Genomic DNA, 72089 nt, shown 5'->3' with positions numbered 1-72089 from the left:
TATACTGTATTTTTTTTTTTTTTAGATGGACTTTTTGCTCTGTTGCCCAGGCTGGAGTGCAATGGCACGATCTCAGCTCACTGCAACCTCCACCTCCTGAGTTCAAGTGATTCTTGTGCCTCAGCCTCCCGAGTAGCTGGGATTACAGGCACTTGCCACCATGTCTGGCTAAGTTTTGTATTTTTAGTAGAGATGAGGTTTCACTATATTGGCCAGGCTGGTCTCGAACTCTTGACCTCAGATGATCCACCCTCCTCAGCCTCCAAAAGTGCTGGGATTACAGGTGTGAGCTACTGCTACACACTTTTAAACAACCAGATCTCGTGAGGACTCCCTCACTATCATGAGAACAGCAAGGGGGAAATCCATCCACGTGATTCAGTCACCTCCCACCAGGCCCCACCTCCAACACTGGGGACGATGATTCAACATGAGATTTCGGCAGGGACACCATCCAAACCGTATCATTCTGCCACGGACCCCTCTCAAATCTCATGTCCTTCTCACATTTCAAAATACAATCATGCCTTCCCAATAGTCCTCCAAAGTCTTAACCCATTCCAGCATTAACTCAAAGTCCAAAGTCTCTTCTGAGACAAGGCAAGTTCCTTCTACCTATAATCCTGGGAAATCAAAACCAGTTAGTTACTTCCAAGATGCAGTGGGGGTACAGACATTGGCTAAATGCTCTCATTCCAAAAGGAAGAAACCGGTCAAAACAAAGGGACTATAGGCCCCATGCAAGTCCAAAACCCAGCAGGGCAGTCATTAAGTCTCAAAGCTTTAAAATAATCTCTTTTGCCTCCATGTCTCACATCCAGGCAACATTGATGCAAGGGGTGGGCTCCCAAGGCCTTGGGCAACTCTGCCCCTGTGGCTCTGCAGGGTACGGCCCCCACAGCTGCTCCCAAGGGCTGGTATTGACTGCCTACTGTTTTTCCAGGTACCTGGTGCAAGCCATCAGTGGATCTACCATTCTGGGGTCTGGAGGACAATAGTCCTCTTCTTGCCACTCCACTAAGCAGTGCCTCAGTGGGGACTCTGTGTAGAGGCTCCAACCCCACATTTCCTTCCCACATTGCCCTAGTAGGGGTTCTCCATGAGGGCTCTGCCCCTGCAGCGGACTTCTGCTTGGACATTCAGGCCTTTCCATACATCCTCTGACATTTAGGCGGAGGCTCCCAAGCCTCAACTCTTGCCCTCTGGGAACCCACAGGCTTAATACCATGTGGAAGACACCACGGCTTGTGGCTTACACCCTCTGAGCAGCAGCCTGAGACATTTGTGGGGCTCTTTTAGCTACAGCTGGAGCTGGAGTTGCTGGAACACAGGGAGCAGTGTCCCAACGTTGTGCAAGGCAGTGGGGCCCTGGGCCTGGCCTGCAAAACCTTTTTTCCCTCCTAGCATTCCAAGCCTGTGATGGGAGGGGCTGTTGAGAAGGTCTCTGAAATGCCTTCCAGGAACTTTCCCTATTGTCTTGGCTATTAACATTTGGCTTCCCTTTACTTATGCAAATTTTTGTAGCTGACTTGAATTCCTCCCCAGAAAATGGGTTTTTCCTTTGTACCACATGGTCAGGCTGAAAATTTTCTAAATTGTTATGCTCTGCTTCTCTTTTAAACATAAGTTCCAGGGCAGCCATGGTGGCTCATACCTGTAATCCGAGCACTTTGAGAGGCCAAGGACAGTGGATCACTTGAGGTTAGGAGTTTGAGACCAACTTGGCTAACATGGCGAAACCTTGTCTCTACTAAAAATACAAAAATTAGCCGAGCATAGTGACACACGCCTATAGTCCCAGTTACTTGGGAGGCTGAGGCAGGAGAATCGCTTGAACCCAGGAGGCAGAGGCTGCAGTGAGCTGAGGCTGCACCACTGCACTCCAGCCTGGGACATACAGTGAGATTCTGACTCGAAAAATAAATAAATAAACATAAGTTCCAGTTTTGGGTCATCTCATTGCTCATGCACATGACCATATGCTGTTAGAAGCAGCCAGGCTACATCTTGAATGTTTTGCTGCTTAGAATTTTTGTTTGTTTGTTTTGGGACAGAGTCTTGCTCTGTTACCCAGGCTGGAGTACAGTGGTGTGATCTCGGCTCACTGCAACCTCTACCTCCTGGGTTCAAGTGATTCTCATGCCTCAGCCTCCTGGGTAGCTGGGATTACAGGTGCCTGCCACCACGCCTGGCTAATTTTTGTATTTTTAGTAGAGACAGGGTTTCACCATGTTGGACAGGCTGGTTTCAAGCTCCTGACCTCAGGTGATCCACCTGCCTTGGCCTTCCAAACTGTTGGTATTACAGGAATGAGCCACCACACCTGGCTAGCTACTTAGAAATTTCTTCTGCCAGATACTCTAAATCCTCTCTCTCACGTTCAAAGTTCCACAGATCCCTAGAGCAGGGGCACAATGCCTCCAGTCTCTTTGCTAAAGCACAGCAGGACTGACGTTTACTTCAGTTCCCAATGAATTCCCCATCTCCATCTGAGACTTCCTCAGCCTGGTCTTCACTGTCCATGTCACTATCAGCATTTTGGTCACAGCAATTTAATAAGTCTCTAGGCAGTTCCAAACTTTCCTTCATCTTCCTATCTTCTTCTAAGTCCTCCATCCAAACCTTTTCAAACTCTGCCCATTACCCAGTTCCAAAGTTGCTTCCACATTTTCAGATATCTTTACAGCAATGCCCCACTTTCTGGTACCAATTTTCTATATTAGTTCATTCTAGCATTGCTATAAAGAACTACCTGAGACTGGGTAATTTATTTTAAAAAGAGGTTTAATTGAGTCACAGTTCCACAGGTTATACAGGAAGCATGGTTGGGGAGGCCTTAGGAAATTTACAATCATGGCAGAAGGGGAAGGAGGCACATCTTACCTGGCAGGAGAAAAAGGAAGAGAGGAAAGGAAGAGGCGCTACACACTCTTTTTTTTTTTTTTTTTTGAGGCAGAGTCTCGCTCTGTCGCCCGGACTGGAGTGTAGTGGCCGGATCTCAGCTCACTGCAAGCTCCGCCTCCCGGGTTTATGCCATTCTCCTGCCTCAGCCTCCGGAGTAGCTGGGACTACAGGCGCCCGCCACCTCGCCCGGCTAGTTTTTTTGTATTTTTAGTAGAGACGGTGTTTCACTGTGTTAGCCAGGATGGTCTCGATCTCCTGACCTTGTGATCCGCCCGTCTCGGCCTCCCAAAGTGCTGGGATTACAGGCTTGAGCCACCGCGCCCGGCCGCTACACACTCTTAAACAACCAGATCTCATGAGCACTCACTCATTTTCACGACAGCAGCAAGGGAGAAATCTGCCCCCATGCTCCAATCACCTCCATCTGGCCCCTCCTCCAACGTTGGGGATTATAATTTGACATGAGATTTGGGGAGGGACACAGATTCAAATCATATCAGCAGATTTGTGTATGTGTAGGTGTGAGTGTGTGGATGAGTACATACATGTAGGTTCAGGTGTGGACACATATATATGCAGGTATGGCTGTGTGTTTGCCCTTTTCATTTTGCTGAACCACTTGAAAGTTAATGCCAAACATCAAGACTGTTCACTTGTAAACCCTTGGCCAGCAGGTATCTCCTAAAACAAGGGCATTCTCCTGCATCCCTTCAATCACACTGTCACACCAAAGACAACAGGCATTTCCATAACATCACACAATGTGCCCCCATCCACATTCACATTTGCCCAATTCCCCCTACACATCATTTAAGGTTGACTTTTAATTTTTTTAATTTTTTAATTTTTAAAGTTTTTTGAGATGAAGTTTTGCTCTTGTTGCCCAGGCTGGAGTGCAATGGCACAATCTTGGCTCACTGCAACCTCGGCCTCCTGGGTTCGAGCGATTCTCCTGCCTCAGCCTTCTAAGTAGCTGGGATTACAGGCACGTGCCACGACACCCGGCTAATTTTTGTATTTTTAGTAGAGGTGGGGTTTCACCATGTTGGCCAGGCTGGTCTTGAACTCCTGACCTCAGGTGATCTGCTCGCCTCGGCCTCCCAAAGTGCTGGGATTACAGGCATGAGCCGCTGCGCCCTGCCAGTTGACATTTTTATATGTCAAGATCCACTCATGATTCACACTTTGCACTTGGGGGTTCCTCCGGCGTCTCTTACAGGCCAGAGGCCCAGTGTGTTGGGGGTCCAGGCTGTGCCTCCAGCCCCCCAGTGGGATGCCTGCGATGGGTGCACCAGAGGTGAGGCTGAAGGTCATCTTTTTGCGTGGGCAAGGGGCAGACGTGCTCTCTCTCCCTCCCATCCTACTCTCTTGGAGCCAACCCCCTTTCCTCTTCACATTCCCTGCCTGGATCCCTGGAATTGGATTCAGGGAGGGCTGGAGTCCACACTCAAGTCGTCTGGCCTGGGAATCAGTGCCTTAGAGGCCTGGAGGTGACCCTCATCCTGCAGTGACCTGGCCAAGCCCATTCCACCAAGCTGACCCCTCTACGGGGCCGCAAGGTAGTATCGGGGCTCCAGCCCTCCCAGCTCCACACTTGCAGGTTCCCAGAAAAGAAAGCCATGAATTCACCAGAATTCCCAGAAACATCATAATAGCATGACTCTACCTAACATATTCATAATGCAACATTTTATCAACATGTTTGCATATACTGTCTCATTTTCAAAAGCAGCCCTCTGAGGTAACAACATTGTCCTCCTTTTGCTAATGGGACACCCTCAGGGAGGTGAGCGTGAATTTTCAGAAACAGACAGGGACCGGCACTCACGTGGTGAGAACCTGGGTGTTTGGACATTGGATAATGTTCACTTAACAACCGACCAGATGCAGACAGGAGGAAGATCATTCTAGCTCTTTCTGGTTGGCCTTAGATCTGAAGGTGTAAGCGGTCGCTTGGCATGGGTGGTGGCTGCTTGTACCACAAAGCAGAGCTTTCCCTCCATGGAAACAGGTCTCATTTAGCATTGAAAGTACACCCACACTCTTAGGAGACCGCTGGGGTTCACAGATCATGTGTATATTTAAAAGTGTTACTTGGCCACCATTTTGTGTTAGCAAGGTCGATGGAACTATCGACGTGTTTTTGCTTATCTTGACACTTGTGTTAGTCAAATTTCATTAAAATATGTCAATTAATTTTTTTTTTGAGACAGGGTCTCACTCTGTTACCCAGGCTGGAGTGCAGTGATGTAATTACAGCTCACTGCAGCCTGGACCTCCCGGTCTCAGGTGATTCTCCCACCTCAGCCTCCTAAGTAGCTGGGACTACAGGTGTGCACCACCTGCTCAGCTAACTTTTTTTTAAAATATGAAGTCTCATTTTGTTGCCCAGGCTGGAGTACAGTGACACAATCTCAGCTCATTGCAACCTCTGCCTCCCAGGCTCAAGTGATCCTCTTGCCTCCGACTCCCAGGTAGCTGAGACTACACGCACAAGCCACCACGCCTGGCGAATTTTTTTGTATTTTTAGTAGAGACAGATTTTCACCATGTTGGCCAGGCTGGTCTTGAACTCCTGACCTCAGGTGATCCACCCATCTCAGCCTCCTAAAGTGTTAGGATTACAGACATGAGCCACTGTGTCCAGCCCCAACCCATTTTTTTTTGTATTTTGTAGTTGAGATGGGGGTTTTGTCATGTTGCCCAGGCTGGTCTTGAACTCCTGAGTCAAGCAATCTCCCTGCCTCAGCCTCCCAAGGTGCTGGGATTGATTACAGGTGTGAGTCACTGTTCCCGGCTTATGTCAACTAATTGAAAAGGAATCAAACAGAGAAATTCTAAATGACTGAGTAACTTGGTTAAACAATGCAGCTTCTTCATGGTTGGCCCTGGTGGGTGTAAGTTGATGAAGGAACTGTCCCTGCCTGGAGGGGCTCATGCTCCAGTCCCATGACAGCCTGTGGACGGTGCCTGTGGAGCAGTGTGACCCAAGAGACCACAGCGGTGCGGAGAGGGGCCAGGGCTGCCCATCAGCGGCTCCCGGGCATCAAGGGGACAGCTGTGGGACTTCAAGAGGACTTCATTCACAAGCAGCCCTGAGAGGTGCCATTGTGCACATTTTAGTTATGTGTCGTACCTCATCAGGAAAGACAGAGGGCGCGGGACAAGAGGGCGCAGCGGAGGGCTGAAGGCATGGGAGTAGACCTGCCTCACAATTTCACCCTGAGCCTATCCTGCAAAAGCAAAACTCCAAGCATATGTTTATTTATTTTTTACCAAAAACAGGTATATTCCTGAACAAGCCTGTTTATTTTTTAAGATTATTTTTTGTTTTTGAGATGAAGTCTCAGTCTGTTGCCCAGTGCAGTGGTGCGATCTTAGCTCACTGCAACCTCTGCCTCCTGGGTTCAAGCGATTCTCCTGCCTCAGCCGCCTGAGCACCTGGGATTATAGGTGCGTGCCACTGCACCTGGATAATTTGTGTATTACAGAAGAGACAGGGTTTTGTCATGTTGGCCTGGCTGGTCTCAAACTCCAGACCTCAGTGATCCACCCATCTCGGCCTCCCAAAGTGCTGGGATTACAGGTGTGAGCCACTGTGCCCGGCCAAGTCTATGTTTAGAAGGGAGTACCATAGTGATTCCCTAAGCTTCCCCAACTATAAAAATGTTAACCAGTAAAGCCATCTGGGGTCAGGCTGAAGGCATTTATCTAAAGACACACAGCCATTGCTCAAGGAGAACATGGGCTGCGTAAACGTGAAGCCGTAACCTGAGGAAACCAGATGTTAAAAACTGCAGGAGCACAGTCAACACTCACTCCGTGTTCTGCCTAGCCAATGAAGAAAGGAGAAAAGAACACTTTCCCAGCGGTTTAGCCATAAATTTTGTGATAAATAGGACACCTATTAAATTAACTCTATGTGATATTAAAGTGATTAGGTTTGCAGGAAAAAAAAAAAAAACCATCAGCCGAAAGTCACTGCAGCCCGGCAGTGGCCCAGTTTCCACCTGACGTCTGGGCAAGGCTGGCGCGCCCTGGCAGACGGGCTTCCAGGCACTCCTGTGATTCTCAATTAGGTAGAAAGTTTAGGAGCAACACGAATTATGGGAGGAGAGTAGCTTCATCAGTCATTTCCCGCAGGGACAGTGGCAATTTGAAGAGCTTTAGCACTGTGAAGGTCGAGATTAAAAACCAAGTAATTTATTACCACTGATTTAGGGATTAACATTGTGCCAATTAATCAATTACTCGATGTGAAGAATTGACAATTAATTGACATTTCAGTTCCAATCTGGCAAAGCTGTTTGATTTCCATAGTGAATAATATGAAATCTCTACATTGAAAGGTTATGAGGGTTTCTTCCAAGCTCAAGATGAAAAAGAATTTTAAAAGATACTAAGAAAAACCATTCACAAAATATGGATATGGGAAATATAGGCCCCAGTTGTTTTTTCACTAGCGAGCAAATCAGTCTCACTGCTCACTAGAGCTGAAGCCCTGTAAAAGCCAGGACCTTTCCTTATCGGCAATGTGTGGGTGTTCGCCCAGCTAGATTCTTTAGTTGGTTCTCTCTGCAGGGGGTCATGAGTTAACAAACAAACAAACAAACAAAAACCTTATTGCCAAGAGCTTTGAAGATGAACTCTCTGTAGCATTCAAAGCCCTCGTCCACAAAGACACCTGGTCTGCAAACAGGGGCTTTTCTCAGGGGCTCACAGGCCGGTGTTCAGATCCCCCACCTCTGGAGCGGGGGCTGTTCACCGGAGTCAGGGCCAAGCCTCAGGTCAGCACAACTGCATCCTAACTGTCCGGCCGGGGTAAGATCGCCCCTGCGAGGACGGAAGCCGCCGCGGGCCTGGGAGGAGGAAGCCCGAGCGCGGGCATGAGCGGGCAGGAGCCGGGAGCTGAAAACAGAAGGACGCCTGGAGTCCCCGCAGACAGGCAGGGCGCGCCCGGAAAGCCACGCGAGGAAGGGAGGGCAGGGAATAGCTTCGGATTTAGGGGAGTCCTCTGCACCTCCTGGGTTCGTCCCGTCTCTGCCCCCAAACTTGCCTGACAAGGACTCTCTGACCTCGGTGTCCCCAATCTCAGCGTGGGCTGGGCCTCTCCCTCCCCAGCGTCTCCTGCTGCGCTTGCTCTTGTTCTACCAGAAGAAAGGAGGCTCCCAGGACACTGAAGACGACCGGGGGCGAGGACTGGCAGGCCTGGCACCTCCTCTAAGGAAAGGAGTGTAAACCAGTTAGGCTTTTGCCCCGACACTGATTCTGGAACCACACTGGCAAGGGCGCTGGGCTTCCCAGAACCCAGCCAAGCAAAGGGACCAGCAACTCAACGGTGGTTCTTGATAAAAATAGCTGGAAAATACAATGACAAAAGACAATTCTAAAACGGGTGGAAGGCCAGGTGCAGTGGCTCACACCTGTAATCCCAGCCCTTGGCTGAGGCAGCCTAAGCCCAGGAGTTCAAGATCGGCTTGGCCCTGACTCCTGAGGTGGGAGGATTGCTTGAACCCAGGAGTTCCAGACCAGCCTGGGCAATATAGTGAGAACCCATCTCTACAAAATATTAAAAAATTAGCCAGGCATGGTGATGCGTGCTTGTAGTCTCAGCTACTCGGGAGGCTGAGGCAGGAGGATCACTCGAGTCCAGGAGTTCAAGCCTTCAGTGAGCCATTTTCGCACCACTGCACTCCAGCCTGGGCGAGAGAGACCCTGTCTCTCAAAACAGAAGATAATAAAACGCGTGTGGGAGTTACTAGCGACTCGCCTATTCTCACAGTGCTCGTGTGAGACCGCCAAGGAGTCCCGTTATATGAGTCCAACACCCTCTCTTCTTCCCAAGGTACTTTTTTTTTTTCCAGGCTCACTCATTTCCTTTGCTTAGCAAAAAACAAACAAACAAACAAACAAACAAACAAAAAAAAACCGGTGAGGTTCCTGTCGTGAGGATTTGGGGAAGGAAGGGGGACACAGTAAGGCTGCAGAGTGCGTTCCTTGTTAGGTTGCCCCACTCCGGCCATCAGGACACGCACTGCTGCCCTCCGGGACTGTTGTCTCACCCTCGGCCCACTCAGGCCACAGGCTCCACCTCGGATAAGCCGTTGTCTGCTGGAGGCAGAAGTGAGGGCTGGGCCCCCTTATCAACACACTCAGGACTGGAAGCCACGGCCAAGGTGGGGACACAGGAATGAGAAGGAGAGAGGCTCCCCCGTCCCAGTCAAGGCCAGTGCTGCAGAGGTCAGAGTCCTGGCCCAAACAGCTCAGCACGAGGGTGACAGGACAGGAGGTGAGGAGGCATGAGAGTCAAGCGTAGGCCGGAAGAAGGAATGCAGAGGAGACTGGCTTTGGCCAGAGCAGACCATGGCCGACACTCGGTCCTCCCCAGGCTTATAGAGGGATCGCTGCACTGGTCCAGCCCCATGCTCGCTCCTGAGATCCTATATCCATGAGGACTGCAACCCCCTGCAAATAACAGAAAGCTTTCCCGACAGTGGCTTCAACACCTGCAGCCCCTTCCTATCGTGTTACAAGAAGTTCTGATGTTGGCAACCCATGGCAGGTGCAGCAGCTCAAACATACGGCCAGGGACTCAGGCCCTTTTTGTGTCTCTGCTCTGTCCTCCCTGGTGAAGGAGCTTCCAGCCTCATAGACGTCACTGGGTGGTTCCAAGGAGCAGGCTGGGCTGGGCGCAGCGGCTCACACCTGTAACCCCAGCACTTTGAGAGGCTGAGGCAGCCTGAGCCCAGGAGTTCAAGACCAGCCTAGGCAACATAGCAAGATCCTGTCTCAGCAAAACATTTTAAAATGTAGCCGGGTGTGGTGGTGCGAGCCTGTAGTCCCAGCTACTCAGGAGGCTGAGGTGGGAGGATCACTTGAGCATGGGAGATCGAGGCTGCAGTGAGCTTGGATCGTGCCACTGCACTCCAGATTGGGCAACAGAGTGAGACTCTGCCTCAAAAAAGAAAAAAAAAGATGCAGGCTGGCTGCCTATCCAGGAGTTCCACCTGCCCTGGTTCCCGACAGGGAAAAGAAGGGAAGGAAGGGGAGGAAGGAGTGCTTCCTGTCTCAGGCTAGCAGAACCTTCCCAGATGTCGCACCTATACTTCTATTCTTGTCTCATTGGTCAGGGCTGTCCCACATGGTCACTCGAACTGTCCCAGACATCCTGCCCACACCTCACCTCACATCCCATCGGTCAGAATGGTGAGACATGGCCCCCACAGCTGCAAAGAGTCTTTGGCAGGCTGGCGTTTTAGTCAGGCACATTTCCCCTCCTCCAAAATCAGAGTTCTTTTAGTAAGGAAGTGCTTAGGCCTCAAGTGCAACATATAGAGCTATAATTTCAGAGACCGGTGCTAGGGAATCTGGTCAAAGCTGGGGTGGAAGGTGGGGAGGGCCGATTCCATTGAGGAGAGGGGCAGACGTGCAGGCGTCCCCATACGCGTTGCTGCTCAGGGCATGAAAGATCTCAGTCATGCCCACGACAGACTGTGACCTGGAAATCGTAAGTCCCCACGGGGACGCTCAGCTCCTAGACCAAATTGTTCTTTAAGCAAATTACAGACAGAGGCCAATTGTATCATTTCTCTTAATTAACAAACCAATTTCTTTCAGAGGCTGAGCATCCAAAAATGAAATCTGTCATCCCAAGTTCTCTTCCAGCTCCCTCTCCAAGCAGAAAGAGGGAAAGGTGCAGATGGAATGCACCCCACCGAGCATTTGCATCCAACCCACCCGGCAGACACGGGGAGCCAGCAGAGCATTAGCGCTTAAGGAGCCTGTTAATGTCTGGAAACCCAAACAGTCACAGAACAGCAATAAAGTAGCTCTTCAAATGTTGCTGGAGAATGTCCATAAAGAGGATATAATGAAAAGGACTGCCCAAATGTGCAAGGATAATATAGTTAATGTATTACTTCTTTTATTATTTTATCATCTTTCATTAATTGCTGGCAGCACGCCTGCAGGAGCTGGTTCTATGGAAAGGGCTTTTAGTTAAATGTCTTAAATGAAACGACCACTTAGAACCTACGAGCAAGGTTGAACCAAGGTTCACCTGACTTCAGTAAATCTTGTCTGAAGGGGGTGCAGAGAGGAAAGGAGGGGATCCATTCTGGGATGGGCTAGCAGTGCAAGTGCTTAGACACCCCCAGAGGCGTCAAAACCAACTGTTTCACATTTTGAAGCACGACGATGTGATAAAAAACAAACAAACAAAAAACCACTACCCTATCATCTACCGTTCCTAACCCACTGTGTGGCCGTGGACAAGTGACTTTCAGTCTCTGAGCCTCAGTCTCCTCCTCCTCTGCTGCAGCTCACTCAGCGATGACTTTCCCTGACACCACACTAATTGCTTAATGATTTAAGGGTCAGCAGATGATTGTTAAATAATGAGGAAGGTGGTGAGGTTGGAGAGGAGAATGGGGTATAAACTTAAACCAAAACATGGCTCCAGAACATGGGTGTGGGCTGCTCAGGACTTGCTGACACTCCACTACTTAAAGCCCCAAGCTGCCCTGTATCCTCACCATGTTCTCCATTCCTCTCTGTGGACAGCAGAGGCACCATGGCATTAGGCACCTCATAGGTGCCAAGATGCCCCTACTGTGGTGGCATTTGGTAACCCATCAGCCTCCTCTTCTTACCAGTCTAGAAAAATAAAAATAAAAACGCTGGCTGCTCTGCCAATGGAGTAGCTATTCTTTGATTCTTTTACTTTCATAATAACAAAATTAAAAATAAGTAAAAATGCTGCCAACTCCTAATTCAGCACCTTGACACTCCCCTCTTTTCATACTTTTCTGATTTCCTTACATACAAAGCCAACATTTATAAAGCATCTACTGTGTGCCTCACACCCCAAGAGACATCGGAGAAGGCGGTGGCTGCCAAGATGCAGGCAGCGTGGATCCCAAGCCGCTTTTAGGCCGTGGCAATGGGATGAAGGTTGAGGACACCGTTGGCTTGAGAAGAGGGAGCTGCCACAGCACTGGGTGACCACGTGGGTAAAGAGATAGAGGGAGAGGAAGGAGCTGAGGATGCTCCTAGACCAGAAGTTTTCAGGTTTGACCTTGGGACCTGCTGGACATTTCTACTTGGCTATCCCACGAATACACTAAAACCACCAAGCTCAAGCAGAATGAATCAACTTTCCCCCAAAACAAATTCTCCTTCAGACATTCTGATTCCACTACAATTTACTTATTCAGCAAGTTGTAGTGCTGCCTGCACTACAGCACTGCCTAACCCCTGGCCTCCTGTTCAATCCCCTATCTCCATCTAAGCAAAAAACCACTGGACTGTAGGCTGGTATAATGTCCAACACCATGAAGCTTTAGTGCAAGTAGATGAATCATAATGGGTTTAACTGGAATGATTCAAACTCTTTCTTGGCTAAAATCTTTCCTATTTATCAATTCCATTTCCCCACTTTAATTCCAGTCTTGGTCAGTCATCCACCTAAAATAGAACCTCTCCAGTCACTATTTATCTTACTATCCGCAATGGTTTAGATGTGGTTTGTTTATCTCCACCAAATCGCATGTTGAGATTAATCCCCTGTGTGGTGGTTGGGAGGTGGAGCCTAGTGGGAGATGTTTGGGTCCTGGGGGTGGATCCTTCATGAATGGGTTGGTGCTGTTCTCATGGTAGTGACTGAGTTCATGCTCTCGGGAAGCTGGATTGGTTCTTGCAGTAATGGATCAATTCTTGTGAAATTGGGTTGTAAGCCAGGACATCCCTTAGGGTTGGCTCCTCTTTGCACGTGACAGGTTCCCACTGGAACTTCTCCGCCATGTTTTGATGCAACACAAAAGCTCTTACCAGAAGCTGCCCATATGTTAGCACCCATGCTTCTTGTACAGCCTGCAGAACCATGAGCCAAATAAATCTCTTTTAGTTGTAAATTACCCAGACTCAGGCATTCCTTCATAGCAACACAAAATAGACTAAGACAATATCTCATTTCATTGCTTTAAAAACAGTTTTTGCTCTCTGAAATTACCGTGTGCATTTATGTTTACTTGTACATTACATGTCTTTTTTTTTTTTTTTTTTTGACAGAGTCTCACTGTCACTCAGGCTGGAGTGCATGGTCTCAGCTTATTGTAACCTCTTCCTCCTAGGCTCAAGCAATCTCAGCTTCCTGATTTGCTGGGACTACAGGTTCACGCCAGCACACCAAGCTAATTTTTTTTTTTTTTTTTTGTAAAGGTGGGATTTTGCTATGTTGCCCAGGCTAGTCTTGAACTCCTGAGCTCAAGCAACCTGCCTGCCTCGGCCTCCCAAACTGTTGGGATTATAGGCATGAGCCACTGCTCCTGGCCCTATTTTTTTTCTTTAATTTTTTAAAAAAAGTTTATTTAATTAGTTTATTTATTTTACAGATGGACTCTCATTCTGTCACCCAGGCTGGAGTGCAGTGGCACAATCCCGGCTCACTGTAACCTCTGCTTCCTGGGTTCAAGTGATCCTCTTGGGTTCAAGCCTCTCCAGTAGCTGGGACTATAGGCACGTGTCACCTCACCCAGCTAATTTTGGTATTTTTAGTAGAAACGTGATTTCACCATGTTGACCAGGCTAGGGTCAAACTCTCCCAGGTGATCTGCCTGCCTTGGCCTCCGAAGTGCTGGGATTACACGCGTGAGCTACCGTGTCCGACCTGACTTATACATTACGTGTCTTTCCCAAGCAGAATGTTAATTTACTGGTGGCAATGACTTTGTCTATTATATCCCTTGTTGTATTTTCAGGGCTCGCTATGTAGCAGGAGCTCAATAAATCTTTGTTGAATTAATGATGTCATCTCCTTTTCTTTAATATTCCTCTTTAGGAAATTCACACTGGGTCCCCCACCCCCAGAACACCACAACATGTCGTCATTGTGAGAACAGAGCCACCACCTGAGTGCATCTTGCCCTGAGCCCAGTAGCCCCCACATCACCACATCCCTGGGACCCCACTTACAGTCCCCCACATCTACACAGAAGACTGCAGCATTGCAACACCAGCTGGACCCAGCTGTGCAGCCATGACTCTGGCACCTGAGCACCAGTTTGCGCTCAAAGGCACAGGTAGTCCAGCATAGAGAGGAGATTGCTCCCAGGACAGTGGAAGCTGATGCACTTGCTCCCCAGAACCTGAGAGCTGCTTGACTGGGGCCCACTGCTGCCCTCACTAGTGACCCTGCCCCCTGCCAAGGTGGAGTCACCAGATACCCACACATACCCACTGCAGGGCCTGAGGACTGGCCTGCCCAGCATCCCTGCTCCCAACACAGCCATGCTATAGCTTTCAAAAACAACTGCAGCCTAGGCCACCAAGGCACTCACAGACACCACTGACACTGATTACGGTTGAAGAAATCAAATGAAGACTATACTACTATGGCTACCCAGAAGCAAAGGCAAAGTGCCTTACCCAATTGACACCACTGGACACATCTAGGGGAAAAAAATTTCCCTACAAAAGCTACTCCATTAAAGTTGGAAGAAATGGCTGTTCCACCAGATATACAGATATCAACATAGGGACACAAGAAGCCTAAAAAAGCAAGGAAACAGAGTATCTTCAAAGGAACACAATAATCCTCCAGTAACTGACCTCAACGAAAAGGAAGTCTATCAAATGCCTGAAAAGGAATTCAAAACAATGATCTTAAGGACACTCAGCAAGATATAACAGAACACAGATACTTCAACAAAAGCAGGAAAAGAATTCATAATCTGAATGAGAAATTTAATAAGAAGTTATGAAAAGGAATGAAACAGAATTCCTGGCACTGAAAGAAAAAATACAATTGAGGGCTTCAACAATAGACTAGATCAAGAAATAACTTCTGAACTTCAAGACAGATCTTTTGAAATAATCCAGTTAGATAAGAAAAAAGAATGAAAAACCCTACAGGACATATGGGACACCATTAAGCGAAAAAGTGTTTCCATTATGGGAGTTCCACAGGAGAAGAGACAGGAAAAACAAATAATAACTGAAAATCTCCCAAATCATAGGAGAGATATGGACATCCAAATACAGGAAATTCAAAATTTTCTATACAGGTTCACCCCAAAAAGGCCTTCTCCAAGCCTCGCTATTGTCAAACTGTCAAAAGTCAAAGACAAAGAGAGAAAAGACAATACAAGGAAAACTGCATTAAGTCAAATACAAGGAAACCTCCATCAGACTAACAGTGAATTTCTCAGTAGCAACCTTACAGGCCAAGTAAGAATGGGATGATTTATTCAAAGTGCTGAGTATATATTGTTAACATATATTGACAGCCTGGGTGCGGTGCCTCATGCCTAGAATCCCAGCACTTTAGGAGGCTGAGGAGGGCAGATCACCTGAGGTCAGGAATTCAAGATCAGCCTGGCCACCATGGTGAAACCCCATCTCTACTAAAAATACAAAAAATTAGCTGGGCGTGGTGGCACCCACCTGTAATCCCAGCTACTAGGGAGGTAAGGCCAGAGAATTGCTTGAACCCGGGAGGCAGAGGTTGCAGTGAACCAAGATTGTGCCACTGCACTCCAACTTGGGCAACAGAGTGAGACTCTGTCTCAAATAAATAAATAAATATATACTGACAGATAAATATGTCAGTTTCAATGACAATCATCAAAATTGTCAGTTAAGAATACTATACCTAACAAATCTTAACTTCCTTTTTTCTTTTTTCTTTGTTTTTTGAGACAGAGTCTCACTCTATTGCTCAGGCTGGAGTGTAGTGGTGTGATCTCGGCTGACTGCAAGTACCGCCTCCCAGGTTCATGCCATTCTCCTGCCTCAGCCTCCCAGGTAGCTGGGACTACAGGTGTCCACCACCACGCCTGGCTAATTTTTTGTGTTTTTAGTAGAGATGGGGTTTCACCGTGTTAGCCAGGATAGTCTCGATCTCCTGACCTTGTGATCCGCCCACCTCCGCCTCCTGAAGTTCTGGGATTACAGGCATGAGCCACTGTGCCAGGCCATTCTCTTAACTTTCAAAAACGAAAGAGAAAGTCTCCCCCAGATAAGCAAAAGCTGAGGGAATTCATCACCACTAGACTGATCCTACAATAAATGCTTAAGAAAGTCCTACATCTGGAGACAAAAGGACAATACCTACCATCATGAAAACGTATAAAACTCACAAGTAAAGCAGACACACACATGAGAAAGATAAAGGAATCCAATAATTTCACTACAGAAAACCATCAAAATGCAAAGATCACCAATAAGAGAGGAAAAAAGGAAGAGAAGTATACAAAACAATCAGGAAACAGTTGACAAAATGACAGGAGTAAGTCCTCATCTATCAATAACAACTTTAAATATAAACAATTTAAATCCCCCAAGTAAAAGATATAGATTGGGTGAATGGATAGAAAAATAAGATTCAACTATAGCTGCCTACAAGGACCTCATTTCACTTGTAAAGACACATATGGACTGAAGGTGAAGGATGAAAAATTATATTCCATGCAAACAAAAACTAAAAGCTAGCATGAATAGCTACGCTTAGTTTGGAAAAAAATAGTCTTTAAGTAAAAAATGTAAAAAGAGACAAGGAAGGTCATTGTACGACAATAAAGGGATTAATTCAGTAGAAGGATATAACAATTATAAATATATATTTACACCTAACACCAGGGCACCCAGATATATAAAGCCAATATTATTAGAGCTAAAGGAAGAAATAGACCCCAATATAATAATAGTTGGGGATTTTAGCACCCTACTATCACCATTGGTCAGATTGTGTAGACAGAAAGTCATCAAAGCAACATCAGAGTTAAACAGATTTAGGACAAATGGATCTAACAGACATTTACAAAACATTTCATTCGATAGCTGCAGAATACACATTCTTCTAATCAGCACATGGAATATTCTCCAGCATAGATTAAACGATAGGCCACAGAACAAGTCTCAACAAATTTTTAAAAATCAAAATTATATTAAGTATCTCTTCAGACACAATGGAATACAACTAGAAATCAATAACAAAAGGAATTTTGGAAATGATAGAAATATATGGAAATTAAATAACCTGCTCCTCAATGACCAATGAATCTATGATGAAATTAAGAATAAAATTTAAAAATTCCTTAAAACAATGAAGATAGATACACAACATACCAAAACCTATGGGATACAGAAAAAGCAATACTCAAGAGGGAAGTTTATAGCAATAAATGCCCACATCAAAAATGTAGAAAGGTTTCAAATAAACAACGTAGCAATTCACCTTAAGGAACTAGAAAAACAAGAACAAATGAAACCCCAAATTAGTAGAAGGAAAAAAATAATTAAGATCAGAATAGGCCAGGCACAGTGGCTCACGCCTGTAATCCCAGCAGTTTGGGAGGCCAAGGCGGGTGGATCACCTGAAGGTTGGGAGTTTAAGACCAGCCTGGGCAACATAGAAAAACCCTGTCTCTACTAAAAATACAAAAATTAGGTAGGCGTGGTGGTGGATGCCTGTACTCACAGCTACTTGGGAGACTGAGGTGGAGGTTGCAGTGAGCTGAGATAGTGCCACTGCACTCCAGCCTGAGCGACAGAGTGAGACTCTGTTTCCAAAAAAAAAGATCAGAATAGAACTAAACAAAATAGAGACAAAACATACAAAATATCAATGAAATGAAAAGTTGGTTTTTTGAAAAGAAAAACAAAATTGATAAGCTATTAGCTAGACAAACTAAGAAAAAAGAGAAGACTCAAACAAAATCAGACACAAAAAAAGGAGATATTACAACTGATATTACAGAAATGCTAAGAATTATTAGAGACTATTAGGACTAACTATATGCCAACAAATGGGAAAACCTAGAGGAAATGGATAAACTCTTGGACACATGCAACCTACCAAGATTGAACCAGGAAGAAACAGAAAGCCTAAACAGATAAATAATGAGTATCATGATTGAATCAGTATTGAAAAGTCTCCCAACGATGACAACAACAAAAAGCCCAGGACTGGATGGCTTTGCTGCTGAATTCTACCAATTTTTCTTTTTTTTTTTTTTTTTCTGGGAGACAGGGACTCTCTCTGTTATCCAGGCTGGAGTGCAATGGCATAATCATAGCTCACTGCAGCCTCAAACACCTGGGTCCAAGCTTTCCTCCCACCTTAGCTTCCCAAGTAGCTGGAACTACAGGAGTGCACCACCACACCCAGCTAATTTTTTTAAATTACTTTTCTGTAGCCGGGCATGATGGCCCACAACTGTAATCCCAGCACTTTGGGAGGCTGAGGTGGGTGGATCATCTGAGGTTAGGAGTTTGAGACCAGCCTGACCAACATGGAGAAACCCCATCTCTACTAAAAATATAAAATTAGCCAGGCATGGTGGTGGGCGCCTGTAATCCCAGCTACTCAGGAAGCGGAGGCACTTGAACTCGTGAGACAGAGGTTGCAGTGAGCAGAGATCACGCCATTGCACTCCAGCCTGGGCAACAAGAGCAAAACTCCGTTTATATATATATATATATATGTGTGTAGAGACAGGGCCTCCCTGTGTTTCCCAGGTTGGTCTTGAACTCCTGACTTTAAGTGATCCTCTTATCTCAGCCTCCCAAACTGTTGGGATTACAGGCATGAGCCATTACACCCAGCCTATCAAACTTTTCTAGAAGAACTAACACCAATTTCTCAAATTACTCCAAAAAATTGAAGAGGAGGAAATTATTCCTGACTCCCTCTATGAAGCCAGCATTATCCTGATACCAAAACCGGACAAGGACACACACTCAAAAAAGAAAACTATGGGCCAATATCCCTGACAAATAAAGGTACAAAAATTTTCAACAAAATACTAGCAAACCAAATACAAAGATTATATTATGATGAAGTGGAATTTATACCAGGAATGAAAGGATGGTTTGACATATCAACAAATGTGGTACATCATGTCAACTGAATGAAGGACAAAAACCAAATGATCCTCTCCATAGACACAGAAAAAGCATTTGATAAAATTCAATGTTCCTTCATGATAAAAACTCAACAAAGCAGGCATAAAAGTACCTCAACACAATAAAGGCCATAAATAACAAAACCCACAACTTACATCATACTGAACAGGGAAAAACTGAAATATTTCTATCTATGAATTGAAACAAGACAAGGATGTCTGCTTTTACCATTTTTATTCAACATTGTACTGGAAATACTAGCCAGAGCAATTAGGCAAGAGAAAGAAATAAAAGGCGTCTAAATTGGAAAAGAGGAAGTCAAATTGTCCCTTTTTGCAGATGACATGATCTTATATATAGAAAATCCTAAAGACTCCACTAATAAACTCTTAGAACTGATCAATGAATTCAGTAAAGTTGTAGGATACAAAATCAACATACAAAATGAGTAGCATTTCTGTACACCAATAATAAACTAGCTGAAAAGAAATCAAGAAAGCAATCCCATTTACAATAGCTACAAAAAAAAAAAAGTAGAAATAAATTTAACTAAGGAGGGGAAAGATCTCTGCAATAAAAACTACAAAACATTGATGAAAAAAATTGAAGAAGAAACAAAAAAGAGAAAGACCTTCCATGTTTACAGATTAGAAGAATAAGTATTGTTAAAATGACTGTATTACCCAAAGTAATCTTCTGATTCAATGCAATCCCCATGAAAATACCAATGACATTCTTCACAGATATAGGAAAAAACAGAAGCAATAGGTTAATGGACATAAAATTCTAGCTAGATAGGCATTATAAGTTACAGTCCTCTATAGCACTGTGAGGTGATTATAGTTAACAGTAACTTACTGTGTATTTTCAAATAGCTAGAAGAGATGATTTTGAATGCTCCCAAAGCAAAGAAATGATAAATGTTTGAGGTGATGGATATGCTCCTTATTGTGATTTTATTATTATACATTGTATACCTATATCAAAATATCAGGCTGGGTGTGATGGCTCATACCTGTAATCCCAGCACTTTGGGGGGCCAAGGTGGGTGGATCACTTGAGGCCAGGAGTTAGAGACCAGCCTTGCCAACAGGCAAAACTCCGTCTCTACTAAAAATACAAAAATTAGCTGGATGTGGTGGTACATACCTGTAATCCCAGCTACTCAGGAGGCTGAGGCATGAGAATCTCTTGAACCCGGGAGGCGGAGGTTGCAATGAGCCGAGATCGCACCACTGCACTCCAGCCTGGGCGAGAGAGCAAGATTTCGTCTCAAACAAACAAACAAACAAAAAACAACAAAAACAAAAAAAAGTCTGTACCCCATACATTAATTGACATGTACAATTATTACATATCAATTAAAACATTTTTAAATATTCTTCTTTAAGCTATACTACTGAGAATCAGTGCTGAATCCGACTTCCCAAGACCGTTTTACACTTATTGCCCCTGTTCAGAAACACACAGCATCTTCTTATCACTAAGGAAGTAACATTCTAACTTTAAATTAACTTAAAACTTTAGTCTAACTTTAAACCTACCTCAGTCCCATTCAAACTCGCCTTTCGCCCATAGCTTCTCACAGAAACACTGCGGAACTCTTGATGACTTCAACACATCTTGCAGAATCCCACATGCCTTAGAACTCTTACCTACAAGTAATGGAAACCAATTGAAGTCAGCTTCTTATTTAAGCAAGATAGTAGAATGTCAGTTTTGCAAGACGATGAACGTTCTGTGGGTGCACAGTAGTGGTCATGGTGCAGCAATGTGAATGTACCCAACGCCTCCAAACTGGACACTTACAAATCGTTAAGATGGTAAATATTATGTTATACGTACTTTACCACAATTTGGGTGGAGTGGAGAGAAAAAGTGGGATAGAATGTAGTACCATGACAATAAGGTGATAATGTTGTTTGAATGAACCAAGGAGAGAGACAGAGACCCATCTTGGTGGGATGAAACCAGGGAGTGGGAACACCCGCTCTTCATAGACCCTGTTTCTGTTCCACCTCTGGGTCAGCTTCACTGTCTTCTGTCTGCAAACAAGCTTTTCCTGCCCCTCAGGTTGTGTAACACAGCATGGCTGTCCACAGCACCCAAGTTAGTCAAGGCTCACAGGCTCAACCCTGTGAGGAGGCTGGGTCGCAAACCCAAGCTCCCAGAGCACAGAGCGCCGCTTCGCCCAGGCTTGGTCAGGGTCCATCCGTCCCTCGTCAGTTGTGACAGACAGACATGGCTCCTGGGGTCTTCCCCTGTAATTCTGTTTTTAGAGAGCTGGAAGTTCTCAGTGAAGAGAAACTATCATAAAAAGGGAAGTCACCCCAAAAGGGGCTTATAACTCATCTGAGTTTCAGCTCAGGGAAGGTTTCCTGGAGGAAGCAGAATTTAACCTAAGATCTTAAAAATGAAGAGGCATTATTTGAGCAGAAAGATGGAAGAGAGATGTATTAGTCTGTTTTCATGCTGCTGATAAAGACACACCTGAGACTGGGAAGAAAAAGATGTTTAATTGGACTTACAGTTCCATGTGGCTGGGGAGGCCTCAGAATCATGGTGAGAGGCAAAAGACACTTCTTACATGGCAGCAGCAAGAGAAAATGAGAGGAAGCAAAAGTAGAAACCCCTGATAAACCCATCAGCTCGTGGGAGACGTATTCACTATCATGAGAATAGCATGGGAAAAACTGGCCCCCTTGGTTCAATTACCTCCCTCTGGGTCCCTCCCACAACACGTGGGAATTCTGGGAGATACAATTCAAGTTGAAATTTGGGTGGGGACACAGCCAAACTATATCAAGAGAGAAGAGTTCTGGGCTGAGGTTGGTATGTTTAGAGGCCTGAGATGGTGTGTAAGTGAAGAATGGAATTGACTGAGGATGGAAAATCCAGAATAATAGTGTCTCCTACCTCTTCTATTCAAGAGGATACTTGAGCTCCAGCCATCGCCTACCTTCCAGGAAGGGGAAAGAGGCAAAGGACACGATCCTTCCCATCAAGTGTCCATTCTAGAGACTGCAGATAGCCCTCCTTCCAAACCCAGGTAGATCCCAGAGAAGCTGGAAAAGGTCACCTTTATTCTGGGTGGGTACATATCTAGCTAAGAATCAGAGATTCTATCACTAAAGATGAAAAAGAAAACAGACGCTGGAGGAGATGCAGCCATCACTGACTCAGAGGGACAAGGCATTGCTCTCCCCAGGAAACGGGAGAGTATGTGATGAGGAGCATAAAGATGGACAGGAGAGACTTCGATTGCACAGGGAGGTAGTCCACATGTTTCTTTAAAGTTACTGCTTATCATTGTCCAGAAGCCAAGCCTATTTCTTTTCTTAATTAACTTTTGCTTTTTTTTTTTTTTAGAGATGGGGTCTCACTACAGTGTCCAGGCAGGTCTCAAACTCCTGGCTGCAAGCGATCCACTCGCCTCAGCCTCCCGAAGTGCTGGGATTACAGGTGTGAGCCACCAAACCTGGCCATAACTTTTACTTTTGTAATAATTATAGATTCACAAGAAGTTGTGAAGAAATGTATAGAAAGTTTCCACACACTCTCCACTTAGCCTCCCCCAGTGTTGAATTTTTACCCAATTATACGATAATATCAAAACCAGGAAACTGGTACAATCCATGGATCTTTTTCAGATTTCATCAGTTAGACATGCACTCATGTGTGTGCATGCGTGTGTGTAGCTCTAAGACATTACCACACATGTAACTTCATGGAACCACCACAATCAGGCATTCAACTAGACTAGCACCACAAGACTCCCCTGGACTCCCCAGACACCCACCCTCTCTGCCCCATCTCTAACCCCTGACAACCACTAACCTGATGATTACGTTAACATTGAATGCAGTCTGTGTCCCTTTGAGATCTGCTTCCCATGCAGCCCAATTTCTTTGAGGGTCATCCAAGTTGTACATATCAATAGCTTGTTCCTTTTTGTTGTTAAATGCCATTGCCTTATATGGATGACCCACCATGTATTTAACCATTCATTGATTGAAGGACATGTGGGTAGTTTCCAATTTGGGGCTATTACAAATACAGCTGGTACGAACGTTCGTGCACAAGTTTCTATCAGTTTTCATTTCTCAGGAATATATGCCCAGGAGTGCAACATCTGGGTCACATGGTAAGTCCATTTCTAGTTTTAAAAGGAACTGCCAAACTATAGTCCACAGCAGCTGTCCCTACCCATGTGCATTCTCATCAGCAATGTATAAGTGGCCCCATTTCTCAGCATCCTTGCCAGCGTTTGTGTTATCGGTTTTGGATTTTGGCCTTTCTGATAGATGTGCAGTGATGTCTCATGGCGGTTTTCACCTGCATGTCTCTGATGGAGGACAACGTTGAACAACCCTTCATGTGCTTATTTGCCATGTGTACATCGAACACAGGATGGTCTGGCAATGTGGATGCATCGACGTGAGACCTGCCTGTCCCCTCCCCCACCTGCGATGCCGTCCACAGGAGACTGGAGATCTCTAGAGAAATTGAACTAAAGGGACTTCTTACATGAGGACACAGAGTGTGGAAGGAGGTGGGAAGAGCAGATGAGTCTCAGACCGGGTGGCAACACGCTTTGCCATCTTCCACTTGGCACCCAGGCAGGAGGTGAATGATTATCTATTGCTGTGTAACAAGCCACCCCAAAATGTAGTGGTTTAAAACAACAACAATCACTGACATTCCATACAAATCTAGAATTTGGGCAGGTCTCAGTGAGGACAGCTCATTTTTCCTTCACATGATGTCATCTGGAGTGATTTGGCTGGGGCTGGAGGGTCTGCCTCCAAAATGGCTCCTTCACATGGCTGTAGACTGGCAGTGCAATCCAGGAAGTTGGCTACGAGCCTTGGTGCCTCTCTCCATGGGCCCCTCCAGGGCACTGCTTGAGCTTCCTCACAGCATGGTGGCTGAACTCCATGAGCAAGAATGCCAAGAAGCCTGGGGAGAAGCCACAAAACTTTCTATGATCTTGGAAGCCTTGGAAGTCACTTCTACTATATTCCATTTGTCAAGGAAGTCACTAAGGTGACCTAAGTTCAAGGGACGGGAGATTAGGTCTACCTCTCAATAAGAGAATTAGAAATAATTTGTGGCAGGCCAGGCGTGGTGGCTCATGCCTGTAATCCCAACACTTTGGGAGGCCGAGGTGGGCAGATCACTTGAGGTCAGGAGTTTGAGAAATAATATGTGGCTTTCTTAATTTACCACACACGAAGCTTTCAATAGTTTTTTAGTATCTCTCGTTCTCAAATGTGAACTGATAGCCAAAGATCACAAGACATTTGAGGAAAACCTCTAATATGAAGATAGAGATAAAAAGAAAGAATAAAGAGACAGAAATAATAAAGGAAACTGTAAAAAAAAAAAAAAAAGTTATTATGGGGGTAAGGCCGGGTGTGGTGTCTCATGCCTGTAATCCCAGCACTTTGGGAGGCCGAGGCAGGTGGCTCATTAGAGGTCAGGAGTTCAAGACCAGGCTGGCCTACATGGTGAAACCCTGTCTCTACTAAAAGTAACAAAAAGCCGGGCATGGTGGCGGGTGCCTGTAATCCTAGCTACTTGTGGGGCTGAGGCACGAGAGTCTCTTGAACCTGGGAGGTGGAGGTTGCAGTGAGCCAAGATCGTGCCACTGCATTCCAGCAGTTAGAAAATAGGTTCAAAGCAAAATAGAGCAGAAGGTAGAGAAATTTCTTTCAAAGCCCCATTCCCACATATGCATGGTCTCTTCCACTATCAAACATAATTCTTTTTTTTTTTTTTTTTTGCAGGGGGTGAGACAGGGTCTTGTTCTGTCACCCAGGCTGGAGTTCAGTGGCATGACCTTGGCTCACTGCAGCCTCAACCTCTTAAGCTCAAGAGATCCTCTCACCTCAGCCTCCTGAGTAGGTGGGACTATAGGTGCCCACCACCCGTGTCTGGCTAACTAAACAAATTTTTTTTGTAGAGATGGAATCTCACCATATTGCCCAGACTGCAATCCATTTTTTTCTTTTTTCTTTTTTTTTCTTTTTTTTTTTTTTTTTTGCATATTTTCTATTTTCCTACATTTTTCTTCTTCCTTTGTGGTTTTCATTTATTTTTATTATATTTATTGTTTGCTAAGCTTCAGTAGACACAACCTATTTTTTTTTTTTTTTAAGACAGTGTCTTGCTCTTGTCACCAGGCTGGAATGCAGTGGCATAATCTCAGCTCATTGCAACCTCTGCCTCCCGAGTTCATGAGATTCTCCCGCCTCAGCCTCCTGAGTAGCTGGGACTACAGGCACCTGCCTCCACGCCCAGCTAATTTTTATAGAGACAGGGTTTTTCCATGTTGGCCAGGCTGCTCTCGAACTCCTGACTTCAGGTGATCCACCCGCCTTGGCCTCCCAAAGTGCTGGAATTACAGGAATGAGCCACGGTGCCTGGTCGACACAATCCATTTTTAAAGAAAACGTTTTGAAGTATTTTGAGATCTTCATCCACACTGTTGTGTGTAGCCATGCTTGGTTTTTTCTCTTCGCTGTATGGCGTTTTACTGAATCACTACATCATGATTTATTTGTCTATTGTGTTGTTGCCAAATCACTCAGAACTTTGTCTACCATGTTATAAGTTTTAGATTTGATTGTATGTGCACAGGAAACTATCAGAAGACTTTGTTGTTGTTGAAAAGTTTGGGAAATGGATTGGAGAAAGCCAAACTCGATACAGGGATACCAGCAAGCAATTGCCAAAGCTTAGGAAGTTATTGAGGAAGACAGGGACCACGGTGGGGTAAAGAGCAATACATTTCAGGAGCCATTGGGATGGAGGACTCCACACATTTCAGTGGTGGGTCGGATGAGAAGGTGGGTCGTGAGGGAGAACACCAGTGTGACTCCTGGGTCACTTCTTAGCTGGCTGGAGGATGCTGCCCCCTTGACACCACACCAGAAGAGGAACAGGTCTGGGAGGAAGGAGGAGTCCAGTTTGGATCAGGTTGAATTTGAGTGGCCTGTGAGACATCCAGGTGGAGACATCAGATAAGTAGTTGAACATTTCCATCTAGAGCTCTAAAAAGAAGTTTTGGGTAAAGATACATATTTGGTACTTAGAACCATGAAACTAGATTAGTTGCACAGGAAGATAGCTTAGAATGAGAAGAGAGCAAGGCCTGAACCTTGAGAAAAACCCACATTTAATAAGTGGAGGGAGACCCTCAGGCTATTGTAAAAGCTCAGGCAGGTGTTGATGAGGGCTGAGACTAGGGAGATGGGGACGAAGAGCAACAGGTTCAGGAACTATTCCAGGGGAAGGTTCTGTGCAGGTCAGTGATGGGTGGGGTGTGCAGATTGAGGGAGGGCCCTGCTGGGCAGGATGGAAAGGGAGTAGGAGCCACCAGAGACAAAGGGGGAAAACCAGGAGGGACTCAGGAATAACACTGTCCTCTTTTGTAAGATGTCTAGATCTTAGAATTGCCACTGCCAAATGACTTCTTGTATTAGTCCATTTTCATACTGCTATGAAGAAATACCCGAGACTGGGTACTTTGTAATGAAAAAGAGATTTAATGGACTCACAGTTACACGTGGCTGGGGAGGCCTCACAACTATAGCAGAAGGTGAAGGAGGAACAAAGGCATGTCTTACATGGCGGCAGGCAAGAGAGCATCCTTTATAAAACCATCAGATCTCATGAGACTTGTTCACTATCTCGAGAACAGCACGGGGAAAACCTGTCCCCAGGATTCAATTACCTCCCACCGGGTCCCTCCCATGACACGAAGGGATTGTGGGAGCTATAATTCAGATGAGATTTGGGTGGAGACACATGCCATTTCCTTTCTTCTAACCACTTCCCATCCATCACATTTCTGTCCTAAGTTGTCCCCTTTCCCCCATGGGGGTCCCCGGCGATGATAAAACACTTGTTCCAGCCTGAATACCAGAAATAGTCTTTCTGTGGTCACATTTGTATAGTAAGAAAAACATGTGGACCCGGAAGTTTTCTCTTGCAGATGTGGATTTTCATTCCTCCTTCACAGACACGGGGCCTTTAGTGTGTCAGTGGCTGCCTCCCTCGCTGTGGCCTAGCGCGGGCCTGGGACGCTCCCCGTGCCAAGGAAGCTCACACGGAATGTCGAGAAGCAGCTCCACGCCTTCCCCCACGGGCACCTCAAGGAGAAGGCGTCCACCCAGGGACCACCGTGGGGACACTGCTCTGAAAGCTTCTGGGATTAGTGGGGAACCAGAATTCCCTGATAGCCAAAGTGAGTTGATCCTCTGGAACAATCCTGGGGGCATCCTGACCCTGGAATGAACACCGCCGACGAGCCCCGCCATTTCTTTACCCACATGTCTCAGTGCTCTTTGTGAAGGTCACCCAGGTGGTTGTCCATGGTGACGGCCCACTCAAAAGAACCCAAAGCAGGACTAAAAACGGAAAAGAAGAGACTCAAGATGAGAACCCGCCAGACCCAAACGCGAGGTTAAGGACTTGTAGAGACTTACCCTGGGCTTATTCACAGTGACCCAGAAACCACACAAAGTGAAGGACTTGTAGACTCACCCTGGGCTTGTTCACACGTGACCCAGAAACCTGAGATGGGGCATTTCTGAAGTGTCCAATTTATGAAGTTGAAAACTAGGGCAAGCTCATTTGTTTGTGCAATGCTGATGGCCAACGGTTAATCACCAAGGGTAAGTGGAAGAAATCATCCCTGTTCATTTGCAAATGGAAATCAAATGAGGACTGTGCCGAAATGCATCAGCATTTTCACTTCCAACAGAAAGGATTTCAGAAGACAGCCGACCTTGGGCTGCCTGGCAGGCACGGGCCTGGCACCGATACTTCTGCTCAGAGCGCCCGTGCTTTTTGGTAAGGCTCAGGACGTTCCCTGCCGTTCCTGCCCATCTCAAAGGCAGACACATTTAGTTTGGAAAGTAGGAAGCCTTTTCAGAGGTGGTGAATTCGTGTGCACACGCCAACGCCACTTCTTGCTTTTTTATGGCTCCACAGAGACTTGGGATGCACTTCACCTTGCTGAAGGGGTTCAGCTAATTATGCTGAAATCCTTCCAAGAGGCGAAGTGATGCGTTTATAAATCCTCCTTGCTGAACTGTTGGCCTCCAGAAATTTTATAATAATAAAGCATTTCCATGTTGGGTGGGTTCTCTCCCCTCCACCCGCTGAAAGTGCAATGTTTTCTGTTCACGGGCAGTTTGTTAATACTGCATTTTATGCCCTCATGGGCGCGTGCATCAAGTCCTGAAGTAATAGCCCCACGTATCAGATGTGTAATGGATTTCTCTCCATGCTGCGGGATTCATTACCATGATTTATGGCTGTTTTAATGTACACAGCCTTCTTAAACAACTTAGAGTTGATTGTTCTGGTACTAGACTTGGGTCCAAGATAACTCTGGAGGGTTGCCATTGTTCAGGAAAGCTATCGGTGTCCCTGAGGAGGTAAACAACCTTGGATCAAAGGCTTGAGTTACCCCACCATCACTCCAGCAACTGAAGTGGGAAGTGCCTTACCATGTGGAGGGGACCGCAAGAGTGCTGCCTCGTGGGAAGTGAGTCCCGCTGCGGCTTCGGTAGAGCGGCTCTTCCCCTGTAAGCCCAGCAGAGATGAGCGGGACCACAGGGAGGGACAGGCACCCCACAGATATGAGCGGGACCTCAGGGAGGGACAGGCACCAGCTGGCCTTCTTGAGTCTAGTCAGGGCACAGTCATGGCATTTCCCAGAGGAGGCCTTCAGAGACTGAGGGACAAGAGAGCTGGGCCTGAACCCTGCCCAAGGCCATCCTTGGACAGAACCGATCTGGGTTATTCAGTGCACAAAGATCTTCCCTTTTATTCAGAAACAACCTTTGTGGTGTTGTTTTTAGTGTGTTAAGAATGGCTTTAATGCCTTGGCCAAGTACCGGGCCATCATTTCAACCTAAACCGAGTACCTGCTTACAACTTGGACTATGGGACAGGGTCTTCCCAGGAGGGCAGGAGGCATGAACGGGGTAGGACAGACACTCTGCAGAGCTGCAGAGCGAGGGGAGGCGCCGGCACTCGGTTCTTTATCCGACTCCTTTGTTTTATGTAAAACCACACAGGGTGTCTACTGGGGGCCCCAGCTAGATAGGCCAGGGCTCCAACAGAGAAAGACGTCTCCGGAAAGGAGTGGGAGGGGCACTGGGTGCTGAACAGAGGGAGGGTAACTTTCGGAAAGTCACTTTGGAGGAGGCAGAGGAGTTCCTAGCGGCCAGTGTGAGACTGCACCCTCCTCCCCGAGAGGCCCGTACATTCCTGCAGAGGCAGAGAGGGTGGTGGTGCCCCCGGGAGGGCAGATGGCCCACCTGTGCCCAGGTGCGAGCTGTCATGGGAAGTAAATGGCCCCCGGATTGCCGAGGGCTCTCCATCCACCCACTGGGGGATCTCTTGGTCTCTTGGTCAGCTGCTCTTTTTTTTTGAGATGGAGTCTCGCTCTGTCACCCAGGCTGGAGTGCAGCGGTGCGATCTCAGCTCACTGCTACCTCCACCTCCCAGGTTCAAGCAATTCTCCTGCCTCAGCCTCCTGAGTAGCTAGGACTACAGGCACATGCTACCATGCCTGACTAATTTTTGTACTTTTAGTAGGAACGGGGTTTTGCCATGTTGGCTAGGCTGGTCTTGAACTCCTGACCTCAAGTGATCTGTCCACCTTGGCCTCCCAAAGTGCTGGGAGTACAGGCATGAGCCACTGTGCCTGGCCAGTCAACTGCCCTTTAATGTGCCAGCCACCTCGGTGTCCTGAGAGCCTATGGTATGGGATCAGAGTTCATTTAACCAAGAGGTGTTTAATTTAAAATTTTATTTTAATTAATTTATTTATTTATTTTTGAGACGGAGTATCGCTCTTGTCGCCCAGGCTGGAGTGCAAGGGCACAATCTCGGCTCACTGCAACCTCTGCCTCCAGGGTTCAAGCGATTCTCCTGCCTCAGCCTCCTGAGTAGCTGGGATTACAGGCATGCACCACCACGCCCGGCTAATTTCGTATTTTTAGTAGAGACAGGGTTTCTCCATGTTGGCCAGGATGGTCTCGAACTCCTGACCTCAGGTGATCCACCCGCCTCCACCTCCCAAAGTGCTGGGATTACAGACGTGAGCCACCGCGCCTGGCTGAGGTGTTTAATTTTTAATATAGCATGGGACAGAGTATATTTAGCAAAATGTGATATTTTCTTGCTTTTTTTTCTGTGATTGTTTCACAGGCCCCTTGTCTTATGCCCCCAGTGAGACCATCAGTTAATGAACATGTATTTGGCAGCTGCTGTATGCACTACCCCTGGCTGAATTCTCACAACAACCCAGGAGCTGCTTGGTATTCTCGCTGCCATTTTAGTGCTGAAGAAGCGGGCTGTTGAGAGGTTATGTCACTGTCTGTGGTCACATGGCTGGTAAGACAGCAGCTCAGAGTTTCCATTTCCGTCTGTGTCCCCTTTAGGACGGGCACGGGATCCTCCCTGCAGGTGGAGCCGTGGGAGGGAAGCAGCCTTGCGGCCGTCCACTGACAGTGGCTGGAGCTCAGGTCCTAGGTTCACCTCCCGCCTGGGCCATAGGCTGCTCTGCAGCCTCAGATCACCTGGTGTCTCCATGCAGTCGTCTCCCGCTGTCTATGTTGGGAACGATGACAGTACCTATTTCCCACCTTCACAACAGGGACGGTAACTGTGGCGTCTGCACCTGCACTGAGTAGTGCACATGGAGACCCAGCACGGAGCCAGGCCTGGTGAGCCTAGATTCTGTGGAATTTCATGACAGTAGCTCTTTTATTTGGAAGTGAAGCGAAATCCCTGGAGTGGCAGCTCCTCTGAACTAGAGTTTAGACCCATAAAATACCCACTAGTATTTTATGTAAATATGTTGACACCACAACCTACCCGCTCCTAGAAACCTTTGCATCCTGTTGGCAGGGTCTGGGGGAGGGAAGTTCTGTGCAAATGTGCAGAGCGGAGGCCGAGGCTGAGGCTGTGTGTTCATGAAGCTGAGGAAACAAACCGGAGAGGGAAGACGTCCAAGGACCTCTGAAGAGACAGAAGACCAGGCTTTTCTAGAACTAAGTCCTTTTCTTGAACTAAACCCTAGAACTAAACTAAACTCGGCTCCAGAGACCTACACAGCCCCTGTCTCATAAACACATGGAACACACAACCAACCAGGCATTTCCAAAAACCCAGCATGTGAAAGAAGATCCAAGAGGAAACAACAGGACAGCTGATAACCGGGAGCGTAGTATAAAACTTGCGAACAATTCTCAGTATCCTCAGAGACGCTCAACAGAGTGGGTGCTTCACTAAAGAAGAGTGAGTTCCTCAGAGAAGGAGAAATCAAAACTGTCTTTAGAAAGAAGTATATAATTGATGAAATAAAAGTCTTCAATTGGTACATTGAAGATTAAGTTGATACATTGGAAGATAAATGGGAAGGAATCTTCCCTCCAAATGGAGCAAAACAACGAAGAGATGGAAATTATCAGAGAAACATTAAGAAACCATAGTGGGTCAAGTGCAGTGGCTCAAACCTGTCATCCCAGCACTTTGGGAGACCAAGGCAGGCAGATCACCTGAGGTCAGGAGTTCGAGACTAGCCTGATCAACATGGTGAAACCCTGTCTCTACTAAAAGTACAAAAATTAGCCAGACATGGTGGCACACATGTGTAGTCCCACCTACTCTACTCAGGAGGCTGAGGCAGAAGAATTGTTTGAACCTGGGAGGCAGAGGTTGCAGTAAACCAAGATCACGCCACTGCACTCCAGCCTGGGTGACAGAGCAAGACTCCATCTCAAACAAACAAACAAAATCCCACAGAGATTTGATATCTATGTAATAGGAGTTACAGAAAAGAGACTACAGAAGGAAAGAACATATCAAAGAAATAAAAGAAAACATGAAAGAAATAATAGAAGACAATTTCTCTGAGCAGAAGAAAGTCATGTTACTGGATGACAAAGACCTAAAGAATACCAGCAGAATTAATTTTTAAAATGCCCTCAAACCTAGACACACTCTGGTGAAATTTCAGAATTCCAAAAATTGAAAAAAAAAAAAAATCCTAAGAGCTTCTGGGAGGAGAGGAGAAGGTACCTATAAAGTGACAAGACTCTTCAGATTTCTTCTTGGCGATAATATATAATAATACAATGAAATGAAGTGTCCAAAGCTCAGAGGAAAAGTTGCTGAACCTAGAATTCTATAGCACATGAACAATTAGCCATCTGTGAGGTCAAGAAATGGATATCGACATGCCACACAAGACTTGAAAAAATTACTCAAGGTGGTGCTCCAGCAAAATGATAAAAGAATTCACAAAAAGAGAAAAGCATGAAATACAGGATTCTGGGTCACCTAAATATCCGCCATAGTGGAATGACTGGAGGAACTATGGCCCTGATACATGACGGAAAACTAAGCAGCAGCTGAGAAGAATGGGGCCAACCAGGAGAGACCAACACGGACATCGCTGAGTGCACGGGACAAGTTGCAGCATGACAGGGAATACTGTTTATGCTAAACACACACGTACACAGATGCAAATTATTATCTACTATTATAGATACATGAAGATTTAGGAAAATTCAAATGTAAAGGTCTGGGAGTATACACAGGCGTGGTAGGAGGAAGTTGGGGGGTTTGGGAGCAGTTGGCGTGATCAAAGTGACTGTAGACCTTTCAATAATATTTTAAATTTTACAAGGAGAATGTACACACACACACACACACATTATTATAAAATTTGAAAAACAAAAATATAAACAAAGCAAAGCACAAGTCTATTAGACAATAAATGCAAAGCTAGAAAAAATTAAGAGAGTCACCTAGACCTTGGTGTTTGCAAGAGTCTACTTTGAGCAGCAAAGCTTTGGGAGCCAAGGATTACATTTCCTTTTTATAGGTCCAAGCATACTGTTTGGCTCCAAAAGGAATCCCATAATCATAAAATCATAAGTGTATTTTTAAACAATTTTATTGAGATGTAATTCATAGACCATCCATTTAAACTGTACAATTCGGTGGTTTTTGGTATAGTCAGAGTTGGCCAACCATCACCACAACTAATTTTAGAACTTTTTTTATCACACCAAAAAGCAGCCCTTTGCCCATTGGCACTCATTCTCCATTTCTCCCTAATACATCATCACCCTCCAGTCCTAGGCAACCATGAATCTATTTATTGTCTCTGTAGATTTGCCTATTAGGAACATTTCGTATACATGGAATCATATAATAGGTGGTCTTTAGTGACTGGCCTCTTTGACGTGGCAGGATGCTTTCAAGGCTTATCTATGTTGTAGCACGTATCAATCCTTCATTCCTTTTCACTGCTGAATAATCTTCCATTGCATGGCTATTCCACATTTCGCTCATCCATTCATCAGTCGCTGGATATTTGGGTTATCTCCACTTTTCGGTTATCATATAAATAATGCTACTGTGAACATTTATGAATAAGCTTTTAGGTGAACATATGTGTTCATTCTTCCTGGGTATATACCTAGGAGTGGCCATATGGCAACTTTATGTTTAACTTTTTATTTGTTTTTTTGAAACAGAGTCTTGCTCTGTCACCCAGGCTAGAATGCAATGGCACAGTCTCAGCTCACTACAGCCTCCACTTCCCAGGTTCAAGCGATTCTCCTGCCTCAGCCTCATGAGTAGCTGGGATTATAGGCATGCGCCACCACGCCCGGCTAATTTTTATATATTTAGTAGAGACACAGTTTCGCCACGTTGGCCAGACTGGTCTCAAACTCCTGACCTCAAGTGATCCGCCCACCGTGGCCTCACAAAGTGCTGGGATTACAGGCATGAGCCACTACACCCAGCCCTGTTTAACTGTTTTCTTTTTTTTTTTTAAATTAAATAAATATGCTGGGAGCAGTGGCTCAAGCCTGTAATCCCAGCACTTTGGGAGGCCGAGATGGGCGGATCACGAGGTCAGGAGATTGAGACCATCCTGGCTAACATAGTGAAACCCCGTCTCTACTAAAAAATACAAAAAACTAGCCGGCGAGGTGGTGGGCGCCTGTAGTCCCAGCTACTCGGGAGGCTGAGGCAGGAGAATGGCGTGAACCCGGGAGGCAGGGTTTGCAGTGAGCTGAGATCCGGCCACTGCACTCCAGCCTGGGCAACAGAGCGAGACTCCATCTCAAAAAAAATTTTAAAAATAAATTAAATAAATATATAAAACCTTTTTTTAAAGACAGGGTCTGACTCTGTTACCCCACCTGGAGCGCAGCAGCACGATAATGGCTCATCGCAACCTCAACTTCCTGGACTCAAGAGATCCTCCCACCTCAGCCTCCCAGTTAGCTAGGACTACAGGTATGCACCACCACGTCTGGCTAAGTTTTAAATTTTTTGTAGAGTCAGGGTCTCTCTATGTCGCCCAGGCTGGTCTTGAACTCCTGGCCTCAAGTGATCCTTCCACGTCAGCCTCCTAAAGTGCTAGGATTACAGGCATGAGCCACCACGCCCGGCCTAGGTTTAAGTTTCTGAGAAACTGCCAAACTGCTTCCAAAGTGGCTGCACCATTTTACGTTACGTTCCCGCTGGTAGTGTACCAGGGTCCAGTTTTTCCACGTCTTGCCAACACTTGTTATTACCCATGATTTTGATAATAGCCATCCTCGTGGGTGTGAAGTGGTGTCTCACTGTGGTTTTGACTTGTATTTCCCCAATAATGCAAACGTCTTTTACTGCATTTTCCAGTTATAGGATCACCCAATAAACAAAGTGTGGAAGACTTGATTATAATTACAAAACAAAACGTGAGCATAGAACTTGGGAGCATAAAAATGACAACTAACAAAGACGAGGCCAGGCTTCGTGGCTCACACCTGTCATCCTAGGACTTTGGGAGGCTGAGGCGGGTGGATCACAAGGTCAGAAGTTCAAGACCAGCCTGGCCAAAACAGTGAAACCACGTCTTTACTAAAAATACAAAAAATTTGCCAGGTGTGGTGGCAGGTGCCTGTAATCCCAGCTACTCAGGAGGCTGAGGCAGGAAAATCGCTTGAACCCGGGTGGATGCACGTTGCAATGAGCCAAGATCGCGCCACTGCACTCCAGCCTGGGCAACAGAGCGAGACTCTGTCTCAAAAAAAAAAAGTAGTTGTAATTATTAACATATACTCAATAACTACGCACACATGGTGACCTGCGCGTGTACAGATGCAGGATTGTTTATGTGCACACTGTGAAGGAACCCTGGGGGTGTATGTAGCACATTCTTAGCAATGTGGTGTGAACTGGGGGCCGGATGGGTGTACAGAAGATCTCCACTGAACAGTAGATAGCAACAATTTACATATTTTGTTTACTTTTCTATCAGAAAATAAGTTCTACATCCTTAAAAATATCTCTCCCAGAAAAAAAATAGAAAAATTCCTCCCGATCCGTTTGCTCCTCCTGCTCGCCTTTGAGACCGCCATCTCTGGAACCTCGTGGCCAAATTGCCACAGCGTCTTCTAGAATCATCTTCCATCTTTTGCTAGATGTGAATCTGACCATCTCCATTCCCCACTCTAAAATCTTCAGTGTCTTTAAAGAAAACATAGAACCAATCAAACAGGGGCGGTGTTCAGAATGTTCCAGAACTGGCGTTGCCTTGATGCAGGACGTGGGGAGAGCCACACGGAGCACAGGACACGGCCACTGGTCATGAAAGCGGCAGGCCGTTCCTGTGTGTGTGGCTCCGCGCTCATGCATGGAGTAAAAAGAAAGAACGGTTCGTGTGCTTTTAATAGTCTCAGCGTGGGAACGGCATTTCTAAGACATCATAAAACCCAGAAGCCATAAAGGAAAATGTTGATAAATTTGACTAAATAAAAATGTAACCGTTTTTTGAAAAGAAAAATGCATAAATCAAACCATTATAGAGACAAACTGAGAATAAACATTTACAATACATACAGTACCCTGTGAGCTAATCATCTCAATTTGCAAAGAGCTCCTACATATCTGGAAGAAAAAGACCAAGAATCCAAGAAAAAAACATGGGCAAAGGACATAAACTGAGAGATGGTTCTCAGGAAAAGAAACACAGATGGCTTTATACCGATGAAAACATCCCCACCATCACTCATGAGGAAAGACAAATGCAAGTTAAGACTAAATTGAGGCCGGGCACGGTGGCTCACGCCTGTAATCCCAGCACTTTGGGAGGTCAAGGTGGACAGATCACTTGAGGTCAGCAGTTTGAGACCAGCCTGGCCAACATGGTGAAACCCTGTCTCTACTAAAAATACAAAAATTAGCAGGGTGTGGTGGTGGCGCCTGTAATCCCAGCTACTTGGGAGGCTGAGGGATGAGAATCACTTGAGCTCAGGAGGTGGAGGTTGCAGTGAGCTGAGATCGTGCCACTGCACTCCAACCTGAGCAACAGAGTAAGACTCTGTCTCAAAAACAACAACAACAACAAAAATTAACCACTTGTGGTGGTTCACACTTGTAATCCCAGCTATTGGGAGGCTGAGATGGGAGGATCACTTGAACCTAAGAGGCAGAGGTTGCAGTGAGCCGAGATCGTGCCCCTGCACTCCAGTCTGGGTAACAGAGCAAGACTGTCAAAAAAAAAAAAAAAAATAAGAAAAAAAAAGAAAGGAAAGAAAGAAGGAAAGAAAGAAAAGGAAGTAAGGAAGGACGGACGGAAGGAAGGAAGGAAGGACTAATTGAAATACTATTTTGGCCGGGCGTGGTGGCTCAAACCTATTATCCCAGCACTTTAGGAGGCTGAGACGGGCGGATCACGAGGTCAGGAGATGGAGACCATCCTGGCTAACACAGTGAAACCCTGTCTCTACTAAAAAATACAAAAAACTAGCCGGGCGAGGTGGTGGGCACCTGTAGTCCCAGCTACTCGGGAGGCTGAGGCAGGAGAATGGTGTAAACCCGGGAGGCGGAGCTTGCAGTGAGCTGAGATCACACCACTGCACTCCAGCCTGGGTGACAGAGCCAGACTCCGTCTCAAAAAAAAGAAATACTATTTCTCACCTACTAGACTGGCAAAGAGGATAAAGTTTGGAGTAAGGAGGTAGAAAAACAAGCTTTTCACACATTGCTCAATCTCTTTGGTGGACAATTTGGTATTACCTATAAACATTTTAAACGAATATATCCTCTGTCCCAAGAATTCCTCTCTAAATGTCCTTGTAAATATATCTTTATACAAGTTATATATTATATATAATATAAAAATATTATATATAATATAAAGTATATAAAATATATAAGTATATAATTATATAATATTTATATATTATTTTATTTATTTATTTATTTATTTAAATATTTAATTAATAATATTTAATTAATTATACAAAATATATATTATATAATTCATATATAGTTTATATTATATATTAGATATAATTTTATTTATATAATAATTATTTATAAATAAATTATATATAAAATTATTTATAAATAATATATAATATTTATATATTATATATAGTATATATGTATAACTATATATACATAATTATATATATAGTATAATTATATATATATATATATATACACATATTTTTTTTTGAGATGGAGTCTCATTCTGCCACCCAGACTGGAGTGCAGTGGTGTGATTATAGCTCACTGGGCTCAAACTCCCAGGCTCAGACAATTCTCCCACCCACCGCAGCCTTCCAAGTAGCTGAGATCACAGGTGCACACCACCACATCTGGCTATTTTATTTTATTTTTCTGTAGAGACAGGGGCTCACCATGTGGCCCAGGCTGGTCTGTAACTCCTGGCCTCAAGCAATCCTCCCGTTTCAGCCTCCCAAAGTGCTGGAATTACAGGTACAAGCCACTGTGCCTGGCCAAAAATATCTTTTTAAGGATATTCATCATAGTAGTTTTTAGTAGCACCTTGGGCCAAGGGCTCCTCATCTTGGCTTAGAGTAAGGCATGCACTCAATAAATATTTAAGTTATGCAGCTTAATCATTGACCGTATCAGACAGGCAGCAGAAAGGTAATAACGGAGAGTGCACAGGGCACGGAAGACGGCATCCACCTCCTTCCCAAGGCCAGCCACGGAAGCCCCACTGGATCTAACAGAAAGGCAGCAGGGTGTCTGGGTTCCCCACACCCTGCACCGGCCTGTGACAGGTGCCCCACAGGAGAGACCACCGACGGTCCTCTGTGCTTCTTCGGCCATCCACAGCCAGCATTCCTGCGCTCATTTACTTAAAAATCTTCCACTAAATCCAATTAGTTAAGGTTCTTGGCTACAAAAAACAGGAACCAGTAAATTTAAGGCAAAAAAAAAAAGAAAAAGGAATTTATTGGAAATACATCAGAGAGATCATGGAATGAGTGGGAAGACTTGAGAGTAGGCTCAGAGAGCAGCACTGCTGATGGTAGACTCACAGCCAGGCTCCCCTCAGCCACTCACTCAGGCCCCAGCTGCTTGCGATTCTGTGATGCATCCGCATGGTCCCTTCATCATGTGTCGCTGCTTCCAGGCCCAGCATGGGAAAGTCCAACTGGACAAGCTGGGGCAAAGGGGCTGGGAAGAGGGTGGATGGGTCCCTCTGGCTTTCACAGGGGCTAGATGCAGGTCCTTCTTCTTACATAGACTCAGCATGGGGGTTCCCCACCCAGATGGGGGTTCCCTGCCCGGAGTATGGGATCTGGATGCTGGGCAGGCCCTTCCTCTATTTTTTGTTTGTTTGTTTGTTTGTTTTTTGTTTTTTTGAGACGGAGTCTCGCTCTGTCACCAGGCTGGAGTGCAGTGGCGCGATCTCAGCTCACTGCAACCTCTGCCTCCTGGGTTCAAGTAATTCTCCTGCCTCAGCCTCCAGAGTAGCTGGGACTACAGGCATCTGCCACCACACCCAGCTAATTTCTGTGTTTTTAGTAGAGATGGGGTTTTACCATGTTGGCCAGGATGGCCTTGATCTCTTGACCTCATGATCCACCGGCCTCAGCTTCCCAAAGTGCTGGGATTACAGGTGTGAACCACTGTGCCCGGCCCCTTTCTCTTACGTAAACTCAGCATGGAGGTTCCTCCCCCGGAGCATGAGCTCTGGATGCTGGGCAGCTGTCTACTGCAGTGACCCAAGCTTCCCCTTCGGAGACCCATTCATCAATCAATCAATCCATAAACATTCACTGAGCAGCAAAACTGAAACATCAGTAGTTGCCTGGGCTTCCCGCCACACCCTTCCCCAGCCCCAGCCCCTGTCTTTGTCTTTGACATTTTTTCTATTCTAAATTCCTTCCACAGCTGATCACACCAATGATGAAAACATTGAAAACATAACCTAAGGAGCATCAGGCCAACTTACTCCTTCTCTGTCTTGGTACCTTGAACTAAGAGCTCAGGAGTCAACAGCTGACAGTTCGTACTGGAATGAAAGGCCAAGCAGAACCGAAGCAGAGTCTGTGCTGAGACGAGCTGAAGGCCTGTGTGTGTGTATGTGTGGGGCATGGGCATGCACAGGTGTATGTGCACAGACCATGTGCCCCCGTGAAACAGGGAGAAGTCATGTCTTTGACAGCCCAAGGTGTCTGAGACACACGTGGCCTGGTTTGGCTTCTGCCTTGGGTGTCTGTGGGATGACCTGGGTACCCTCCAGCACACCCCAGGCTACCCAGGCCAGGCTGAGTGGGTTTCTATTCCTTGTAACCAAACAGCCCCTGATGAAGACAGATGCCAACCCTGTGCCGGGTACAGCCCCAGCACTAGGCATTGGAGTCGTGGGCAGGGCTGACACCTGGAAGGTGGGTCCCACGCGTGAGAGGCAGTTGTGCTCCCTGACAGGCTGCCGAATCACAGAATAGCTACAAGGAGTGGAAGGGCCAGAGCGTTCCTCCAGCTCAGGCCCTTCGTGAACAGATGGGGACATGGGGAGCCACAGCGGTGAACAGCAGGCCTGGAGTCACGCTGCAGTCGTGCCTGCGGAGAGCTGAGCCCAGAGCTGCGGTCGTGCCTGCGGAGAGCTGAGCCCGGAGGCAGTTCTCCAGTTCCTCCGGTCCTTTCTGCCTTGCCAGGCCTCTGCCAGGGTGGGAGTCTGCCCCTAGCCTGCTGGTGAGGGGCAGACACCGTGGCATAGAAGCTGTGCCCCTGCTTGACATGCCTCCGCCCTTCACCCAACGGCCACCTCAAGGTCTGCCCAGCAGATAGGGAGACTTGGAGTCCTTTGTTGTCACTTCCTGTGTGCACAGACACCTCGGTGACTCCAGGGCAGCGCTGCAGCACGTCTGAACGCCCACTGACAGGTATTAACCAACTGAGTACGGTGATAAACTGCTCCGTCTGACAGGCATCGGCTCCAACACCGCTGGTTTACAGCTCACCGCCAAGGCCACGGTTGAAGGGGCTTTCTAAGGCCGGGAGAAAAGCAGTGGGGTGTGAGCGTGTCACAGAGAAAGCGTGGATTTCCATCGGCATCAGCCGTTCCAGTCCTTGGCCAACTTACCTGAGCATGGGGTGTCAGGCAGGAAAGGGGGCTGGGGGCATTTGGCTCAGCTCGTACTTCCAAATTCAACCCTGTGTCTGAGAGGCAAGAAGGCCTTGGAGACGCTGCTTCTGCATTGAGAAGCTTCCACTTTCCAAAGAGATCATGTGTGTTATGGGTGGAATTTTGTCCCCTAAAACTCACACATTGGAGCCTAAGCCCCAGTACCTGTGAAGGTGGCCTCATGTGGAAATAGGGTGTTTGCAGATGTAATCAAGGTAGGATGAGGTCTCTAGGATGGGCCCTAATCCCGTGTGCCTGTGTCCTTATGAAAGGGAGAGATTTAGACAGAGACAGACTGTACACGGGGAGAGGCCAGGCGAGCACGCAGGAAGAGGTGGGGTGATGCTTCCAGGAGCCGGGGCCACCAGAGACTGCCAGCAACCTCCAGAAGCTGGAGGGTGGCCTGGGACGGACTCCTGCCCAGCCTCAGAAAGAACCAGCCCTGCCCACGACTCGGCCTTGGCCTTCCGGTCTCTGAGCTGCGAGCGGACACATTTCCGTTGTTCAAGCCGTGGGGTTTGCGCCACTTTGTTACAGGGGTCCTGGGAAAGTAATGACGTCACTGCAGAGCAGGGAGCAGGGCTGCAGGACCCCGTGAGTCATACCGTCAATGCAGGGTCCAGACACACAAGTCACCTGGAGAACTGTCACCTGAACCATCCATTTAATTAAAGGGAAAAAAAGACAAGCTCGTCGGACAACTGGTTTAGCGGATCTTCTTTCCCTCTTTTGTCAGCAGTTTGCCTCCCTTTACTTCCGGTTCCATAGTTCTGGTGATCGAGGGAGGCTGTGGGTGGAGGCCTGCCACCATCTCGCCGGGTCTGAGCTCGGCAGCCTCTTCAAGCAAACGCCTGCCTCTGTGACCTAATTCAGAACTCCAGTGGGGCCAGAGATATGTGCACAGGGCTCCATTAGGAAAGAAAGCTGCTTGCGCCACAGCTGACTAATGCTTCTTTTGGGGCCAGCAAACTGTCTCCTGTGAGGAAATATATGATCCTATAATTTCCCTAAAATATTAAAATTGGAGTACTGCTTGGAGAGAACTAGCCCACACTGATTCACACCGTCCTAGGGAGGACAAACCTGGGAGTTTTGGAAGTTACACCAAGCCTTTCACATCTGAAGGGCTGTCGTGGGAAAATGTGGACTTCTGTTGAGCCCAGACAGAGGTGCCTGCTGAGAATATTCAGCCTCAAAGAGTGACGACTTTAACTCCGCAAGGAATCAGATACCGCGGGGAAAGCAGCTGTGCGGTTGGGAGAGAGAAGGATGGTCACTTCAAACCCAGCTGAATGGGAGGCCGAGGCAGGCGGATCACAAGGTCAGGAGTTCAAGACCAGCCTGGCCAACATAGGGAAACCCCGTCTCTACGAAAAATACAGAAAATTAACCGGACATGGTGGCAGGTGCCTGTAATCCCAGCTACTTGGGAGGCTGAGGCAGGAGAATCGCCTGAACCCAGGAGGCAGAGGTTGCAGTAAGCCGCGATCATGCCACCGCACTCCAGCCTGGGTGACAGAGCCATACTCCATCTCAAAAAAAAAACAAAAAACAAAAAAGAAAAACCACCACCAGCTGAAATGGGAAGAATAGTGTGGTCTTAGCCTGAAAATCCAAGGGAACGTTTAATTTATCTCCAGCAAGGTTGTTAATCTGGATTTTAGAGACCCCCCCCAAGAGGTCTGTGGATAAAATTTAGAAGTCCATGCACTTGAGTGAGAAATAATGATATGTTTATTTTCACTAATTTCCAACTAAAATCTGACATGCCCTTCAATAATGAACGTGAACTGCAAAGCACAGCTGTAGGAGTTCATCCTGTGGCTCTGTCACCAGTAGAAAGCACAGATATTCTTACTATCACACTAGTGCGGACATCTCCACATGCCTCACATTTTTACAGAGATCCTAGAACGTTGTTTACACAAGTCATTCCTTTGAAATAGCCAGGTTAGACCCTCCCAGAGATCTGCTCATTTCGTGCATTAACAGAGAGGTGTACACAGTGCTCGTCTACACATTGGCTTAAATGTTTTGATAAGTATATTCCAATATGAGTGTTCTCCTTCTTAAGCCTACATATTTTGCATTATTCACTGAAATATTTTCTTCTGAGAAGCTACCCCTGGGTTCCACCAAATAGCCCAGTGATGGAAGGCACCTCGGGAGCCCCTGACCTAGGACTGGGACTGGAGTCAGACTCCAACCAGGAGAGTAGAAGGCACTGTGAGTGCTGTCATATGCCATATAACTGCAGTCACCTCGAGACCACATAGACAACAGCAGTCCTGTAAGAACCTTTTTTTTGGAGATGGAGTCTTACTCTGTGGCCCAGGCTGGAGTACAGTGGCACAATCTTGGCTCACCGCAACTCCACCTCCCAGGCTCAAGCGATTCTCCTGCCTCAGCCTCCTGAGTAGCTGGGATTACAGGTGCCCGCCACTATGCCCGGCTAATTTTTGTATTTTTAGTAGAGATGGGGTTTCACCATGTTGGCCAGACTGGTCTTGAACTCCTGACCTCAGGTGATCCACCTGCCTCAGCCTCCCAAAGTGCTGGGATTACAGGCGTGAGCCACTGTGCCCGGCCATCATCCCGTAAGATTCTAATGCCATATTTTCACTGTGCCTTTTCTATGTTTGATGTGTTTGGATATGCAAATCCTTACCATCGTGTGACAACTGCCTACATTACTCAGCCTCAGACGCTAGAGCAGCTGGCGTCACAGGGGAGTCCACCACCAGCTGCCAGGGACGCCCACTGAGTCACCAACACTCAAAATGCCTGGTGTCACCCTTCTTTCTGTTCCCATCTTTCACTTGTACCTTCGTTATCAGGATCTAGCCAGAAGCCAATGGTCTGCGGAGTTGCAGGGTCAGCCAGCCGGGGCCCCAGCAGAGCAGGGAAAGGGAGACCAGGGCCCCAGGCAACGGCAGGGTATAGGATCCCGCAGTTTTCGCCTGCCCAAGCACTGCCATCAGTGTCCTGGGTTTCTCCGAAGTCCAAACACGTGCCCCCAGCTCAAGCAACACAAAGAGTTTGAGAGAAAATTTAGATGTTAGACCACAGTCTCAACATCATGGCCCACAATGTCCATCCACTGACAGCTCCGGCCGCCTGGGCTTGGCCGGGCCACAGAAAGCATCGCATCCCTGTGTGTTATTTATGCACCTGGAATGCCCGCTCCTGGGCTCCTGCAGCCACCTCCCTCCACTTATCTCATCGATAACAGCAGGCATGCTTGTGCCACAGACACTGCTGAGGGAGAAGAAATAAAGTAATGAGATGCTCTTACTGATTTATTCATCCTCAGGCAAACTTGATCTGGAGCATACAATAAATATTGTGATACCTATGTGAATTAAAACAATCACTTACTTATTAGCGCTTGGCACCAGAAATACAGTCAGGATTAATGTCTTGGGATTCCTGCCGCTCCCTCTAATCTTATCTATTTTACAAGTAAGCTCTTTGCCTTCTGAGTTCATTGTAGGAATTGCAGTTTTACATCAATTACATTTCCATTAGCATTGTAGATATCCCTTTTCATATAACATTATCAGGCTGCAGATATACAAAACGTCAATATCTTCCCTCACTACTTCATTATGCTAATCGCACTCTGAGCTCCAGTGCCCAGTCCGTCCAGGAGTCAGATGTTTGTGCTGATGCAATAGTTACAAGCAGCGCAGCCGCCGGCCTCATTGCAGACGCAGATGAGGGCTAATGGGCTGGAGTAAAGCATGTGCCTGCCGTGGCGACCTTCTCACCATGCCGGCACCCCGAGATCTGTCACGCAGCTCCAGGGGCCCCATGCCGCTCCTCTCCTTCACCGGCTACTTCTCCACACTGCAGCTGGAACTGCCACATCAATGACCGAAGCAGAAAGAACGACAGTGTGAACTCACACCTAGGAATGTGTTTCTGGCTGGTTTTCAATCTCGACCTGCTCACCTTAGAGCTCCATGTCCTACGGCGCCCATCAGTCCTGTCCATGGAATAAATTTATTTATTTATTTACTTTGAGATGGAGTCTCACTCTGTCACTCAGGCCAGAGCGCAATGGCGCGATCTCTGCTCACCCTGACCTCCGCCTCTCGGGTTCAAGCGATTCTCCTGCCTCAGCCTCCTGACCATGCCCAGCTCATTTTTGTATTTGATTAGAGATGGGGTTTCACCATGTTGTCCAGGCTGGTCTCGAACTCCTGACCTCAGGTGATTCACCCACCTCAGCCTCCCAAAGTGCTGGGATTACAGGCGTGAGCACTGCGCCCCACCATGTCCGTGGAATTTAAAGGTGGAAGAAGAGCCGGAGGCTCCGGGTCAGTCACTGAAGTAGCGGTTCCTCGACAGCCTAAACAGCATATGCGCCAGGTGGATCAGAGCGCCCTGTCGAAGGGCAGCTTCCCTAGCAGCAACCCTTGTGTTGGGGGCGATGCCTGCAAGTTTCCGCAGCGTGCTCTTGAGGAAGCCTTGCAGGAGAAGGCATGGAACCGGCAGGGCCAGGCTTGGGTAAGGCAGCCTTGACTGGACACGGGAAGCTGTGCCCTGAGGCCTCGGGCCCCTGCTGTGGGCTTCTAGCAGCCGGCACCCAACAGTGTGGGCTCCTGGACGGACCCAGCAGCTTGCATTGCAGCCCAGTGCACACCGGCTCCCACCCACTTCCACGCCTCTATCACGGTCTTCCTCCGGGAAAGGAGATCCTGCCTCCCAGATGCCCAAACCCCATCCCTCCCAAGTCCGCTTGTCCTTGTCCCCAGCCAGCCCACACAGAGCTCCCATTGCGGAGGCTGTGCCGGGTCTGAGCCACACAGCCTGACATTTGCCGGAGGGCTGCCTCAGACGGTTCCTGCCTGCTGTGTGTTAGGTTTGCATCTTCACCACACTTACGTTTCCTCAGTGGTGGCGCTGCCGGTTAAATTGTGTCTCCCAAGAGACAGGTGGAAGTCCTGGCCCCAGTGTCTCAGAACGGACTTCACTGGGGAACAGGGTTTTGCAGGCGTGGTTAGTGATGAGGCTCTGCTGGAGTAGGATGGGCCCCCATTCAATGTGACTGCGTCCTTGTAAGAAGATGGTCCCACGGACACAGAGACGTGGTGGGTAGAATGCCTGTGACACCAAAGGCAGAAGTTGGAGCCAGGCAGCTGCAACCAAGAAATACCAGGAATTCCGAGCCCCTGGGAGCTGGGAGAGGTGGAGGGACCATCCCCAAGAACCTCTGGAGGGAGCAGGCCCTACCCTCACCTGGATCTCCGACTTGCAGCCCCAGAACTGTGAGAACAGATTTCTGTTGTTTCAAGGATCTGTCTTGGTACTTGGTCAGGGCCATCTGAGCAGACTCGCCATGGGGAATGTGACCCTGGTTTAGCTGACTTTCTGTTTTGGTTTCACTTTCATTTGAGACAGAGTCTTGCTCTATCGCCCAGGCTGGAGTACAGTGGCGTGATCTCGGCTCACTGAAACCTCTGCCTCCCTGGTTCAAGCGAGTCTCCTGCCTCAGCCTCCCAAGTAGCTGAAATTATAGGTGTGAGTTTTGCCATCTTGTCCAGGCTGGTCTCGAACTCCTGCGTTCAGGTGATCTGCCCGCCTTAGCCTCCCAAAGTGCTGGGATTACAGGTATGAGCCACTGTGCTTGGCTTAGCTGACACTGTAAATGCAGACATCCAGTTGAGCAGAAGACCTGGAGGAGGTCGTCTCAGCAGCACTAACTCAGGGCCCTTTCCAGACCCGCTCCAGAATCACCTCCACGGTTCATGGCACCTTTAAAAAATGTTTCCTCGGCCAGGCGCAGTGGCTCACGCCTGTAATCCCAGCACTTTGGGAGGCCGAGGCGGGCAGATCACCTGAGGTCGAGAGCTCAAGACCAGCCTGACCAACATGGAAAAACCCCGTCTCTACTAAAAGTACAAAATTAGCCGGGCATGGTGGTGCATGCCTGTAATCCCAGCTACTCGGGAGGCTGAGGCAGGAGAATCCCTTGAACCTAGGAGGCGGAGGTTGTGGTGAGCCAAGATCGAGCCATTGTACTCCAGCCTGGGCAACAAGAGCTAAACTCCATCTCAAAAATTAAAAGTTTCCTCAATGGTAACAAAACTTGATTCTCTGAGGGGAAAATAGATTTTTAGAAGCACCAGATATGGGTGATGAAGTTGGGTTGAGGCACTGTGTCAGGTCAAGGGTGAACTGGGACTAGAAAGTCACAAGGTCACATGTACTGAGGCAAGCAAGCCCAGAAAGGCCTCAGGAGGCCTACACGGTGGGCTCAATACACACGCGTGTCACGGTCATGAGAAGAAAGCTCTGGAGACCAACGCCCTGGCAGATGTCGCTGGAGTTTAAGTCTTTTTATGTTTTTTAATTTTTTTTGTTTTAATGGGGTCTCACTCTGTCTCCCAGGCTGGAGTGCAGGGGCGCAATCTTGGCTCACTGCAACCTCCACCTCATGAGTGCGAGCAATCCTCCTGCCTCAGCACCCCTTGTAGCTGGGATTACAGGCACCCACCACCATACCCTGCTAATTTTTGTAGTTTTAGTAGAGACAGGGTTTCACCATGTTGGCCAGGCTGGTCTCGACCTCATGACTTCACGTGATCCACCCGCCTCGGCCTCCCAAAGTGCTGGGATTATAGGCGTGAGCCACTGCGCCTGGCCACATCTTTTTATTTTATAGTCACAATTTGCATAATATTGCATAAAACATCATAATTTAAAGGATATTTGCATATCCTTTAAAAAAATAATCCACAGACGTCTGGGTGCATAGAAAGGGACCCGTTAATGTGTTCCATTGACCAGCCACACATTTCTGGGGTGGAAGCTAGGTCTGTGGCGGAAGCTAGGTTTGCAGTGGAAGCCTGAGACACCAACCACACTGAATTGCTGAATTAAAGACTCACTACCATTGTCCCTGCATCGATGCCCCTGGCCATTGTCACCAAATCGCCACAGACGCAGTGGCTTAAATATCATGAATGTCTTCTCTTCCAGCTCTGCAGGTTAGAAGCCCTGCATGGTCTCCCAGGGTTACATCAGTGCATCGTGGGCTGTGGTCTTTCAGGGACTGTGGGGAGGACCCACTTCCTGCCTTTCACAGCTTGAGAGGTGCCCACATACCATGGCTCTCATCCCGTCCTCACGGTCAGACAGCCGAGCTGCCTCCCTCTGCCCTCTCCACTCACCCCTCCCCAGGCTCCCTCCCCTTTCTCCTGCCTCCCTCGTCCCCTGTCTGGACCCTGTGATTTTACTGGGTCCACCTGGATAACGCAGGACACCCTCCCTCCCTATTTGAAGGTGAACCAAGCAGCACTTTCAATTCCATCCTAAATACCCTTTGCCATGCAACCTAACATATTCCCAAGTCCTGGGGGTTTGGATGTGGATACCTTGGGGTGGGGGAAAGAGGGTCATTATTCTGCTAACACATTCATTTATGCAAATGAAAACATTTATTCACTTATTTAATTTTTTCTTTTTAGCCTTTACCATGCCCTGGGCGCCCTTCCAGAGGCTGAGGTCCACAGCAGACAACAACATAGATCCGATTCTTGGTCTCACTGAGCACACACTCTAAGGAGTGGACAAGAAACAAGACAAAGAAGACTGGGTGTGGTGGCTCATGCCTGTAATCCCAGCACTTTGAAAGAGCTGCTTGAGGCCAGGAGTTCAAGACCAGGTGGGCAGCATAGCAAGACCCCAAGAGTGTCCTCTGTGGGGCTCTGGCGTCTGCTCCCTGGACTGCCTTGAGCAGGAAGGTCTGCGACTGCCTCTCCATGTACCGGATCGGAGGCTGCATGGGGATGAAGAGGGCAGGAGGGCTTGGCAGGAGGCTTTGTTCTACTCCAATAAGGAAGGAGGGGCTTGGACCAGGGAGATGAGCGCTGTTGCTGCTGTATTGCTGGATTCCAGATCTAGTGGGAAGATAGAGCTGAGATAATCTTCAGACAGGTTGGATAAAAGCAGGCGAGAAGGGGAGGTGTGAGGAGTAACCCCAAGGTTTCAGTCTGAGTGACAGGAAGGATGGAGCTGCCATTTCCTGAGGAAGAGGAAAGGTGCATCTTGATGAGAGGGGAGGCTAAGGTCTGATTCTTGGATGCTCTGAGTTTGAAATGCCCACAGAGTGCCTACCTGGAGAGGTCAGTGTCAGTTGGACACACAAGTCAGAAGCCCAAAGGAGAAATCCAGGATGGAGATACAAAGTTGGAAGTTATCACTAAGTAGAAGACATCCGAAGCCATGAGACTCGGTGAAGGCCCCCAGGAGAGACTTGACATGAGGAAGCAAAGAGGTTCAAGGATGGAGACTGGGCATATTCCAAAGCTCAAAGCTTGGGAAAATGGGGATGAGCCAGAAAAGAGGACTGCGAAGGAGCAGTGAGTGAAGAATAGAAAAAGCCTGGAAAGGGGATACCCTGGATCCCAAATGAAGAGAGCACATCCGCTATGTCAACTGTTGCAAAGAGCTTTGATAATATTGACACTGAGAACTGGCCACTGGATTTAGCAACATGGCGGTCTCTAAGATCATAATGAGAGGAATTTCAGGGAAGGGGTGGGGTAGACTGTATGGAGTGGGTCCAAAAGAATATGGAAGATTACCAGTGGCTGCATAATCTTAGAAAAGAAGGACAAAATGGGAGGACTTATACGTCCTAATTTTAAAACATATTGTAAAGCTACAGTGATCAAGACAGTGTGGTACTGGCCTAAGGATGGCTATATGGATCAATGGGATAGAACTGAGAGTCTAGAAACAAGCCCTCACACATATGGTCAATTGATTTTCAACGAGGATATCAAGACAATTACAGCGCAGCTTTTTCAACAAATGTTGCTGGGACAAGTGGATATCCACATGCAAAAGAATGAAGCTGGACCCCTTCCTCACACCAGACAAATTAACTGAAAGTGGATGATAGACCTAAGTGTAAGAGCCGAAACTATAACATTCTTAGAAGAAAACATAGGAGCAAGTCTCCACGATCAGGGCTAGGTAAAGCCTTCTTAGATATGACAATAAAAGCATAAGTGACAGAAGAAAAATAAATGAAAGAAAGTAAAAAGACAACCCTTTTGGTGGGAGAAAACATTTTCAAATCATATATCTGATAAGGGATTCATATCCAGAATATTTAAAGAACTCTTATAATAATGTTTAAACCCATTAAAAATAGGCCAAGGAGGGCCAGGTGCAGTGGCTCACGCCTGTAATCCCAGCACTTTGGGAGGCTGAGGCAGGTCAACCACCGGGACCAGCCTGACCAACAGAGAAACTCCATCTCTACTAAAAATACAAAATTAGCTGTGTATGGTGGTGCATACCTGTAATCCCAGCTACTCGGGAGACTGAGGCAGGAGAATTGCTTGAACCCAGGAGGTGGAAGTTGCAGTGAGCCAAGATTGCAGCATTGCACTCCAGCCTGGGCAACAAGAGTGAAACTTGGTCTCAAAAAAAAAAAAAAAAAAAAAAAAGTAGGGTCAGGGATCTGAATAGATATTTCTCCAAATAAGACCCACAAATGGCCAATAAGCACACAGAATGTTCGACATAATCAACCACTGGGAAAATGAAATTGAAACCAAAGTGAGATACCAAGTCATGCCTGCTAGCATGCTACAGTGAAACAGAGATAGCAAGGGTATTGTGAGGATCTGGAGAAACCCTCATTGCCAGTGACAACATAAAATGGTGACAATACTTTCGCAGTTCATCGAAACGTGACACATAGAATTACCATATGACCCTAAGAGAAATGAAAATGTATGTCTACCCAAAAGTCACATGTGAATGTTGATAGCAATGTTTTTCATCATAACCCAAAGATGGAAGCAATACAACTGTCCACCAACTGAAGAATGAAGAAATAAAATGGTTATGTGAGGCTTGGGTGCGGTGGCTCACACCTGTAATCCCAGCACTTTGGGAGGCCAAGGCAGGCGGATTACTTGAGGTCAGCAGTTTGAAACCAGCCTGATCAACATGGTGAAACCCCATATCTACTAAAAATACAAAACTTAGCCAGGTGTGGTGGTGCGCACCTGTAATCCCAGCTACTCAGGAGGCTGAGGTGGGAGAATTGCTTAGGTCCAAGAGGTCAAGGCCGCAGTAATCACGTCACTGCACTCCAGCCTGGGCAACAGAGCAAGACCCTGTCTCAAAATTCAAAATTTTTAAAAAATCAGAATTCTATACAGAAATACACTGTATGTGGCTCCAGATTGATCTGCCGAGAGTACACAGTAGACAGGACAGATTTACCTTGCTATCAGAACCAAGGCAATCGATTAGATATACAGCTTCAGGAAAGCTCAGTATTAAACTGTCATTTTGTCAATAAAACGTCATTTCATCAATATAATGTCTGTGTGCCTGAATGCTTCTGCATAATTAATTCTGCAGATGCATTAAGGAATGTTATACACAATATTAATCAAAAAGTAGTGTCAATAGGAGGGTACTATATAATCCAGATGCAAAGATTACAAACCTTCCTGAAAGCTGTATTCCCACTGAGACACTTCTCATTTAGAAATATTTGTGAGTTTTTTTTTTTTTTTTTTTGTAAAATTGCAATTTACAAAATTAGTCAAGGAAAAAGCAATTAGAGTAATATAGAAAAACCTCTTGGGAAATTAATGTTCTTTACGAAATATTGTCTAGTAGTTGGAAAGACGGAGACGGCAGTGTCACCTGCACCTGTGAGGTCCCAGCGCTGTCCCCTCGCCTGGCCACACCAGCGCTACCCCATGGTCTCCTCCAGCTGCTGCAGGGCAGACACAGCCCCACCATTCTTAGAAGGACCCACAGGTGCCCCTATTGCACAGGCTGAGGCCAAGTCAGCCCAAAGCCCTGGATGTCTGTCCAGCGCCCCGGAAATGTTCCAGTTTGCTCCAGGTGTCTGTCCAGCGTGCCCCGGAAACATTCCAGTTTGCTCCAGGTGTCTGTCCAGGGCCCCAGAAATGTTCCAATTTGCTCCACAGTTGTTTCAGAGCCTAGCACCACCTGACTACTGTAGATGGGCAGGGTCTGGGAGTGGTAGGGGAAAAGTAATCCGGCCCCCAACACAACTGGCCCCAGCTCCTGCCCCCCTTGACCGTGCTCCCCAAGTCCTTGTTCCTCTTCTGATTTCTTCTCCATCCTGGGGCTCTCGGCATCCCTGCTTTTTTCCTGATCTCCACAGCCACCTCACTCCTGCCTCCCACCCCACGTCCTGTGCCAGTATCCCACCGAGGGATCTCCACTGCCACGGCCCTGCAAGCCCAGGCTTTGCTCTTTCAGACCCTCATTGTGATGGCCGCGGCTTTCCACAGGAAAACCTGCCGTCCTCATCTAGAATCTACAAGGACGGAGGAGGGGTGAGAATTCCCACGCAGATGGACAGAAAGGGGCTTTGGGATGTACCCAGGGCCTCCTTAATGAGGTCCTGGTGTTTGGTTAATCCATGGGGAGGGTGTTAGGCTGAAGACTCAGCCCTGGTCAGGCCTGGACCACAGCAAGATGTGACTGAGAGGCCACGGGAAGCCCTGCCCTGGCCAGTGCGGCCTGGCACAGGTCCTGCGGCCCCAATCAGCACCCCTGGACTCCTGTGGGCGCTGAGCACTGAGGCCTTGCCTGCCACCCACATTGTCATTTCGCAGCCTGGGACAGAGCTGCCACCTGACTGGGGTCACACTCCAGACACCTGGCAAAGCGAGGTCCCTGACTCCCAGGCTCTGAGCCCGGCTTTGCCACCTGCACACTCTGCTGCCCTGGGCAAGTTCCTCTTCTCAGTTTGTGCATCTGAAAAGGGTGAAAAGAATAATGCCTACTATGCTTCCAACAAGACAAGACGCTGCCGCGCGTTTCACACAGGGCTGGGCTGCTGGAAGCTGCCAGTTGATGTTGGCCATCGTCGTCGAACTGGGGCTCAGGCGCCCTGTTCTGGCGGGGCTGCGCCCCTCCCTGCGCAGGAGACTCAGGCTCCACTGCTGGGGACCTTGGCTTTGCAGTCAAACACTCCTGAGCCCTCAACCTGGCTCTGCCGCCCCAGCTCTGTGGCTCTGGGCAAGTCACCCCTCCAAGCACCTCCCTCTGAGGGAATGCCAGGGCCTGCCCTGCTTCCTGTGACTTTCTGTGCCTGGGTAAAAACCTGCGTTTGGAAAGAGTGAAAGCAGTGACCAGGGAGCAGTGTCAGCAGATGCCTCCCTCCAGGATCTCAGCAGTTAGCAATCCGAGACACGAGCTCACCACAGAGACCCCTGGGGGCTGCCCAGGGAAACGAATGGGAGAGGCCAAGCCCTGGACTCCAGCAGCCAAAAGCCAAGGAACACGCGAGCCGAGATCGCGCCACAGCACTCTCCAGCCTGGGCGCCTGAGCGAGTCTCCATCTCAAAAAAAACCAGCTACTCTGGAGGCTGAGGCAGGAGAATGGCGTAAACCCTGGAGGCGGAGCTTGCAGTGAGCTGAGATCTGGCCACAGCACTCTCCAGCCTGGGCGACTGAGTGAGTCTCCGTCTCAAAAAAAACCAAACATCTTCAGGTGGCAAGACAGATATTACTAACTCTGTGTATCATTAAAAGGCTCATGTTTGAATCAAATGGTTCTTATTAATTTAACTATTAAACCAAATTCGCCATCATTGCAGTTCCTTTCAAAAGAATAATTGTATTATCAATATATTTCCCATCAAGTATTCCTAGGAACTTACAACTACCTATAGATCTATATTCATGGTCTGAATGAGGTCCTATGTGTGAAATATTTTATCTTCTGCATCTGATGCCCTCTATCATCTAAAAATGTTTTATAATAGTTTGGGGAAAGCAAACTCTTTTTCCTTTCTTTCTTTTCTTTTCTTTTCTTTTTTTTTTTTTTTTGAGACAGAGTCTTGCTCTGTGGCCCAGGCTGGAGTGCAGTGGTGCGATGTCGGCTCACTGCAAGCACCGCCTTCCGGGTTTGCCATTTTCCTGCCTCAGCCTCCCGAGTAGCTGGGACTACAGGCCCCACCACCTCGCCCGCCTAGTTTTTTGTATTTTTAGTAGAGACGAGGTTTTGCTGTGTTAGCCAGGATGGTCTCCATCTCCTGACCTCGTGATCTGCCCGCCTTGGCCTCCCAAAGTGCTGGGATTACAGGCGTGAGCCACCGCGCCCGGCCAACTCTCTCTCTTAAGCTATAGGCCATCAATTAAAAGGAGGGCTGTTTTGATGTATGTAAGTCGCACCATGATTCCTCTGCATATTTTCTGTCTGTGGAGGAGCCCAGCAAGCATTTTCCTCTTAGGTGATCTAAGTATGAAAGATTCATCAGTAAGTGTAGAGTGGTGATCACTCAGAATGATGGAAAGGTGACAGTGATGCCGATGATGAGAGTATTAATAAAAGGTTTCCTAAATTGCTCCTTCACTAAATCAATAAATCCCAACCTAGGGTGTCCAGGTCTCTAGGCACCTGGGAAGGTAGCCATGGGGAAGGGGAGGGCAGTGTCTTCTGGGTAATTCCCATATGTTACTTATAAAAGCTTAATTGAAATCCTGCACTCTCTCTTCAAGAGGTGGCCTTAGCTAGTCTTCGGAGTCTCTTGTTGGAAATGGAGTTAGCTTGCCTCAGTACAGGACGTGTGTTCTCCCTCTCATGTGGACAAGAAGCGCAACATGGATTTAATTAATTTTTGTAAAGCAATGCATTACTTTAAATACAGCTTGGTATGCAAGTATAAGGTTATTAGGGGGAAATAAGGAGTCTTTCATGGTGCAAACTTTAAGCAGCAAACAAATGAATTCTAGAAAGATCATATACAGACAAATCGAGATAGAATTATGGCCAGATGTGGTGGCTCATGCCTGTAATCCCAGCACTTCAGGAGGCAGAGGCGAAAGAATCATTTGAGCTCAGGAGTTTGAGACAAGCCTGGACAACATAGCAAGATCTCATCTCTATTAAAAAACAAAAAAAAGATTTGCAATGAACATCAAAACACATAGGTTGCAAATTCTCATTACTAAATATCTGGCTAAGAGACCAGAGGGGGAAAAACCCCACAAATTTGAAAAGACCAAATAAAATGAACAACTACTAATGAGTTAATTTTAATAGTTTATATTAAATATTACTAGCTTAGCAAACCACCACTCACCATTTAGAAAATGCTGGCCTACCCCCCTGTAGACTATTCTGGAACAAGAATGTTATTCTATGCTATTGAAAAAGAATAGGTCCTAGTTATTTGAGAGCCAATATAATGTTCACCCCCAACCTCCAAGGACACTTCACTATCTTTTCCCTTCCCTTTCCCCTTAAAAATACAGGGCAGCATTGATATACTGACTTCCCCTATGTACATCCAAAGCCCTGAAAACTATGCGACATCCACAAACGCGTCAAAAATGAGGTGAGCATTTCTGTGATTAAGTGAGAAATGTCGCTCTAGGAGCGTCTTGTGCTGTTTCACCGATGAACGGGACAGGGTAATAGAAGGTGCGGACTCAGCCAAGGCACAAGGGAAGTCCTCCCACTGTGGTCTTCCCGTAGGCTGAGCCTGCCAGCCTCTTCTGCAGCAACCGGAAGACCAGTGAGAACGCAGTCCATAAAGAGCTGCTGAATTGTTCAACGACTCAGGAGGTTTTCATGGAATTCTTACATTTTGAATTGTAGAAGCTAAAGACAAAAACCCAAAAAGCAGTCAACCAGTGATTTTTGCAGGACAGCTATTTTCTTTGGCTCTCGTGAGAACACCCAACTCTAGGATTTTGAAGCTTGGTGGCTTTAGGTGAAATGCAAGGTCGTGCCAGGTTGATTTAGTGCATTATTAGCTGTTTATACAGTACTGAAGCAGCACATGACGTATGAAAAATGACTTTCCGATCTCAGGGAATAAATCAGGACTAGCAAGTGATTCCACTTAATACTTAACTTTAGCGAGTAAAATATTACACCTGTTATTATTCAGGGCAAACACAGCCCCTTCCATTTGTTTATTGAGGAAACAATTTATTTGAGGACATTTAATTGCAATAGTGAAACCTGACTTGGGGGGTTAATCCCAGTTTATCGATGCAATTAAAAGCAGTGTGTGCTGTGTCTCATATTTATTACCCAGGGGTAGAATGTTGACACAACCCCGGTGTTGAGATGGGTGTGCTTGAGAGTATCTGTGCTGTGCGAGGTGTAAGGTGGGTGTTGCGTCATGTGTACCGCAAACACAACTCTACTCTGGGTCAGCGTTTGCATAACCTAATTGGGGAAAGGCTTCTAATTTGATTTTACTTGGAGCAATATGGGTTCAAATTGTTATATAGATCCAGCGTTGTTTGGTTTCTTGTCAATGATTCATGGTATTTTAATGCCCAGCAGGCAAATACTAAAGCTTCTCATCACACATTTGGCCATATTCCACAATTCCCTTGGCCTGAATTCCACCCTCTTTTTTCTTTCCCCACCACTAGATCCCCATCCACTCATGTCTCAGATGCTGCTGCCTCTCGTCTAAGTCAGTTCCTGGTGTCTGCTCCCTCACAGCGTGTTGGGGCCTGTGTCCGTTGCACACACCCAGGTCGGACATTCTGACTGGGGAGTGTGAAGACTGGCATCACTTCCCCTCTGTCCCTCCCCAGGATTCATCATGAGATGCAGCCAGAGAAGGCAATTTCGAAGATTTTAAAAACATCTCTATTGGCTGGGCACGGTAGCTCCGCCTGTAATCCCAGCACTTTGGGAGGCCGAGGCAGGTGGATCACAAGGTCAGGAGTTCGAGACCAGCCTGGCCAACATAGTGAAACCCTGTCTCTACTAAAAATACAAAAATTAGCCAGGTGTAGTGGCACGTGCCTATAGTCCCAGCTACTTGGGAGGCTGAGGCGGGAGAATCACTTGAACCCAGGAGGCAGAGGTTGCAGTGAGCCAAGACCATGCCATTGCACTCCAGCCTAGGGGTGACGAAGTGAGACTCCATCTCAAAACAAACAAACAAACAAAAACTCTCTTTTAGGTACCACTTCCCAACTCATTTTACAAGTCTACTATTTTGCTGACATCCAAGCCAGATAAGGACACAGCCAGAAGAGAAAATGACAGACCAATATCCCTGATAAACATGGATGCAAAAATCCACAACAAAACACCAGCAGACTGAATTCAACAGCACTTTAAAAGGATCATTCCCTGTGATCAAGTGGGATTTATCCCTGGATGCAAGGATGGTTCAATATTACAAATCAATAAGTACAATATACCACATTAACAGAATGAAGGACAAAAACTATATGATCATCTCATTCTATTCATAAAAAGTGTTTAACAAAACTCAACGTCCTCTTATGATAAAAAAAAAACCCTTAACAAATTAGGTATATGGTGGAAGGAACGTGCCTCAATATAGTAAAGACCATATATGACAAGCTGACCGCTAGCATCATACTCAATGCGGAAAAGCTGAAAGCTTTTCCTCTAAGATCAGGAACAAGACAAGGATATCCACTGTCACCGCTTCTATTCAACATTGTCCTGGAAGTCCTAGCCAGGGCAATTAGGCAGGAGAAAGAAATAAAAGGCATCAAATAGGGAAGGAGGTAGTAAAATTGTCTCTGTTTGCAGATGACACGATCTTATATATAGAAAACCCTGAAGACTCCACAAAAAACTGTTAGAACTGATCAACAAATTCAGTAAAGTTGACAGATACAAAATCAACATACATAAATCAGTAGCCTTTCTATACACTATGAACTATCTTAAAAGAAAATTAAGAAAATGATCCCATTTACAATAGCATCAAAAAGAATAAAATACTTCCATATAAATTTAACCAAGGAGGTGAAAGATCTGTGTACTAAAACTTATAAGACACTGAAGAAAACAAAGAAGGCTACAAATAAGTGGAAAGGCATCCCCTGTTCATGAATAAGAATTAATATTGTTAAAATGTGAGTACTACCCAAAGCAACCTACAAATTCAATGCAATCCCTGTCAAAACCCCAATGACATTTTTTGTATAAGTAGAGAAACAATCCCAAAATTCATATGGAACCACAAAAGACCCCACGTAGCCAAAACAATCTTGAGAAAGAAGAACAGAGCAGGAGGCATTCTACTTCCTGATTTCAAACTCCATTGTAAACCTATGTAATAAAAATTAGCATGGTTGTGGCATAAAAACAGACACATAGACCAATGCAACAAAATCTAGGGCCGAGAAGTAATCCCGCACATATATAGTTAACTGATATTTTTTCTACTTCATTTCCTGTAGAGACGGGGTCTCACTAAAGCGCCTAGTCTGATCTTGAACCCCTAGGCTCAAGTGATCCTCCCGTCTCAGCCTACCAAGTAGCTGGGATTACAGGCATGTACCACCATGCTTGGCTCAGGTTAACTAATATTTGACAAGGATGCCAAGAATACACAATGGGGGAAGAATTATCTCTTCAATAAACAGTGTTGGAGAATAGATATACACAAGCATAAGAATAAACTTTGACCCTTATCTTACACCATTCACAAACATTAACTCGAAATGGATCAAAGGCTTAAATTTAAGACCTGAAATGGTAAAACTCCTAGAAGAAAACATAGGAGAAATCTCATTGATATTGATCTTGGCAACAATTTTTTGGATTTGACACCAAAAGCACAGGAAACAAAAGCAAAAATGAACTAGGACAATTTTATCACATTAGAAAGCTTTTGCCCAGCAAAGACAGCAGTCAACACAATGGAAAGACAACCTATGAAATGGGAAGAAGCATTTGCAAACCACATATCTGATAAAAGGTTGATATCCAAAATATATCAGTAGCTCATACATCTCAATAGCAAAAATAAAAAACAAAAAAGGAATAATCTGATGTTAACACAGATAAAGGGCCTGAATATGCATTTTTCCAAAGGAGACATACAAATGACCAACAAGTACACAAAAAGGTGCTCAACTCCACTAACCATCAGAGAAATGTGCATCAAAACCACAAGCAGCACTTCACATCTGTTAGCATGGCTATTATCAAGAAGACAAGAGGTAAGTGCTGGTGAGGGTGGAGAGGAAGGGGAACCCTGTACACGGTTGGTGGGAATAGGAAGTTAGTTCAACCATTATGGGAAACAGCTCGGATATGGGAAACAGCTCGGAGGATCCTCAGAAAATTTAGAATGAGAACTCCCATGTGACCCAGCCATCCCACTTCTGGGTATAGGCCCAAAAGAAACAAAGTCAATATCTCAAAGAGACATCTGCACTCCCATTGATATTATAGCATTATTCGCAATAGCCACATCATGAAATAACCTGTCTACCAACAAATGCATGGAAGGAAAATGTGACACACACACACACAGGCAAATGAATATTATTCAGCCATGAAGAAAGAACAACATCCTGCCATTTGTGACAGCATGGATGAACCTTGAGGGCATTATGCTAAGTGAAGTAAGTCAGACAGGAAAAGACAAACACAGCATGATCATGAAAAAATACTTGGTTTTGTTTTTTGAGACACGGTCGTACTCTGCCACCCAGACTGGAGTGTAGTGGAGCAATCATAGCTCACTTCACCCTCAGACTCCTGGGCTGAGGTGATCCTCCCACCTGGCTGGCTAACCATAACCGTGCCTGGCTAATTTTTTTATTTTTCATAGAGACAAGGTCTCACTATATTGCCCAGGCTGGTCTCCCTTAAATGTGGAATCTGAAAAAGTCAAATTCATAGAAGCAAAGAGTAGAATGATGGGCCAGGGGCTCACGCCTGTGATCCCAGGACTTTGGGAGGCTAAGGTGGGTGGATCACCTGAGGTCAGGTGTTCAAGACCAGCCTGGCCAACATGGCAAAACCTGATCTCTACTAAAAATACAAAAATTAGCTAGGCGTGGTGGTTCATGCCTGTAATCCCAGCTACTTGGGAGGCTGAGGCAGGAGAGGCACTTGAACTTGGGAGGTGGAGGTTGCAGTGAGCTGAGATCACACCACTGCACTCCAGCCTGGGCGACAGAGAGAGACTCCGTCTCAAAAAGATAAAAAAAAGAGTAGAATATGGCTGCCAGGAGAGGGAAGGCGCATGGGGAGGGGGAGGGGAATGGGAAGGTATTAGAGGGCACCGACTTCTAGTTCTAAGATGAATAAACTCTGGAGACTGTAGTTAATACTGTATTGTATACTTGAAATTTACTGAGATATTTCAATGTTCTCACCACAAAAAAAGAAAAAGGTAACTATGTGAGATTAACTAACTTGATTGTGATAATCATTTCATTATATGTACATCAAATCATCACACTGTATACCTTAAATATACAGAATTTTATTTGTCAGTTATACTTTAACAGAGCTGGTTTAAAAAAAAAAAAACCACTCTCTCCTTTTCCCCTATTTGTTATGATTTGTGTTTTTCTGGTTACATTTCTGTAGTTTGTCTTTTGGCTTTTAAATTTTTATCTTTATTGTGTTTATGTTTAACAATTGCCTACCAGTAGTTGGGAAATATTTCCTTATGTAACTTGGTTATATTAGGGTATGAAATGAAGCTGATCTTCCCTGAGGTTTTTCTGTCTTCGTTCTCTCCCCCTCAGTCCCACAGCTTTATAACCTCTCCGTTTGTCCCAGCCGCCTCCTGCCTTGGGATGTCATTAGTTTGCGTATTTTGCGCCTGTGTCCTGATGCCTGACTGTAAGCTGCCTGGGAAGGTGCTCCAAGTAGACAGGTGGTTGGAGCCAACTCCTGTAGACACGGAAAGGGGCTGAGCTGGTAGTGTGGCCAGAGTTCTCATCAGAAATGTGCAAACTTCATCCTGCCTACAGGATGCAAATTATCTCTGTGTACAAGATAATGGTTTAATAAAATGACGAACCAGGGCCACAAGCGAGACATCATCCTGTTGCACAGAACAGAAAAATGGAAGATTTCAGGCTGTTTCCCATGCATCCCCATGTCCTTTTCCCTTTGAAAGACTCTGGGAAACACACTTCATGACACACCCCATCATGCGGAAACAGCAGGCTTTAAGTCTGACTTCCCAGAGCACTGCTTCCTTCCCCACTCCGGTGTCTGTGTACAGGATTTGCTCATGTTCTCTGGTTTTTCACATGTGCACACTCTCCTCCTCCAAAGAGGCATTCAGTTCCTTGAGCACAGAGAGGGCATTTTAAGCCACCTCCTTATCCTTCAGTATCAAGTGGGTCACACAAAGCACTTGCTGGACCACGTTAAATAGCCTCGTCAGAGCCTTGAGATTAGAAGAGTGCAGGCCAGTGTCACTCACAGCAGGGGGAGGGGCCGCCTCACATGCCCAGCAGGTGTGGCCTCAGGGAGCGCTCACTCGCTCAAGTCTGGCAGGTCACCCTTGGGCTGGCCTCTTAGGCTATGTCTCCGATCATGTTCAGACGGAGTGGAGAGATGGGAAGAAAGCCAATGATTTTCCCAGGGTGGACCAGGGGCTGCTGGGGGAGGAGGGGGCGGCTGGGCCGATTTCTGCAGATTTCAGCCATCTAGTGTTCTCTAATCGCCAAGGACTCTTTTTCCCCTTTAACCTGTCCGTAGACAATACTAGCTAACATTCAGTAAGAGAAGATGAGCCAATGTTGAATTTCCCCCCAGATGGACTCGGGTCACACAGGAAGATGGTCAGCTGTTGAGCTCCTGCTGGGAATGGCCAGCCTGCGGTGGCAGTGCTGGAGATTTCTGAGGAATCCCTGACCTTCTGCTAGACCGCAGTGCCCTTCCCTCCCCTTCCATCTTAGCCAGAGGCCCTGAAGGAATGGCTGCTAGCTTCAGTTGACCTGAAATTCTCCTCTCCCCTCAAAAAATGCCATTGTGTAACAGCAGGCATTCTCCCCGGAGGGACAATTTCTAGAAGGGGCGCTACTCCGGCCACAGGACCCTCGGCAAGGCGCAGCTTCTTTCCCCTTTCCGACCTGGCCTCTAGGTCCAGATTTAAAACGGTAAAATTCTTCGCAAGGCCTGCCAGTCCCATCCCTGCCTGCAAAGAGCAAAGCTATGGACCAGGAAGGAACCTTCCGGGATTGAAGGGAAGGGCTCCCTCCTCCCCTGGCCAGGGGAGGCTGCCCGGGGAGGAGCTGGGGGCAGGTTCAGGACTCCCAGTGAATCTCACCTCCCCTCCTTTTATGACGCGGGTCTTGGGGAAAACGGGGGTCTCCTTGCTCTGGGAAGAAACCCAAGGTGATGGCGCGCTTGGTATTCCGGGGAGCCCTTTCCATTCTAGGAGTCTTAGGCCTGGAAGGATCAGCTGCTTAGAAATTCACTCAGTAGACAGGTTTCTCCTTGCAGGGAGGGCGAGGCTGAGGCGCACCCAAGACCCTGGCGGAAGGAAAACCGCCCCGCCGACTCTCGCAGCCAGGAAAAGGCCACGGCTTCCAGCCACTGCGGCCGGGGTTGGGGTGGCAGGGCCCGGCAGCGATGCGGCCAGGGGAAGCCGCCGTCCCCAGCTAGGAAAACGCGGGGCTAGGCAGCCCGGAGGGAACCGGAGAGTGGGCCGGGTGCTGATGCCCCCACGCCCCAGACCCTGGGCCGACGAGCGCACACGCTGAGTTGGGGGGCACCGCGCAAGACCCGCGGGGACACGGTGCTCACCCGCAGCAGGAACGGACGGCGGCCGGGGCCCCTCCCAGTGGCCCTCTTCCCTCGGGCCAGGCGGGGCCGCCAGGGCACCTGTGGCCAGGCCTGCGGGCGCAGCTTAGGGCTGGGGCGGAGGGCGGGGCTCGGCACCGGGTGGGCGCGCAGATGCGGAGCAGCGGGTGCAGGCACAACGCGCAGCCCCGTAAATCAGCCCGGGAGGAATCCGTGACTTCGTCAATTAATTAAGGAAAGGTGGGGCACCCCCTCCCGTTTAAGCCAAAATCGGGCCGACAGGTGGGAGGGCTGTGGGGGTGGGGGACTGGGCGCAGCCCAGGTGCCCGCGCAGCGCAGCCCGCAAAAGCAAAGGTGCGCCCCTCGGTGCAGGGCTGCTCAGGCGCCTGCGGAGAGGTCGAGGGGGCTGTCGAGAGGAGGCACGGTCTCTTAAAAATTGATTTTAAAGTCTTGTAGGGCAGCAAGAAGGGAGGGGGTGGGACCGACGTGCCCCTGTAGGGGAGCCTGGCCTGGCGCCCCTCTTGGCCTGCACCCCCGAACCAAGACCAGGCCCAGGCCCGCCGGGCTCTCCCTGCGCAGATCCGCCTGGGGAGGTGAACCGCGGAGGGGCACGGGCCAGCCATCCCTCTGAGGTGCGAGCGAGGCCGACGGGCAGGCTGGGGAGTCACCGCTGTCCTCGCCCGCAGCTGGAAACGCAGCGCAGCGCAGGTGTCTCATAGGAACGCGGCGGCTGGGCCCCTTTGCTGGGTCTTCTTATCCCCGAACCACTGGGCTGAGACCAAGTCTTAAACAGAAAGAATTCCAAGTAAAGGCCCAAGCCAGACACTACAGGCTGCCCGACCCTTGACCCCGGGCAGCGGGAGGCGCCTGCCGGAGCCCCTGCGAGGGTCCCGCGCGGTGCCCACCTGCCCCAGGAAGGAGCTGCGAAGAGGCCGGGTGGCGCATCCTGGCCAGATGTTTAAGACAGATGAGGAACGAGTAGTTAAAACCCACATTATATAGTTCTGTCGGGTATAAAATTGCATGTGCTGACCCATATATTCTAACTGGAAACGGACTCAAGTCACTTAAAATATTGCAACGTCGATAGGACTAATTAATTGGAAATAAGAAACGAAAGAATACAATTAAACGAGAAGAGAATCATTTTCTAATTTAATAGAGGGACATTTATAAAGATCACAAGCTAAAAGGCATCGAATGATTCTATCGACATTCTGTTAAATCAGCCCCCGCAGCCTGCGTGGGGAGGAGGGCTTCAGGAGTGCCGAGTCCTGGGCCGGGGTGCAGTGGCAGCCTGGAGTAGCTGCTGCTACGAACCGAACGTTTGCGCCCATCGGACGCGCCCTTTCCGCAGAATTTACCCTTTTCAACCGGAAGCTCAGACCCAGCTACTCAGACCGCCCCAGCCGGGAGAATCCTGCCTCCCTGCCCGGGAGTTCCCGGTTCGCAGATATATTACAACAAAATTACTAATTGGAAAATGAAATTGTCAATAAAGCATACCCCCCGCATATACAATATCCTTAAATATTAAGATATTTTATTAGACCCATTTCCTAACAATAATTTATTGCAGTAAAACAGACACTGCAGGTCCCCTTAAATTGTCTTTTCATAATGAATAAATTTAAGGGGGCTAATTAATATATAAACTAGCCCAATTTGTCAAGTTGATTTGTATTTTAGTTAATTGTGAAAGTAATTACCACATGGTCAAATTAACAGCTTTCTGGAAATGACCAAGCCTGAGGTTTTATTTCCTTCCTGGGTGAAGAAAATTCATTTTTCCAAGCTCTTGATGTGATGAATAAAAGTCATAAATCTGCGTGATTGGTGCAGGCAGAGTCTAAATGGCTTCATATTTCATTTTAGGTTTAATAGAAATATTCATGCTCTGTTTTAATGAAATTAAATTGAAGGGGGATGGGGCCGGGAGGTGGCGGTGGCCGGGGGCTTAAAGAGACAACGCACATTTTCCTTCCCCGCCCCTGAGCCAGGGCGTTGGGGTCACCTCCGCCGGCGGGGGATCGGCTCACTCCTGCCAGCGGAAGCCGAGGGATGCCTGTGAGGGCCCTTCCTGCAGCCGCTCACCTGAAGCCCAGGTGAAGCCAGCTACTGGAACCTCAGCCCAGGTGCCCTCGGGCGCCCCCAGCTCCCTCCCACGAGCGAGCATGTGAAGTCACCGAGCAAAGTAGGGGTCTGCGCTGGGTGCGGGTTTGATCCCCTTTTGCGTGTCCCCCAAGCTCAGGCCCGCGCTGCCCAGGGCGGGGTCCCAGGGTCCTGCACTCTTCCCCTTAGGTCGCCTCGTGGGGACGCGTAGGAGAGATGCGTGGCCACGGACACTTCGCGGTTCCCAGCTCCCTCCCTCATGCCCTCGCTCTCCACCGCCCTGCGACCTCCAGCTAAGCTCCGCCTCGCGTGGAAACTGTCCCCGACCGAGCCCAGACGCCAGGGCGGGAGCCTTGGAGCCATATGGCTGAGCTGCACAGACGCTGCTCCGCCTGCAGAGAAAGAGAAGTTTCCAGACTCAGTTATGTGCATCCGGGTCGTGGTGCTGGGAGTTAAGCAGGACCACACTGTCAGCCGCTCTGTGAAGCTCGCGGGAGGCCCGAGGTCCGTCGGGGCGTCCCTCGGCTCCAGGACTCCAGGACTGTCCTAGCCCGGCCGGGCCCCTTAATGGAGCTGATCTGTGACTTGTTGATTTCCCCTGAGCAAATAAGGCTTTGATGCAGTTCCAGCAAGAGTGGTTAGCTGATGAATTGACAAAAACTAATCAGCTTTATTGGGAAACAGGTTAAGGGCACGGGCGTGCCAATAAGTCTCAGCCTGACCCCCTCGTCCATTAGCTCAGGCAGGCTGATTAGAGTAAGAAGACCCTCTCGCAGTTTGCGCTGAAATCGCTTCCATAAGCTCACCATTATTAGCAGTCGATGCGAGCAGCTCATTTAGAGAAGACATCGCAGGCACGCCACATCTATCATCCGGGTTTATGGATCATTATCTCATTTACAGAATGTCGCAGGGTAATATGTTTTTGGCAATAGGCTTGGCCCCGCGCCTGGGCTGGCCGCTCTCTTTTTAGCAGCGTCCCCGGGACCTCCTTCCCCAGCGCCCGATCTGGAACTCCGCGTGGACGTTTCTCAGGCGGGAAGGGAGGACTGGAAGCCACCCTACACGTGCGCTCTCGCACGCGCGCACCCAGGGCGCACACTCCTGACACGCTCGCCCACGCGCTCGCCGCAGTCTGGCGTGCCCGGCTGTGAGCCCCGAGGGCCGGCGCGGCAAGCGCCCCTCCAGCAAGCCCCTAGCTCGGAGCCCAGTGTTAGGAGTTGCTCCAACCTCGGAGCCCGGTGAGAGTTCGGGGTTCTGCTCGGTCATCCGCATACCCCAAACTTGGGTGGCAGCGCAGGTGGCCAGGTGCGTCCCAAGCGGCGCGCGGGGTGCGCTTACCTGCTCCTGAGGGCGGCGGCCTCACCGCTCAGGCGTCAGCCCGCTAGGCCGCGGAGGCCTGGGTGTCCCGGTACCGTCTGTCCCTAGGAAAGCCCCTCTCTACCCTCCTGGCTCCCGGCCCAGCGGGCCTGACCTTCCCTCCCCTGGGCGTGCCGCTCCCCTCCTCCCGGGCTGCGGCTCCGGGGGCCCAGATGCGCCCAGGCGCCGGGAGTGGGCCACCTGTTCCGCCGGGTAATTATTTTAATGTAAGGGGCCCAGAGTCACGGGGTTCGCGCCTCTAGCAGCGACAGAAGGCGGCCGGACTGAGGAACCTGCTCCAGCCTTTCAATGGAATTTCCCAGATGGGCCGAGGGGAAGCCGGGGCGGGTCACCAGGGGCCCTTTAACGCGTTCATTAGCCAAATTATCTTGCCCGCAGCACAAGGCCCGGGAGACTGCGGGGAGGGTGGGAGCAGGGGGCTGGAGGGTCTTTCTCCCTCCCACCTCGGTCTCTGCAGAAACAGCGGAGAGGGGCCTGTGTGCAGAAGATAAAAGACCCAGCCGGCCCGGCTGTTGCAAAAAAGGATCCTAGTGTGCGTTTCTGCTGCAAACACGACTCCCCGCAGTTGTTCCACCGGGAGGAGCCCAGCCCAGTCAAAGGCCAAGTGGGAAAAGAAATTATTAGAATTATGCAACAAGGAGGTTATAATATAATAACTAATGCCATCAACCCCGATTATGGACGCAGCCCTGGTCTACAGGGCTTGCAGTTAGAGCCGGTGGCACTCTTTGTGCCGGGGTCCTCAGCCGGTTTGCCCCTCTGTAAGGCAGAGGGCGGCCCAGGCTGCTCCCAGGTGTGGTGTAAGCACTGGCTGAGGCTGCAGGAGAAGGCCGCTGAAACCACTGAGCATCTGGGGCCTCCTCGCAGGGATGGGCACTCTAGGAGCTTGGGAACTGCCTAGAGTCCATCTTAACTCTGCCCCCACCCCACACACCCTTACTCTGTGTGTGACGGTGGCTTTTCCATGCCCACATTCTCTCTGGTAAAATATTCCCAGTTCAAATGGTGAGGTGGGCAGCAGGTTCTTTTTTTCAGGTAGGGTCTTGCTCTGTGGCCCAGGCTGGAGTGCCATGGTGCAGTCCTAGCTCACTGCGGCCTCACCTCTACCCCTGGGCTCAAGTGATTCTCCTGTCCCAGCCTCCCAAGTAGCTGGGACCACAGGCACGTGCCACTGCACCAGCTAAGCAGCGGGTTCTTAACAGATTAGCTTCCCAACCCAGTTAGAAAGCAAAGGGGAGAGAGACGGGGTGCAGAGAGAAAAGCTGCCCTAGAAAAGGGGAAGAGTGGGAAGAATGCGAGGCAAACCTGCCAGGTCCTACCTGCATATAGAGCCCCTCCCAGGTGGGCCCCCAATCCGGGACACGAACACTGCTGGGGGTGGGGAGGGCTCTGCAGGCCTTGAATGTGTGCACCTGTGAGAAGAAGCTTGGGCAGGGTTGCAAGTGGTGAAATTGACCACAGATACCATTTGCCCATCCTGGGGAATCCCCCCTCCCACTGCCACAGCTCTAGAAAGTGGCCTAAGAGGAGGTCTTCCCTCTCTCTTTCTCTCTCTCTCTCTACCCCTCTCTCAGCCACCAGCAGCTGCAGCTTTTGCCACCTCAGCAACTACTAAATAGACCAATTAGCGCAGACTTCCTGCCATTATCGAACATGGACTTGGACATTAGTGCGCCACTATTCAGTCATAATTTCGAGTCAGAACGCGCTAAAAAAATTGACGCACTGAAGCGTTCAAATGTCCCTGAGCCACATCTGGGTGTGTATTTGTGCTTCTTCCCTGTTTCACCGCACCCAGCAGCCTGCAGGGCAGTAGTCCCCATCCAGGTGCGATGGACGCCACCTTCTGTGACTCCTGAGTTGTATGTTGTCTGCGTTGTTCCGGCGCTGCAGAGCTGCTGCCATCTGTCAGTATAACCCTCTCCTCCTCCTGCTGGAGTGGGTGGGGGGAACAGGTGGGTTCTAAAGGGGTGCCTGGGCACCCAGGCCAATGCTACCAGAGAGCAGTGTGGAGTATTTGGAAAGAGTGTTGATTCCGAAACGTATTTTCCATGGAGGCTGGAGGCTGGGCTCTGGTAAGGTGTGCAGGCAGTGTTCTCAGCCTTGCCGTAAAGATCTCTTTGCAAGACTCAGGCAGCACTGTGGCCCACAGGCCGCTGTCTATCTGGAGCATAGTTCTGTTGCAGCACATTCTGGAGAAAGTCTAGCTTATGCATGTGTTTGGAGTCTACCTTGTTTCTGCCAACAGTCTGCAGAGGGCCCTGCATGAATCTGGAATAAAATAAAACAAAATAAAATGTTTGTAGTAAACAAAAAAAGACTCTAGAGAAGGTTTTCATTTCTGTGGAGGGTTGTTATTCCCCCAAAACAATGAAAGGGGCTCAAAGGAGCCTCCCCTCCTTCTTTCCCAAGAAGCTTCGAAGAGGCTGGAAAGGATTTCACCTCCTGTGTCAGAAGGAGACCTGGGCCAGCAGCTGAGCCCAGGGTGGCCAGGCCTGTCCCTTCCCTTCAGGGTCCAGGGAAGCTAGGAGGCTGCCCAAGGTCTGGAAGGAAGCAGAGATTTTTGTCTCTGGAGGAAATTTCTAAAAATAGAAGGCCCCTGGTCACTGAATTTGACTAATTTAAATCCTGTGGCATCTCCCTAAGTTCTCACCAAGCCCCCTGGTAGGGGCTGGTTGTTTGCAGCCAGGGCTGGGCCCAGAGGAGAGGGTCAAGCCAGTGACTCGGGGGTGTTCTGGGTCTCACATTCCCAGTGAAGCCTGGGTGGTGCTGGCCATGCGAAAGGAGTTGGGGTGAGGGTGCCCTCTAAAATGGCAACAGGAAATCCAGGTTGCAGGGAGAGGCTGAGGAGGGGCTGAGGGAGAACACCCACACAGCGGAGCACACAGCAGGCCTGGGCCCACCTCAGGCCCCGCCTCGGTTTGAGGGTTTGAGCTGCCGGTCTTTGGGTTGCTACTCCTGAGCCCACCCTTTCCAGACTCCTTTAAGGCCCAGCTCCCAGGGGTCATAGAGGAGGTCAGCAGATCAAAGGACAGCACTAATGACTCGATGCCTTTGGCCCCGTGGCTCTGAAGGGGTTGGGGTGGGTGGGGGGACCTGAGCAGATGTCCCCAGCTCCGGTGACCCTAGGCCCTCTCCACAGATCCTCCTTCCCTCTGAGCTCCAGGGAGGTGGGAGCATCCCCCACAGTTCCTGCCCTGGCCCTCCGGGCTCCCACTCCAGCCTTACTAAGCTACTTCCTGTGCCAGAGGCCAGTCTCATCTCAAACACATGCTTAGGTCCCGACCTCTGGCCAGTTACATGGCATCTTCATGCCTGTTTCCTGAAGAAAGCCTTGGAAGTTTACATTGAAACGGAACTGCGTGAGTCCCTGAAGACCACATGGCTTCAGCAAGACGGGACTAATGTGCCTGGGCCCCTCTGCAGCCAAATCCTCTCTGTTGGCCCTGGGCTTCAGTTTTAGAAACGCAAGATCTGCCCCCTGCTTCAGCCACTGAGTGCCCTTCCAGGCACCTGCTCCATTTCACGTGGAAAAAAGCAATATCTAAATGATAAATAAACGCATGACACTTGCCTCGCATCTTGTGAATATGTGAATGTACAGGTTTCCCCCCAATCCTCACAGGTTCCCAGTTGCGTGTGTCAGTCCAGATGTAAATAGACACAGACTACAACAGCGTTTTCTTTTGCAATGGTTTGTAGAAATCACCATCTCCTTCCCAAGTAGTGGAAGGAAGGGCAGCTGCAGGCACTCTTTAATTCCTTAACAGGAGGCCTGTAGAAAGCAGGCACCTGTGCCGGGCAGGGAGGAGCTACGGTGGGAGCCAGCTGGTTAGGGTGCACCAGGCCTTCTCTGCCTGTCTTGAGAAACCAAGAGTTCTAGGGAGAAGTCTCCAGGGCTGAGTTCTGCCCCTGGGACCGCTGGAGAGAAAACTCACTGGAGACTCAGGTTTGGGAGCACTGCTAGGATCAGACCTTTGATCTCTCTTTGTGGCCCTTCCCAAGACCCAAGCCCAGCTCCAGTCTGCCCCAAAGCCAGCTGGTCTGGATCAATACAGATACTGGGAACAGGAAGAGACCCAGCAGGCTCCACCTCACACGTTGTAAACCACACAAAGATCTACACTTCCCAGATAGCGCCCTCTCTCCCCCACACCTGCCTCTCTCCACGCAACTTTACAGAGAGCCTCCACTTTATATAACGTATTCTTAAATATAAGTATTTAATTTAAGGATCATTTTAAGGCCCTGTAGCACCTTAGAGTCCATTTGGTCTAACCCCTGCTTCTGTAGACAAAGAAACAAATCCATCAAGAAAAGGAGCTTCAGACTCCTGAAATGGCACCTCAGCTAGAGGGGCGGTCCGGACAGGACGCAGGGCTGCTATGCTAGGCCTCCTCGGACAGCCTTGCACAGCCCCACAGGCGGTACAGACACCTGAAGGACCTGCACACATGTCCTGTCTGTGTTTTCAGGAAGGTGTCCTCAGCAGGTCTCAGGCAGAATAGAAATATGAGACAGGGTGTGAAGGGGTTTTGGACCACGGTTACCGCAGAACAAAAAGGGGTGAAATGAATTTCTCTAGGAGTTACAAAAACAAAAAGCCAGAAAACACCCATTGTGATTTTGTTGAGGGAGATGGCTGATGTCATGAGTCCAGACTACACACCCCATCACCAACTAAAATGACCCTGGCAGTGGGTATTCTCGGCTGGAGAGAGGAACAGCATCCTCTCCGAGGTCCATCCTGGGAGATTTCTTCTGCAGCCACTCCCTTCCCCCAGCTTCCTACATCATTGACCTCAGGACCAAGCAACCTGCCCCCAGCAGATGGGGGTGATGAGATGAGAAAGGCAAGTCAGTCTTGGCACCAAACCCCTGGAGGAGGAGGAGGCCAAGGCTGTGTTCTCTACCCTGGGGAGGCAGAGTCACAGCCTGGGCTTCCTGCCTGGGACAGGTGGCTAAGAGTCTCTGGTCTCCTTTACAAGCCTTCCCCCACCCCAAAAAGGAACAGATGGGATGGGGACTCGGGGCTGAGTGCACCTGAGAGCTTCGAGGGCAGCAGGTGAGAATAGTGTGGCCTCTGCAGTCAGACCTGGTTCCACTCCCAGCTGTAAGGCTGAACTGCCTGCTGGGAACAAGGATCCCAAACTCTCTAAACCTGTACTCTAGAAAATGGAGATGATAGGCCGGGTGCGGTCGCTCACACCTGTAATCCCAGCACTTTGGGAGGCCGAAGTGGGTGGATCACCTGAGGTCGGGAGTTTGAGACCAGCCTGACCAACATGGTGAAACCCTATCTCTACTAAAAATACAAAAATTAGCCTGGCCTGGTGGCACATGCCTGTAATCTCAGCTACTGGGGAGACTGAGGCAGAAGAATCGCTTGAACCTGGGAGATGGAGGTTGCAGTGAGCCATGATTGTGCCACTGCACTCCAGCCTGGGCAACAAGAACAAAACTCCATCTCAAAAAAAAAAAAAAAAGAGAGAAAGAAAAGAAAGAAAGAAAAAAAAAAGAAAACGGAGATGATAAAAATCTTCCTTCTAGTGTCAGAGTGAAGATCAAAGATGAGAATTCTAGAAAGCACGTAGCACATAGTAGGTGTTCAAGAAATGTGAGTGTTTCCCTCTCTCCACTTGGAGGCAGAAGTGCATTTCTGTCACCACAAAGACATCTAAAGGCACGACAAACTCCGTGTGAATACCGGGGATTTCTTTTTCCCAGTGGTCGCTCTGCAAAGCTAGATCACATTTACTCCAAGTTGCTGTTATTCATCCATTGCCATCCTCCTAACCTTCCAACCAGTCCTGTGCATCTGGGAACTACCCTGTGTTATAATGAAAAAGATATCACTCATGCCAACAAAGTCACTGTCATCAACTCTCGCCTAGGTAAAAAGCCTTTTGAAGAGAAGTGGCAAGGTCTCTCTATTTGCCTTTTTAAAAATCCCTCTTGTAGCAACCTGGCCTGCTAATTTTGAAGTTTACCTGGCACTGAGTTTCTCTTTGGCTCTCTCCCCTCTCCACAGCCCCTTCCGGTCCTTTATTCACCTCTCACCTGCATAGGAAGCCCTGGAACCTGGAACTCCCTCCCGGTTCTCACGCTTGCTGGGGAAGATAACTGGGTCTAATGGCGCTATTGACAAAGCCTGGTGTTGATGCCGCTTGACTTCCCGACCCCTGTGTTGATTCTTTCAGCTTCAAAAACGTCCTTGGAAGTGGTTTTACTGTAAATATTTGAAGTGTGCGTGTGGGGGAGGGGTGAGATCTGGGTGCTCACTCCTTGCCTCACTCACTCACGGGAAGCCCTTTTCCTGTCCACTTCCCAGGAGGCCCCGGCAGCAGGAGACCGTCTTTCCCCGCTCCTGCCCGGGGACTGGCCGGGGGTCACAGCGGCAGGGCTTCCGAAGGATGACGGGCCCTACGGGTTTTTCAGGGCCGAGGTGTGTGGGCCTCGACTCCCGCAAGCCCACGGGCATCCCTCGGCAGCGAGGAAGAGCTTTGTCACCGAGGACCCGCTCCACTGAGCAAGCACGTGGGCGACGTCTGCAAGCCGACTTTGGTCCTGCAGGCCAGGGCGCCCATATCTGCCGTCTCCGCCTTGACTGTGGCAGGGGCTCCCAGCGAGGATTCGTGGAGGCCAAACTCACACTCACATGCGCGTTTACACCCCCACGTCCCCGCACACACACCTGAAAATGCGGGGCCTTCCCAGTGCAGATAAGGTTCGACCTGCGGAGCTTTGGCCACGGGA

This window comes from Piliocolobus tephrosceles, chromosome 8, assembly GCF_002776525.5.
Source record: "Piliocolobus tephrosceles isolate RC106 chromosome 8, ASM277652v3, whole genome shotgun sequence".
Classification (NCBI taxonomy): Eukaryota; Metazoa; Chordata; class Mammalia; order Primates; family Cercopithecidae; genus Piliocolobus; species Piliocolobus tephrosceles.
The sequence above is the reverse complement of the archived record's forward strand: the minus strand, read 5'-3'. Positions refer to the sequence as shown.